At 33.7% G+C, this 72,089-nt stretch overlaps 1 protein-coding gene and 2 pseudogenes across 1 annotated transcript; 2 read left to right on the top strand and 1 right to left on the bottom strand.

Moving 5' to 3' along the window:
• The first annotated feature begins 7,037 nt into the window (after window positions 1-7,037).
• On the top strand, window positions 7,038-7,627 carry LOC149554357 (protein SMALL AUXIN UP-REGULATED RNA 12 pseudogene; annotated as a pseudogene).
• Window positions 7,628-33,501: 25,874 nt separating this feature from the next.
• On the bottom strand, window positions 33,502-35,936 carry LOC149554356 (hsp70-Hsp90 organizing protein 2-like; annotated as a pseudogene).
• A 14,648-nt stretch (window positions 35,937-50,584) lies between these two features.
• LOC149554355 (auxin-induced protein 15A-like) lies at window positions 50,585-51,271 on the top strand. The gene has a single exon (XM_089833469.1). The coding sequence runs from the start codon at window positions 50,719-50,721 to the stop codon at window positions 51,112-51,114; it is 396 nt and encodes a 131-aa protein (XP_089689595.1). The 5' UTR covers window positions 50,585-50,718; the 3' UTR covers window positions 51,115-51,271.
• Window positions 51,272-72,089: the final 20,818 nt, after the last annotated feature.

The raw sequence follows: 72,089 nt of genomic DNA, 5'->3' as shown, positions 1-72,089 counted from the left end.
TAGCTTGTCCTAGATTTTTTGGGTAATTTTATAATGTGTATTTTTTTTTAAATGAATTTTTTAATCAGACACATCCCAAAAATGTGAAATATCTATGTGTTTCCCCTAGAAATGATTAAAAACTAATCTAAAATCAAAACTTCTTTTTTTCAAAGTGTGTAGAATGGAGTCTAGTTTCTAAAAAACTAAGTTGTTGTAAAATTTGATGAACGAGCTAAAATCTACAGCCCAATTAGTACATGTTGGTTTTTGACAAAAAATGGACATACATTCAAAAAAAATGATAGATGAAAGGCTTGAAATAGTTCAAATAAAAAATAAAATATCTGGTTGTGTAGCTAACATAGAGACCTACAATATCATGTAACCTAATTTTATTGATGCTCAACCACGAGAAAATTGGAAGGAGAGCACAGAAGAAAAATCAATTAGTTTTTGTATGTTTACAGTAAAACACGTCTCAGACCAGTTTATAGTCTCTAAAGCTTTGGGTTGGATCCCCAAGGCAAAGTGAAACATTAGGCTTGGTAGAATGCAAGGCTTTGAATAGCACGTGTGCCCTATAGTGCATGTGCACTATAGCGCGCACACGCTATTTAAAGCCTTTTAAATTTATTTTTAAATAACACGTACGCACTTTGTAAATTTATTTTTTTTTAAAGTGTGCACGTGCTTTAATGCATACACACTATAGCATGTATGTGCTATGACTTGGCACACCCAAGCCATAGCACGTGCATGCTATAGTGTGGAGGTGTTATAGCGCATGTACACTTTTCAAAACTAGAATGAAGAAAAAAGGTGTCATCTTTTTGGCACCACAACTTGGTGTACTTACCCACAATGGAAGCTTAATCGGTTCATCTTCTGAAAATGACAAATGGCAAGATGCCATTTTTTTGTATTACAAAATTATAATAGAAAATGAAAAGAGGGCATAATATGAATCATTTAGACTCCTTCCCCTTCTCTGTTGTCACCCTATATGCCTTAGCAGCAACTATTACTAGAATTAGCCCCTCATGGTTCGGCACATGTATATTGGTGAATCTGAAGAGCCATTTTGAATGTTCCCTTGCTAGCTCCTTCATAGCATTCAACAAATTTGGCAACTCCTCCATGGCCATGTGTATACAACCATTGAGTGTCTGGAGTTCTACAATTCTATTTTGACTACTGGGAGTCACTCTGAATAGATTATCCAAAAATGTAGAAAATTTATTTTTCATTATATCTAATCCAATGAGAGCTTTTCCTTGATCATTGGTTTGTGAATCAGTGTGTAACCCTTTCATAAGTTTAAATCGTCTATCTTGAGTATTCTTTGCTTTATCCTCTATTTCTTTGAGTCCCTTCTCAGCTAACTTGATCATTTCTAGCTTGAACTGCATACTTTGGATCCATTCAAATAGAGGTTCATTCCATTTCTTCAAAATCTTTGCTTCAACTGCTTCTTTCACTTTCATCTAGATGTTCATCTTTAGAAGAGAGATGCAGTCATCACATTTGACCCTTTCTCCAGCTAGATTATTACTATTAGACATGATGTTTTCCTTTTCTACTTCCAATCTGAGGATAACATTACTAATTTGATCTATGAGAGAAACTCCTTCTGATTTGAGTCTCTTAATCCATTCTTTTCCAATCTAACTGAAGTGTCTATCCTCCTAAAGTTGAGATATGAGAGCTTTTGCTTCAGTAGCAGTAGGATTCTAGGTTACTAACACACCAGAGATAGTTGCCAGTGGGGTGGCAAGTTGCTTGATGAATTTTTTCAACTCTTCTATCTCATCTTTCATTCTGATCTTTGATAACTTAAGGCTTTCCAATTGTCCTTCTATGACTTCATTACTTGACCTCCATAGCCCAACCTTTGTGTCATGTCTGGCCTCTCCAAGATCAATTGAATGCAAAGTGAAATCATCAACCATCATGTCCTCAATTCTCCCTCCTTTATTTGGCTTGGCTATTTCCATTGTCAAATACCCTATTTCTAGATCTTGCCCAAATATTGACAAAGTCTTTTGCTTCTTAACTTTTGTCAATGCAGTCTCGAATGAACTATGAGAGATGCAGTATCTTTTGTGGAAACACTTTCATCCTTTCCAAAGTATCTTCCAATCAGGAATCTATTCCTATAACTTTGGAAGTCATTCCAAGTGATTCAATATTGAACATCTTTTTCTTAACTGGAGTTATTGCTACAGCAGTTGAAGAGAAAGGATTTTTTGAATCTTTAGAGATGAGCCTAGAAGATGTCTATCCCTTCTCGACTTGTGAAGTTTTCTTTGCTACCTCATCTAACTCAGTAGACTCGCTATTGCTACTCTTTCCATCCCCTAAGTCCACTATCTGTATAGGGGAACCAGTTGGCCTCAAAATTGAAGCACCTACTAATGGAACAGGGCTATGATGAGGAGATGGAATTGGAGTAGTATGAGGAGAAGGAACTAGGGTAGTGTGAGGAGATGGAACTAGAGTAGTATGAGGGGATGGGACCAAAGTGGAGGCACTGTCCTTTGGATCTTTCATCTTCTTCTCTTTAGTGACAGTCTGGGTTCCTATGACTCATAAGGAACCATCATGATAGGTCTTAGGTATAGGGACATTCTTGTCTAAGGGTTGATCACCTCCTCCTGAAGGTTGAGCTATCCCTTGAGTGGAAGCTATGGTCACACCTGGTGTAGCACTCTAAGATGAAGTAGGCATTACAGCTATTGGAGAAGCTTGAGTGGTTGCACCTTTACTCTGGCTCTTCCTAGTTGACCACTCAACCCATTTTCCTATTGTCTTGATGATCCTAGCCATCATGATATCAAGATTTTCTTCCACATCTACATATGGCTCAAAACTAATGGGAATCCTTCTTAATTTAGTCAAACAAGTATTTCTATACATATTTTGACTATCATCCTCCAATCCTTCAACATTGAGATCAATACCATATGTCTTTACTTGTTCCACTGTGAGCTTAGCGAAAGCACGATCTCGACTATCCAACTCATCTTTGCAATCTACCCAATAGTCTTCTATAGTGGTGACATGCTTGATCACACTCCCAATTTGTAGCACCTCTCTTGCATATCCATTTGGATCAAACATGGGTCTCACAACCTTATATTCTTAAAACTTTTACTTAGTCTTGAATGCCTTGAGCATATTTTCAGCATCAAACTAGTACTGGCAACTATAAGCTCCAAAATTCATAGGGAATTCATACCCTTTCCTTTTCAAGTTCGTGCTCAACACATTCATCTGGGTCGCTTGTCTCACAATCTCTATCAGCACAATCAGATCACTTGGGTATCTGGGTAGCTTCAAAGGAAATCCATTGAAAGCTACAATATGCAAATACAAAAAGGATGAGAACTGAATAAAGTAGTTACCAAATTGACTGATGGCCACCATTACTTCTAGGCTAAACCTCATCTTTGGGCATCCTTGGAGTTCCCTGCAAATCCTCATTGTAAACAAGTCATTAACTCTAACATATTCTGCATAGCTATTCTGTAATTGCAAACATGGATAAAATTCATAACTTTTCACATTATCAGGGAAGTTCTCTATTCTAGGAAAGCCTAGCCACAATTTTAGTGAAGCTAACATATAAATCAGGAAAGAAAACATGTAGAAAGTATTGTAAAACTTTGTGGCACTAAGGCCTCTAGATAGATGCTCACTTACCTCATATGCCCAATCAACATAATGTGTATCTAAATAGATGATTTGTTCCGAAAAGAAATACTATTCAACAAAATTGAGTGCTTCTATCTCACCTTTCAATCAATGTGAAAGAACTAGAACATCTACGATCTCGGGCTTGAGATCAATGCTGAATAGAGTCCTAGGAACCTTACTTTTAGCTCCCCATGGCTTTTGGAACTAGGACCTCACAATTTCCTTTTGCCACACCATTTTTTTTAAAGAGAACTCGAACATGGCTCCTCCTACTATCAACTTGGAAAATTCTTCTCACTTTAGAACTTGAAGGCAATTTACTACAGTTTTCCTATCAATCGAGATTAAAACTATATGTTCAAGCAACAAAATTTGTCTGGTGTTTGGGTTGTAGTGATTTATACATTTGACAATTAAATCTTAGCAGCTTGAACTACCACTGGAAATCTAGCTACTTCCACTAGCCTGCTTCCTCAGAGTTCCTCTGTTATAGGGTGAATTAGCTCTGTCCTCGACCTCCTTTGAAAATCTTGCATATTGAAGAAATGAAGCAAGGTGTCTATAACATTCTGCAATGTTGACTTAATTCCATTCAACCCATCAAAACCAACAGATCTAGTTTCCATTTTATCTGAGATAGAGATGAATTGAAACCTTAAATTTGGAAGCAACATAGAGAGTATAACTTTTCAAGATTATGAGCTTTGAAAATGCTATACAATTCAACAGCATAATAGTTCAATAAAGAAAGTGGTAATTTGAAAATCTATTATGTTTCTCTCTATATAGAAATCCTAATTCACCCGTTGATCTTCAAGATCCACACCACACAAGTGAATTAAAGGATAAACCCGTTGGATTAGTAAATGCAAGAGTTTCTAAAGGATTTTTCAATTTCTTTTCACTATTTTTGTTGGTTGAATGGTAACTTTCTTTTATTGTATACTTACTTTCCCATTTTTCACCAAATTCTGAAGAATTAAGAATGGAATACTCCATAAGGAATTATCCACTCAGCTAGATTTTGCTCAAAATACCTTCCCAAATGTGATTAACTTGTTTCCATTACCATTTGAAAGTATCTTGTGATCAATCTATGAGCCCAACATGCTTGCAGAATTGATTTTTCAATAGATGCAAAAAATTGCCTTCTAGGGTTGGAAACTTGCCGAGGAGAAAGAAACTTTTATTTTTCTTCCTTTTCCTTTATTTTCACTTTACCCTTTAATTCAAGGTGCTTCTAAGTTTCAAAAAATATCAAAAGGGTTGCAAAAGTGAAAAAGAAATCCACTTACTTGCTTTTCTATCTCACAAATGCCTTTATCAAAAAATTGACTTCATGGGTCAAAAGCTCATTGTGGAGAAGTTACTTCAGAATTTTTCGCTAGATGTGATTCTGAGCACTATAATGAATCCCGAGTGACTCCCAAGGTAGAATACTATAATGTAGGGATGATCTATCCATAAAACAACTCATTTCCTTCTTGGTTTAGCTTGTAAATCTCATTAGTTGATCTTTATAGAAAATCGCCTTCATGTGTCAAAAATCCAATGAGGAGAAGGCAATGTTGGATTCTCCACAAGCTTCATTTTCTTTATGTGCAAAATATGATAAGCCACGAACAAGTTCATCCCCGGAAATAACTTTGTGAGAATCATTATAAAACACAAGAATCTCCATTGAATTAAGTTCTAGGCTACCCACAAATTCACCACAACAAGGAAAACCCACCTGGTTATGTAATGTGGGAGAAGAGAAAAGGTGAAAAACCTAATGGAGAAACTTTTCACTTGAGGGGAAAGAACTAGACTTGGACATACCCAGACCAAACTAAGACACAAGATCATTTTCCACTTTGTAAAATGGGTACAGGATGAAAAGTGGAGCAACAAAAAACAAGATGGTGTGTATAGAGAGTCGGGCCACTCAAACCATCATTGTTGAGAAACTAGCCTCTTCTACCTCAACCATACTCTCGCCTTCCACCTACAACCTCTCAGAGACACTTGAAGAAAAAAAAAAGTATCAATAGATTAGAATCTAAATCATAATCAAATAAAATATCATCACAAATGTGTAACACTATAGCATCAAATTAATAAACAATTCTTCAATATTTCTATTGCATTATACCAATTATGTGACTTCATGATAAAAGTAAAATCATTTTATAAATTCATGATATGAAGAAATTAACATGGAAAATTTTCTCTGGAGGTTGAAAATATCTTTAAATTATTTTAGTTTAAAAGACAAAAAGTATGTCAATGTATCAACATAAGTTGAATCCAACTAAAACTAGTGAACAATTTGCAGATGTCAGTAGAAACTCCTACAAAATAAGAGTTTTAAGGGGTGAGTCCTAACATCTTCCTTTGTCATTAAATATTCTTATGAAATATCAAAATAAATCATCAAAATGGATAATGAATCACAATCAAGCGACTCTTTATAATGACCTAATTATTTGTTTTGAAGAAAATAATTAGTAGATGTTATCCCCTTCCAATATCTTTGATAGCAGTGTAGTTTTTTGTTGCATCTGATCTTCATATAGATAACGTGCAAGTACAAATATTGTGCATCCTCTTCGTAATGATATGAAAAGAAAAACAAAGTTTTAGTTCAAAATTCAAATACTTGAAAATCACATTATTCACTATACTATGCCAAAACAAAGATAATAATAATGAATTATTGAAGATCTTTTAAAGTTACGTGCGGTCATTCTTATTGACATAAGGATGGTTGGAAATTACGAATAAGACATAGATTTTGATGGATTTGATTTTGTTATCTTATCTTTCTACTGAGTTTGAATCTATTAGTATGTATATCTTTCTACCAATTTCTTTTATAAATGTTAATTTTTATTTTTTCATTTATACAATTTGAAAACAAATATTCGTATAACAGAAACAAAATTATTCAAATAGCATTTAATTTATTCTCTGAATTTACAATTTAATAAATTCAAAAGCCATATTGGAATGTACAGGATTAGCTGTTGATATATCTGCGTATGGTGGAGAATATACATGAGCAACATGTCATGTGCAATCTTTGTCAATAATTCCTGCATTAATATAGACAGGCACTCACCGAAAGAAAAATGTTTATTGGTCTGCTTGTGAACCCACACCTCGGCAAACCCACGCATGCTTTGCTTCATTGATTTGATGCCAGAACGACTAAGATCAGAAGATGCCCACCATAGAAAGCAGTTTTGTACAAAAGTGAAGGACATCCGACACTACTTTTATCGTTTCAACGACAGCCTCAAAATCTAATCATATCATGTTAACCTTGAATGGTTGGTTTGAGTTTTTCTTTGGCATATATACTGAACATGTTCTTCACTTTACTCACAAAGCATTCCCTCTTCTCCAGCATTCTCTTATTGTGCAATGGCAAGGAACAAAGGAAATCCCCAAGTCCATATTGTGAGGCACATAATCAGAGCCCTCTGTAGGGTTGCCAATTCAATGAAGGCAGATGGATTTGCTCTTTCTTCAAAGAGCAGAAGATCACATTTGAGCGCAAGAGATGAGTCGCTGAACAGATCGTGTGGTGGCCTCCCTGGCGATGTCCCAAAGGGACACTGTGCAGTGTATGTTGGCAGTGAAAGATGTAGGTATATCATCCCCACTAAGTATTTCAATCATTCTCTATTCCGGGCACTGCTGGATAAGGCAGAGGAGGAGTATGGATTTGATCACCAGATGGGACTTACAATTCCCTGTGATGAGGTCTCTTTTCAGGACGTGATGTCCGTGTTGGGGGAAGAGGTGTAGAATTAGAAGAGGTGAAGGCGGAACTCATTGTCATCCCTCCCTCAATAGAAATAGGCCATTAGAAAGACATTATTGTACACAATCAGAATTCATTAAAATGTATATTTGAAAAACAAAATCTATGAATTCGTCAACTGACTTGATGTTTTTCTTTGACCCTGCTCTTGAGTTTTAGTTTATATCTCTCTGGATGTAATGTTGCCTTAAAAAAAAAAATTTGAGAAGAAATTACAATATCTAAAAGATTCTATCACCTCAAATTTTCATGAGTATTATAACTACAAATTGTCGGACATATATATAGATCACTTGTAAAATGAACCCTTTAAGTGATTATGTTTACAAATATCACTAATTAAATTAGTCTGTCATCATCTAACTGAATTTGAAGTTTCGACTTTAAATCTTGTCAACAATAGACTTTGTGACAAACCTATGCCACAACTCATACATTCAAATTGAAAGGCAATAAGTTGCAAATGATAGGTTTATTCATAGAAATTGACCTAAATTTTGGAGTTTCATTTGCAAGCTCATCCTTAAACATAACATGGTAAGGGGAAAATTAAGCTTGGGAAAAAAAAAGTCAGTTTTGACTATTTAACACTTTTAGCTCAAGAACCAAGCTTTAGTGTGTGATGTTTAAGCCATCCACATTTGGAATGTCTCCAATTATATGTTCCTATTTTAAACTAGATATTTCATAGCTCATAGACCAAAGTTCATATGAGCTCATCAATTGATTTGAAGTTTTTCTTTGACTATGCTGTTGTGTTTTGGTTTATCTCTCTAGATGTAATGTTGCCAAAAATATAATTAAGAAGAAATTATTGTCTCCAAGATATTATATCATTTAATTTTTTATGAGTGTTATAGTGACTAATCCAACATATATATGTAAATAACGTGTGAAATGAACCCTTCAAGTCTATGTTTACAAATTCCACTAATTAAATTAGTCGATCACCATCCAACTCAATTTGAAGTTCCAACTTTAAACCTTATCAACCATAGACTTGGAGAGAACCCTATACCATAACTCATACAAACAAACTTTAAGGCAATAAGCTCCAAAAGATACACGTATTCCTAGATAGTGACCTAAATTTTGGAGGTTTATTTTCAAGGTCATCCTTAAACATAATACAAGAAGGGAAAAATTTAGGTTGAGAAAAAAAGTCAAGTTTGACTATTTAACACTTTCATATATGACTATTTAACACTTTCATATATATATAAATAGTCAAGTTTGACTATTTAACACTTTCATATATATATATATATATATATAATAGAAAAAGAAAAAAATAGAAATACACAACATAAAGATACTTTAGGAGATGAGGCCTCACACCTAGCATATCAACATACCACCAAAGTTCACATAATATTAGCTACTACAGAGTTCTCAATGCATCGCAAGAACAAAAGATACAATAAAGAACAATAGAAGAATGCAAAGAGTCAAACTTTAGTGTGTGATGCTTAAGCTATCCACATTTGGAATGTCTCCAATTGTATGTTCCTTTTTTAAACTAGACATTCCATAGTTCATAGACTAGAGATTGAGATAAATATAATTTATGCTCTATTCTTACATGAGATTTTTTATATCACCTTTTAAATTATAACTATTTATGAATCTTTCTTTTTTTATTTCATTCAATTATAATGTAATGATAAAAAATACATTTCAATCAAATATTGGTTTCATGAGAACAATAGTTTAGAAACAAATCATATCAAAAGATTAGTAAATATTGCAATGGAGATTACTTAGGGGTATATTATCTACATACAACATGTATAGTTATCACTCATGTTACACATTAACACATTATCATCTCTTGTACATATAAGTAGACCTACATTTATAGGCTAGTGCCTAGCTCAAGCATAATGGTGAGCAAGATGGAGTAAAATTGCAAGGAACATATGAGTACGATTGTGAATATGGTAATAACTAGTTATTATGTGTAAAGAAAAAGAAATACTTATGAAGTAATAAAATAAATGGGGTGTCTAAATGGATTTCATATGAATGTGTTTATGTAAAGAAATTTTCATGAGTATTATTTCTAGCAATTAGCCATGTATTTTCATTACTATTATAACTAACAATTATACATATATTTTCAATCAGCATGTAGATAAAATTGTAATATGGACATTTAGGTCAGTATGTTTATGCCCACTATTAATTAACTTAGTCAATCATCATCCAACTAATTTGAAGTACCAACTTGATACTCTGTCAACCATAGTAATTGAGACAACTCTATATCACAACACATAAATTCAAACTTGAATGCAATAAGCTCCTAATGATAGGCTTATTTTTAGAAGCTAATGTAACTTTTTAGAATCATTTTCAATGTTTCCAACTAAGTATTCCTCTTTAAATTAGATGTTTCATAGTTTATACACCAAAGGTAAAGAAAAAGTATATTTTATTCTTACATGAGATTTTAGATCTCTTATAATTACTTATGAGTCTTATGTTTATCTTCAATCCATTTATAGTGCAATGATAGAAAGTACATTTCAATCAAGTATTGGTTTTATGAAAATAAAATTTTACAAACAAACACAAAGCCATATAGGAACCATATCAATAGAGTATAAAATGTTCCAATGCTGATTACTCGAGTGTATATTATCTACATAAAACATGGATAGTTCTCAGTTATGTTACCCGTTAATAAATGATTATCTCTAAAAAACATTATTATTACACTTAAAGACTAGCTCGATATAAATGTGAGCAACAACATGAAGTGAAGTTGCATTGAGTGTACAAATATGTTGATTGTGAATATGGTAACAACTAATTCTCATGGGTATAGAAGAAGTACTTATGAAGTAACAAAATGTGTTGTTCAAATTTATTTCATACATGTATGTGCTTATCTTCACAAAGGACAACAATCTATGCTTGTGCATGAGTAAGGGTGTAGGGTCTAATTTTTAGTTACTGTATGTAGGATGGTAACTCTTGGGGCTAGTGTAACTTGACTTAGGTCAACCCAATCAAAAGGAATAACCTTGATTTATCCTACATAATTTTTTGTATGATTCACATGTGAGGTTGAAGTTGGTTAAGAAGGCATAAATCAAGATGACATCAATGCAATTAGGGGGTCAACTACCATAAATACTCTATTCTAATTTGGTTGTGTCACTATTTCATAAAGAATGGTCTTACATTGTATGGATCATTTGACTAGATGAAATCAAATACTATTTAAGGTAGTAAATACTTATATCCAACATTTAATGCAACATTTCATAAGGATAATCATATTTAAACATTTTAATTGTTAGCAATATTATCACAGTCGAGGAACTAGCTCATAACAACCTAGCTTATGGGTGTAGCCTTATTTAAGAATGACTTTATCATTTGTATATTCTTGTCTTTTGTAATTTGTTTCTATGGAAAAGGTTGTATTAATATAAACAAAAAAGATAATTAAAAGAGGGAACACTGCTACCCTTTCTTATAGTTATCAAAGCTTGTAATCAATTATCTTGATGAACTAAATTATGCCATTCAATAATATATATTTAAATATATTCTTAAAGAAAATTCAATTATATTTATAATTAAGTTGACTTGATTGACAAGAGCTCCTTGTTATGAAACATGAGGTTACAAGGTCTAATCTCTTCCTAGCCCACATGATACAATTTATCATTTTCCTAAACTCATCAAGTGACAACCTCTCTCATAGTGCAGCAGCAGTTAGTTGGAAAGGTATATTTAAATTTTGAATGCAAAATTTGTTTGTGCGATGGAAAAAATAGACAAAATTGAAAACTATTGTAGTAGGAAGCTTTAAAAAGATAGAGATTGGTGTGCAGCTCCAAAATGGTTGGAAATTTTCAAGTTTATAGCAGCAACTCTAGTTAACCATAGAAGAATTTTTTGTAATCTAACTCTGAAGTATTTTATAAATGTAATTTTATGATTAATAGAAATATGTATCTGATCTCTAGCTATCTTTTTGTGTATTTCCTGTTGTTTGAGAACAAAAAACAGCTCTGTGTAATTAATTTTTGATTAATTTACATCAACCTCTTTTCAAGGCTATGATAAACAACATTAGACATATAAAATACTTTGCTCCTTCAAAGAACATTAGCTCTAGGAACATTGCATATTCACTAAACTACATTGTGATTGGGAGGATTTTCATTTTTCATTAATGGATGTGTTCCTATGGTGGAGAATATACACAAGGAACATGTCATGTGTGGTGTCCATTTTAATCAAGTTCTTCATTAATATATGCAGGCATTGAATGGAAAGGTAATTAGAATTGGTTTGATAGTGATCCGTGCATGAAGGGAAATGAGAGCATCCCAGAAATTCATCTGAGATCAATATGCACATCCTATATACAATAATTTCTTGTACAACTTCTAATCAGCAAATACAAGTGCATACTACTATGCCATAAAAGTGGAAACAGACATAGTTGATTTCCCACAATTAAAACCTTAAAGGAAAGTAATTGCAATTTACTAATCTAAACAAAATTCAGCAGCATTACAACATACAGATTATTACTCTACAATCATAGAACTAGAAGAATAAGACAAAATAGAGAACACAGATATACGTGGGGAAAACCTTTCCAAGTAAAAAAACCCCACCCTCCAAACCATCAAGCTAATGTATTATTCAATAACAAGTTACAATACATTTTTAGCCTTCAAATGGAGATTACATCTTGCTCCATTCTAGAGAAAATCCGGCAGCATAACCCTGTGCAAATAACTTCCCATCTCTCTGCATTCTCTACAAAAATGCTTTGTACTTATAGAGTTTTCATACAAGAGGAAACAGTTTCTAAAGCATCTACATTCAATGCATCTACAAATTATTTTAGAAACTTCCTTATGCACAACCCTTGCATAAAACAAAATATAAGAGAATAAAACACCAAAAAACATAAGCTTTCTGTTTTTCTACTCCAAGTCTTTTCTTGTGGAAGAATCTAGCTTCATTTAGCAACTTTCCAAGAAAGCACAAATAAAGCAATAAAACTTGGTAAGTTTGGGTCACCTTATCCCAACAGTGCACACCTAGGCAAGCCCATGCATGCTTTGCTTCCTTGATTTGATGTCCGAACGATTGAGATGCCCACCATAGAAAAATACGGCACTACAAGGAAACTCAGTGCCACTCTTATTGTTTCAACAAAACTCCAAAGTTCTAATCATATTGTGTTCACCTTTGGCTATGGATTTTATAGCTTTCTTTTGACATCGTTTTCCAATTTTTAAGTTCATATCTCTCTGAATGTAATCCCTGTAACTAGTCTTTCGTCTTGCATATAATAAGGTTTTCAAAGCATCTCTATCATAAATATGACAAATTTTCTTGTTTGTTATCTCACTAAATCGCAAGCATCATACTAGAGGGAACTAAAACTTCTTAATTCATAATAAAGCACAATCATGTGAGTAGATTGTATGAACTAAATTGTCTCAGTTTCACTATCTGAAATGGTTGTTTTTAGAAAATGATGAGTATGAAATTATTCATTCCAACATCTTTAATGTAAGAGTAATATGCGGATTCATTTGGTCTTTATTGAGATAACAAATTTTTACCTAAAAAATGAAACTTTCATTTATGATCTAAAATAAAAATATTTTTTCAGTTATAAATTTTTTTAGATTAGTAATGGGTCAGAAGTTATATCAATATGGACCAGCTATCCTCCCTACAAACTGTATAGTTCACCAATTTTCAAAAAATCAAAAACATCATGGATTTCTCTGAAAATTTCAGCATTTGATCTTCATGATCTACATAGTTTGTAGTTGAAAACAACAACAAAAAATGGAAAAAAATTCACTGCGTTTTCATAAATCTCGAAAAAAAAAGTTTTAATGTGTCTTGTCTTTAGTACATTTTGTCTGGAGATTAGTTGTCCCTATCAATATGTGGTTCAAGTAAACCAAAACTCACAAAGGCTTACAAGTTACCACTTTTGTAGAATGTTTCCTATATTACATGAACATTTTGATTAAAAAAATTGAATCAAAATAATTTATTAATTTACACATTATACACTTTTATTTAGTAAAATATTGTAGGCATAAAAATAAATTTTTCCAATAAGTTATGTTAATGATAAGTCACTAAAAAAACTAGTTAAGTTTTTCATACATACTTTGTTAAAATAATCACATTCAATGTTTTAATAATGAAAGGAAAAAAATAGGATAATTATATTCAATGTCCTATAAGGATAATCATATTTAAATATGACCTCAATTTGAACTATTATCTCATAAGCTTAAATAGTATATCTTAATTCCCGTTACAAAATTGATTAAAGATTCTTAATTACTTTCTTAACTAGTCTTAAAACATTATCTCTATCTTTTAATATTATTATTTGATTTAGTATTTTCTCTACTCATTTTAGCAATTTCGTTAAAATTGAGAGTCATTTTTATTTTCTTCTTTAATTATAGCTTTTTCCTTATATAGGTCTCTCATTTTTAGAATCCTACGACCTAGTATCATTCTTAGATTAATTGATACTTTTTTCAATTAGTTTGGTTCCTTTTTTATAGCAAGGTATTCTTGGCAAGGTTTTCATTTTCTTTCTTGTCTATGGCTTCATTTTAAATGGGACACCTTCCGCTTTTGTTGTTGTAACCTAAGAAATTTTTTCCTCTAATTACACCAAAAATGGGAAGGCTTTCTTTGCTTAAAAATCTTATTTAGTTTCAAGGTATTGTTTTCCATTTTCATACTTTACCTTCTGGGTATGACAAGGTAAGAGCCTCATGCATTAGCATTGTTCATCCTTCTTTTTGTTTATCCTAGTGATATAGGAGATAGGAAATAGGAATCATTGTAGTTGAATTGTTGGCTTATGTCTCTTTTTTCATTTCATGTATTGTTTTGTATTTTGACTATTTAACTTTCTTCCCTTAGTATTCCCAATATTTTCTCTCTCCTATTATATGAGGTAGTATTTATATTTTTTAAATAGAGGACCTATTTTGAGTTAGGCATAATCATGGAAACTATCATAAAGTTAGGTGGTCCTATAACACAATCAACATTTGAAAGGCCAGTAATAGGGAAGCATTTTTTTAGAATTTTGGGTAAAGAATTTATCTTTAGTATTGATCGATACAGAGTTCTCTTTGATATTGCATTAATGTTTATTTCTATAGTTCATATGGTAAAAGCATAAAAATATGGTATAGAATTTTCATGTAGGAGACTGTATAAGAGTATCTATCTTGTAGGTCATGAGAATGTTTTGATTAACATCAACAAAGCTTGGTTGTTGGGCTAGAAAGATCTTTATTTTGGTTTGCAAGTTTCATAGTTTATAGTTTAGACTTATTTTAGCTTTAGGTTTGGATTTCTTAAACTATTCAAAGAAAATTGCATGTTTTGATTGATTTTTGATTTTGTAAGATTGTGGTGGGACTCTAGCCATTGGGGTTAGAGTTTTCTTTTCTGCTACTTGGTTGTTATGGCCCAGAGAAGTGATGATCTATACTTTTTTTTAAATGGGTTCAAGACCCTCTTCCTACATTTTCTAATCAAAACATTAACAAAGCTTGAATGATTCCCAAACCCTACAACTCTGACTTAAAAATGGCTGAAAGGTTTAATATTCCCTTTTTTTCCTATAGTATTTACTTCAGCCCAAAAGAGATTTAGCAATTGGAAACCTAAATGTAGAATTTCTGATGCATTTCATCCATGTGAGATACCCTCACTCTTTTGGATGGATTGACAAATTTAAGAGATGACTAGGCCAGTTTATGGGAGGATATCAAAAACATAGATCTTGAATTCATCAGTCCTAATGATCCCTACAATGAATCATTTGATTTGGATGTCACTATTTCTCCATAATGATTTCATTTTGATAATGGTTAATCTATGAACATGTATTATTACTTGGAATGAACATGTTAAGAGAGATGATATTATACATATCATAAATTTTGGTATCGGCTAATATGATTTTTTATTTGTTCACTTTGGAGTTGTGTGTTGATCATGGCATTCTTTGTAGTAAGACTAAACTTGCACTTAATTCTGAGAATTCTTTTAAATTCTTTAATTTTCTAGAAATAGAATACATTTTTCAGGTGTGAGGGCATATGTAGTAAATAATCTTTATTTTTTAAAACAATCATGATAAAAATGTCTACATTTAGCTTAAGACATCTAACCAAGATCTTAGTCAAGATTGAGAGATAGGTTTTGCAGGATAAGATTAATTAGTGAAACAAGGCTATTAACTAGGAAATACTCATGATGAATAAAATTGGTTATTTTACATATGAAGATTGTAAGTGAAATACAAAGGATACATGTCCCATCTCTTATCCTTTGTTTTCTATTGAGATGGGTTCTCTCATTTTAAATTTTAATATTAAAAAGTTTGGCCTAAAGGTCTATTAACTATGAAAAAACCATAACAACTCATAATTTGTATTTGATTAAAATAAATCTAAAACATAAATATAATTACATCTTTAAACAATATAAACATCTAGTGCATCTAATCATCCATTGATTTAACTATAATTATGTGACATATAAATTAAATACATCAAAACATATAAAGCATTAGTTTAAATGAACATCTAGAAAACAAAATCCTAAATGAACATCTAAATATCAAAAAAGGAAGGAGAGAAAAAGAGAGGAAGTGAGGAGAGAGAAAGAGAGAAGGAATAAAGGGTGGAGAGAGAAAGAGGAAAGGAGAAGAGAGAAAGAGAGGAAAGATAAAGAGGAAGGGGGTAAAGAAAGGGAGGATAGATAAAGATAATGGGGGGAGAGAAAGGGTGGATAGAAAAAGAGAAGTGAGACCATGAGAGGAGAGAGAGAGAGAGAGGGAGGGAGGTATGAGAGAGAAAGAGAGGAGCAAGAGAGAGTAAGGGAGGAGAGAGAAAAGGAGGAGAGACAAAGGTAGGAGAGAGGAGGAGAAGAGAAAGAAAGAGAGAAGAGAGAAATAGGAAGGGAGGAGAAAGAAAGGGAGTAGAGAAGAAAAAAGGAGAGAGAAAGAGGGAGGAGAGAGAAAAGGAGGATAGAGAAAGAGAGGAGAGAGGAAAGAATGACAATGAAAGAGATGAGAGAGAAAGAGGAGCACACTCTATGATCTATTATTAGAACAATAAAAGAATATTGCAATCACATGACTAAATTGCATAAACTGAAACATCTTCCATTTTCATGATGTAATATTACTTTTTGATGAAAAGATAAATAGGCACTCATTCATTTCATCTTTAGTGCACAAGTACCTTTGATGTTTATATTGGTAGCATAATTTTACAAAATTGGAACAAAGTCTAGTTTGTGACAATATAATAAAATTATTTTCTTATATTCAATCGTAGTATTATATTAAATGGAATATTTGATTAAATAAAATCAAATATTTTTAAGTTTAATGAAATATGTACTTTTATATCTTGTATGAAATTATACACATAAAAAATAAAAATTCCAATAAGTTGTTTTAATTTTAAAATTCTTTACAAAAAATTAATCATGGTTTTCATTTTTTTTAGAAAAAAAATTCTAACTAATGTTTTTTACATAAGATCAAACATTTTAAGATTTAAAATTATAAGTTAATGATGTCACATACTATGACCTATTCTCATATGTGTGATCTTGTTTGAGATAAATATGGCCTCTTCTAACACACTTGTCCCCCACTATATCTAATTATCAAGCAATGAATTGTGTAGAAAAGCTCATTAAGACATAGTAGGAAAGAGGGAATACAACTAACTTTTCAATAGTTTTTCTTTCATTAATGATAAATCGATTTTTGAGGGTGCCCAAAATCCATTATATTCTTAGGTCAAATAGGATATGCATAGTTGAATAAATAAACCAAAAGACAACAGTAGAAAAATGAAAAATAAGGAAATAAGTAGGAACTAGCCTTTGTTCTAGACACATCTTGCAAAATACCATACAAAAAAATAGAACCAACCACAACTCAAAGAAGTTTGAAGTTAAGTCTACATAAAAGGCTCAATAGAAAGATTTGACCCAAAAGGGGCATTCTAAGATTATTTTAACTAGAGCTAGAACATTTTAAACCATAATGAACCTTTAAAAAGTTTCACCAACCAAACCATTACAAATTGAAGTGAAATCATTGGCCAAGTGAATATATACAAAAGATAACCCAAGAACCTCCTAATGAGATGATATCCTTTTTTATAATAGATTGGTTGACCATGATGAAAATGATCCAACAAAGGTAGAGACACCTCACTAAGAATCAACCATAGCAACTATATGAAGAAAGTTTTCTATAGAAGATAAGAACAAAGCTCTTGTCTTTGGTTACACAAAATGAGCCTCAATTTCCAAACACATCAAATCTAGCTTATAATGTCATGTTCAAAAGAAGCTCATCCTAACTAATAATCTCACCTTTAAAATCAACTTAGTATTCAATGCTCTCAAAATCTTTGTAATAATCATCCTTGTCACCTTCCAAATTGATCTTTCTCATAGAGATTCAAAAACCTTCACTTCTTCTCACCACATTATTGAATTTATGTCTCAAACTTTTTATATATTGAGTAGTTGGCATTCTCTAGAGTCGTTGAGGTGTTACTAGTTGTATAAAACATAAAATGCAATCCACTAAAATATAATTGTTAATATAAGAGAGACACATATAACACAGATTTATACAAAAATGGTTGAGTTTTTATCTAGTAATGATCAACAATCTTTAAGATCTATAAGATATTCAATAAATTGTTATCTACAATTAAAAAAATTATTGCCCAAATCAATAAACAACTATAGTCTAAAAATTAAAATTGAAAATATATAAACAATAACATATTAGACTATCTAATAAACAAATTAGATCATGACACATAATTTAATTTACTTAAAAAGTAGATTATTCATATTTACTAAATATACTTTTAATTTTTTTTTATAAATTAAATTATTCACATATTTATATGATTTCTGAAATGATATTAAACTGAAAGGATAAATATGATAAGTAAGCTCTTTTATTTTTTAATAATAAAACCAATAAACCACGGAGAAACTAATGTAGCATTTATATGAATTTTGAAAATCTAAAAGCTCCCGGCACCCTTTAAAACTTAGTCACAAGACCTAGTTGGGAGTATTTGTTAGCGCGAAACTGCTTTAAACCATGTAATTTCTGTTGCTTTTCCAGGCTTCCCAAAGCGAAAACATGAAAACAAGGTTACAAAATTATATTGCAATTTTCACGGTTGTCAGTGGATGTCTTCGTATGGTGGAGAATATACACAATCAACATCTCATCCGCTGTCTTTTTCAATCAAGTTCTTCATTAATGTAGACAGGCATTCACTATTGAGGAAAAGTTAATTTGTCTGCAAATGAGGCTACAGTTGGGGAGTTCAATTAAGATGTGATTCCTTGATTTGAGGTGAGAACGACTGAGATGCCCACCACAGAAAGCGACTATGTAAAATGGTTATCTACAATTAAAAATTATTATTACCCAAATCAATAAACTATAGTCTAATGTATAAAATATAAAATATATACATAATACCATATTAGGCTATCTTATATACAAATTAGATCATAGGAGATAATTTAATTTACTAAAAAAATAGATAGCAAAACTTAGAATAACCACTAATATATAATATAAAACTATTTTTAAATATTAATTAAATATAATTTTCATTTGAATTTTTTATTAATTGAATTATTCATATATTTATATGATTTTTGAGATGATATTAAACTAAAAGAATAAATATGATAGACAAACGTACTCTACTAGGGTTTGTACAACTTCCATCTGAGCCATCCCTGGTTTTCCGCCTATCATACCGCATTTACTACGGGAAGAGTTTTCATTTATAATGGCCTCGGCCTTCTCCGGCTCAGTAGTTGATGCTAAAGCTGGAGTTACTATTTTTGGAGAGAATAGTGCCACCAAACAAATGACCAGGCAAATTCATCCCCAAGGTGTTTCATGAGCTAATTCCTTTCCTAATATTGTTTTGAATGTCAAGGAGTTTGATAGTGTATACACTTGGTTAGAATAGCAAACCCTCATTGGGTATTTTGTGGGTCACATTCCTTCTTAAAGCATGTTGTGAGAATGGGTTTCTAAGGTTTAGACACCTCAGGGTGTTTGCCTCGAAGGCATTCAAAGCCTTTACCAAAGGCTTTATCCTTTTTCACTTTGGCAACTTGGGCCAAGCTAAATGTGTGTTTGTTCGTGGTCCCTAGATTGTTAGGTCCTCCCTTCAATGTTGGTCATGTGATTTTGTTGTTTCTGATGATAGCAAGCTTAAGGTCCCTATTTGGGTGGACTTCCCTAGATCATCTATCCCATGCTGGTCATTTTTGTTAGCCATTGTGCAAACCATCAGTAAGGTTGTTTGCCTTGAACTAGACAAGTTTTTCAATGCTTGACCCCAGCATAGGGTTTGTGTTGAGGTCGACCTATCTAGGGACCTCAAAGACTCCATGCATATCTAGATTGGTGGTACCACCTTCACTCAAAAGGTGCTTTACCTAAACCTTCTGAATACTTGTTATCAATGCTACTCTACTAAGCACAAGATTAGGGATTATCCTTTGTTGGATCGCAACTGTCCACCTATTCAGAAGCCAAGCTAGCTATGACCACTAAGAAATATGAATGGACTATGGTGGTGAAAAAAGGAAAGGGTTTGGCTATGGATAAAGTGATCTATTTGCCTATGGATAATGGTAGACCTAGCTCAAGCCTAGTTCAACTAGAGCCTTCTGTCCCTTTGCTTCCTCTGCCTCTCGTTTCAAACCTTAGAGTGCAGGGCATAGTGGGTGTTCATACACCTAATCCTTGTCCTTTATGGACTCAAGCACTACAAGTGGCTTCGATGATTTCTCAACAAACCCTACATCACTCTCATAGCCTAGATGGTCGCAATGAGTATATTGATAATGGGGAGAAGATTTGGAGGGTCATCTCTCTTGATAACTTTTCGTTTAATGCTCCCACATTTTTGTATAATAGTTTCTCCTTTCTTGGAGTTGAGGATGACATGCAAGCTAGTTTATCATGAATTCCCTCTCATGGAATGTGCTGGGGCTAATAGACCTCGCTAGAAAATATTATGTTTGTGACACCAAGCGTCGACTTGGAAATCTTGATGTGCTTTGTTCACAAGAAGTTAAAGTTTTAGGGTTTCTCCTTACCTCATCTTGTAAGGTTATTTGGCCAAACAATATCCTATTTGCTTCTCAGCTTGAGGCTAGTTGAGGTGGAGATATTACTCTTCTTTCCCCTTGTTTACTTTCTTCTATTATTTCACATGGATCTGACCCTCTGCATAGGGTGGTTTGGATTTTATTATCTTTTCATAATCATTCTTTTGGTATTATTAACATTTATGCGCCTAGTGATGTTATTGAGAATTCACACATGTGGCATTGGTTGGTAGATCATTTTTCCACCTACAACCTAGGTATTTTGTGGGGTCTTCAATATGGTTGAGCTGGCTACTAACAAGGAAGGACTTTTTCCTTTTAGATGGAAAGCTAGTGAAAGAGAGGCTTGGTTTTACATACTGAACAAGCTAGGTCTTTTTTATCCCAATGCTAGCCACAACCACCACCACCCAGATGAGGCTTGGCATACATGGTCCAATTTTTGAGCTAGGTCCAATAGAGTCTAAAAGAGACTTGATAGGGCTATGATTTCTACATAGTTCTTTTTTTTGTTTTCTCACAAGTATGCCCTACTTATCACACCTCTATTAGATCTATCATGGTCAAATCATTCCCCCATTATCTTTTCTATCATTTGGCAAACAACTCAGCTTCTTCCTTGTAAAACCTAGTTTTACCTGAAAACTTCTTTGTTGTCCCATCCATCAACCATTGCCCATATTCTTCAAGTCTAGAATCTTGAGCCTCAACCCCACACCAAGGTTGGGTGGATTCAATATGAGAATGACAAGTAGATATCCTGTATATTGTGAGGTTTCTTCACATTTATGGTAGATAGTTGGCTAAGTACTGTAGAAGATCTTACGGAGCCACAACTAAAGATCTATGTATGGCCTACAAAGCCCTCACTATGAATTCATTTGATATAGATCTCCATGTTCGGCTTGTATTTGTTCAACACTAGAAAGAAGTTACAAACAGTTATGTTGCTCAAGGAGCTCAGATCAAGGCTTGTCTCTATTGGCAGAGGTCGGTGATTTGGCTTCTAATGAATTTTTTAATGTTGTGCAGGCTCATCATTCTGCATTTGGCATCAAACGCATCCAAGAAGACCAATAGGTTCTTACTAACCTACCAAATATTCTCCAAGAATTTTGCACCACTATGAGCAAGTTTTCATGACTCAGGGGTCATTTGATGCATGTCACCAAGATTTACAAGTTTTCCTTGCTGTCACTCCTACTAGGCTTTCTCTTAAGTAATATGATTTTTTTGAACAAAAGTTAACACTTGTGGACCTGAAGGAAGCTGAGATTTCAATGGCTAATGACAGGGCCCCTAGTTGTGATGCTTTTCCTTATGAGTTTTGCAAAATCCTATATGACGATATTGGCCCTTATTTGCTTTAGGTGCGTCACAAAGCTTACAATTCTAACTCCCTAGGTAGACTTGTAAACGAGGGTAATATTAAGTTCATACCTAAAGTTGGGGATCTCAAGGAAATATGCAATTGGAGGCCCATCACTTTTTTGAATGTCTCCTACAAGATCATTGTTGAATCCCTCTCTCTTAAAATTTGGTATTTTCTCCATTAGATTGTTCGACCTAAACAAACTGGTTTCATCAAGTCCTGATATATTTTCGATAACATCATTGCTATTTGGGAAGGTATGGAATTGGCTCGACAATCCAAGCAATAGGCTTTATTTCTCAAGATTGATTTTGCCAAAGCTAATGATCAGATTGAGTGGCCTTTCATCTTGGCCATGCTTTAAGCTCTAGGATTTGGTCCACTCTTTTAGTAGTCTATGCAGATGCTTTTTGAGGATGCCTCTACTTGCATCACCATTAATGGGAGGCAATCTGAAGCTTTTGGGCTCTTTAGATCTATTTGTCAATGTTGCCCTCTTGCAACTTCACTATATGTGTTGGCGACTAAAGGTTTTGGCTATCTTCTTACAATTTCCATTTCTTAGGGTCTAGTGCATGGCATCTCTCTTCCAAAGTCCTCCACACAACTTGTTAATGGCTATTTTGTAGATGACTCCTTCCTTACTTTGGTGAAAGATGAAGACAATATTGCCAATGCCTTGCCATGCTCGGATACACTAGTACATTTGCGCTCATTTTTTGACCATTATTGGTCAAAACTTTGACCCAGGTTGGTCAAAATTTGGACCAACCAATTGGTCAAAAAAATTCTTGTCAAAATTTTGACAAACTTATTGACTGGTCAAAATTTTGACCAATACATTGGTCAAAAACTTTCAAAATTGCTGGCACAATTTCTACCAAGCATTGGTCAAAATTTTGATTAAATGTTGGTAGAAAACTACACACCATTGGTCAAAATTTTGACCAATGACCAATGCTTGGGGGGTTTTCTATGAAGCATTGGTCAAAATTTCAACTAATTCTTCATAGAAAACCCCCCAAGCATTGGTCAAAATTTTGACCAATGCTTAGTCATTTTTTTTTAGAGAAATCAGCAGTTATGAGATGATCAATCAAGAGGAAATAGTTGAGAGCTTAGAGTGACACAATTTTTAGATGATCATATGAAATGAAATGGGCATGCGAGCAGAAATAAACTAGAAAGACATTGTGTATAGATGAAGGCATGAAATGGATGGTTTTGGAGCACTTACCACAAACACTCAACATTCAATACATATCATCATTCGAGATCAAATAGGTGTGTGGGATTATACACATAGTGAACAATAAAGGAGGGAATTGAACCCTTCCTAAGGCTCACACTTGTTGAGGTCCACTTCAGCAATTTCATAAGAAGGGCCATTGCTGAAGTGGACCTCAACAAGTGTGAGCCTCAAGAAGGGTTCAATTCCCTCCTTTATTGTTCACTATGCATATAATCCCACACACCCATTTGATCTCGAATGATGATATGTACTGAATGTTGAGTTTCTTTGCTGAGTGCTCCAAAACCATCCATTTCATGCCTTCATCTATACACAATGTCTTTCTAGTTTCTTTCTGCTCACACGCCCATTTCATTTCATATGATCATCTAAAAATTGTGTCACTCTAAGCTCTCAATTGTTTCCTCTTTATTGATCATCTCATAACTGCTGATTTCTCTAACATAATTAGTTTTTTCCTAACATGTCACCTGCTAATATAGTGATTAATAGTAAATACTATGATTTATCTTGATCCTAGTTTCAGTATTGGCTATGGTATTGTTATTATTCTAAGCCATTTTGTTAAAGACTATATATCTCAAAATAGTGGCATGTACTAGACAACCTATTTATCATGTATTTGAGAGACAATAACCTTCACATAAATATAAGTTTCTTCTTATCATCTCTAGAGAGAAATATAAGACAACTTAGGACTCAAAAAAATTGAGTGTAAGCTAGAACCATACCCAGTGTTCTTATCATGAACAAAATAGATCAAATAACCATCATCCTCCTCCAAATCTAACCCAAAATCCTTGGGTATAAATATTGCCTTAGAACCAAATCTTCTAGGTCCAAAGTCAAAAACCCCTAGCACATTGCCTCCAACTTCAATTTGAAACTTTCTCGCCTCAGGTTCTACTTGAAGATCAAACTTTACGAGTCCCTTGACCTTAGCTACTGAATCTAGTGTAGTACCATACACATAACACTATTTTCTGCATGCATTTTCAAACATGAAGTAAAATTAGATATTTCCCAATCAACCTTGAATCCAAGGCAATAAGATCGACCAGAAATGGAGACAAAATTAGAGATATATAAGACTCCTAAGAGATATCTTAGCTTGTTTTCAAAGTGATTGACCAGCCTATGTAGGATAATCATAAAACTAACAATAGTACTACGAACTTATCCATTACTAGTTGTAAAAGAGAAAAATGTAAGTTTATTAAATATAACATTAAAAAATGCAAGAAAAAATGAGTCTTGAAGGAAACCTAAGGCAAAATGGTCTATAAGTTATCAAGACAATACTAAAATATTATGCTTGTGTCTTAACATTACCATTATGAAAGATATACCAGTTTGGTAGCTCAAACCATCAAATCTAAAGATCATTTTTGGCATATCGAGGTAGTATACCAAAATGTGCTTTCACTATAGTATCGTAAGAAATAATGAATTTTCCATCCTTCACAATATCCTGAGATAGCAGCAAGTAAAATTGAGCAATTTGATTATCAACATCTATCCTATATTTTCTTTATGAAGAACAAAAAGGATCTAAAATTCTAAGGCTTTAAATACATTATTCATATAGCTGAATTATTTGAGTTCAAATAGTTTCCAATAACTTCTCCATACTCTTCAAAGAATAAGGCAATGATATAAGACTACTCTGAAATAAAAATACCTTTACGGAAAAACAGAGAGGAAGATCCATGAAAATTGCATATTTATCAGTTATTGCAAAGTCATGCATCATGATAGGCTTTGAAAGCATTATGGGAACTGGATCAAGCATTATTCCCTCCTTCATGACAACTCGATAAGTAGCATAGGGAGGAGTATGTTGGTAGCCAAATGTAAACATTTCTCCTACACATAATGGAAAAAGTGATCAGGCACATAAATATATATTTTAAAGTAGTCTATAGCTTTCTCAAACATCCTTTATGAGTAATTACATTAACTATAAAATCTGATCGTGTTCTGCTATTGTGATTTTTATGCATTGTTATATGGTAGTAAGACATAGCAGTAGGTATTAAAATTTTATTCAATCACTTCTATTATATTCAGAGGATCACTAGATCGAATAGGTTCTATTCCCTGGCTTAACCAATCAGAAATATAGTAATGGTAGAGGGAAGAAAGAGAAAGTATTACAAGACAGTAAGTCGAGCATGTTTTCTTGCTGGCATGAACACTAGAGCTAGTTTGCCTCCTTTTGCATGCTGAATTATTGATGTGTAAGTTGGCTTGGTCGTTGCTTGCATTTGAGCTTCAAAGTTGGCTATATCAACACCCTGGATATGAATCTCTAATGGTATAGGACAGACATCGGGGGGGAAATTAAAAATGCCATGTGCAGTAGCTCTAATCTACTCACCAAGATCTTTAGCATTTGCAAGTGAAGTGGAAAGAGCAACAATGCGAATACAATTTTCAATTTGACTTGAAATATACCTCATTCTAGAAATAATTACTTCCAATATGGAACCACCTTCTCCACCAATTAAATGAAGTTCATCAAGAATAAATAAATTGACTTTCCACACTTGCTTATGTTGTTTCAATCTATGAGACAGAGATTAGACTTTAGACCCTTCCAAATAAAAGTGGTAGAAAAGATGACTTATTGAGATGATAAGATGAGAGGTAGATGGATTTGGGTTTTGAAATTCCTTGGTATGTTAGTTTGAGCTTCACTTGGTTTCAAGAATACTATAATATTCTCTACTTAACAAGGCCAACCACGTAAAAGTGGAAACTCATCTGGCCTCAACCCCTTCCCCCTAACATCAATCTAAATTCCCCATTAACATCTAATTACATACTTCACTCATCCATTTATGAACTATAACATTCAATCAATACAATCGCATAACATTCATTAATATGATATAAAATTCATTAATACATAATAGTAATCAAGACTTTATATTATATTATCAAAATATTTTACAAAAGTTTTTCCCTATTCAACTATAGGCACCGAGGGAAAAAGAATAGGGCAAAGAAAACCCTCGATATAGCCTGAGACTAGAGTCTTCTATACATTACAAATGCCCTTTATAAGGGTCTTTAAGAAGGCATACCTCCTTTTATACAAGGGGAGGATTTCTAATAGGAGAACCTCCAAAAGCAAATACAAGGTTGGATCAAAATCCATCTCAGCTAGATTCCCTTCCCAACATATTGGGGATTAAAAATAATAGCAGTTGCGATCCTTGAATAACTTGAAATAAATAAATAAATATTCCATGGCAATGAAAAGAAGGGGGATAAGGGGTTAATAGGTCTTACCCCCCTAAAAAAAATATCTAGCGGCTCTCAAAATAGGAATCCATAAAACTATTTAGCACATTACACTTCTAGCTTTGGTCACAAATAGAAATATACATATACAGAGGAGAGTGTATGAATGATTCAAATCTACATATGTATACATATATAGGTATATATTCTTATGGGAGATAGTTTCTATGTATATCTATGTGTGTGTGTATACATATACATATACATATACATATACATACATACATACATACATACATGCATGCATAGATATATATATATATATATATATATATATATATATTATTCTAGAGGAAAAAAAAAAATTTATGCTAAGGAGAATAATAAATTGCTGTTTGTCTCTTTAATATATAAATTTAATCTAGTGCCCATAGAAGAGGACAAATAAATTGGCTTCAAGCAAGGCTATAAATTAGTAGTTTCCTACCACGACATAGATTCTAGTGGCCAAAGAAATGTAGAATATTTTGGTGCATTGGTTCACACAAAGGTAAATGGGCCTAATCAATAATAACTAAAATTGAGAACTTCATGAGAAATAATCTATTTGATGTTAATTTAGAACAACAATAACAATGTCCATGACATTTCACTGCATCCTTCTACTCCCAGCACAGATCGTACTCATGATTATGAAGGCTAATAGGTACATCATGACTATCTTTGGCATAAAGGCTAATAGGCACATCGTGACTATCTTTGGCATTCTCCTATGGCTTTTGTGATTCTAATCTTATAACATGAGGCTTCCTCCTTTTTTCTTTAGTATAAGGCTGATGTGCCCCTGTAATAAGAAATAAATGGGTTTAATTCTAAACATTTTTTTTTAATGTTATCAATAGTTCATTAATCTAAAGAACATAATAGGGATTTTTCTTTACTTGATACTGCCACATCATCTACCACATTTTGTTCAACCCCAACCTCAACATGCTCAACATTGACATCATGCTCAACTCCATTACCATGACTTTCTCCATACTCAAAAATTATCACATAAAGGTTACACCAATTGCAATTTAAGATGCCAAATTTTATTAATAATTACATAAGTAATTTTCAATCAAAATTGAATATGTACCTCTATCACTATGACACACATCAGGCCTTTGTCATGTGTAGGATATGTGCCTTCATAATCATGAGTAGGATCTATGTGGGAATTTTCATATCGGGCATGCCTAGAACAAGATATTGAAACATTTTATCAATAGATATATGTTGCTTGAAGGGTATAAGGTGCACTATGTGCCTAGTAGAGTTTGTCATGGGCTGCCCATTGAGCTCAAAGTTCTACAGTCCATAGACCAAGAGGAAAGAAAGAGCTCACACCATTGAAACTAAGAAAGAAAGCTACTCAATTTGCCAAGAAAACTATGTGTTTATATATGTTTAAACACATATATAACATGTGTGTTTATATCCAAGAAAATGCAATTGTTAGATGTTGTAGTCACAATTTCCATGGTAGACATGTTTGAAAAATGGAAGCATAGAAAAGGCATGTGAATTTTTTGACATAATTCACAAACAAAGTGTGGTCATGGTATAACATTGCTAGTTTTTTATGTGTTGTTAAACTCCTTTACTCAACTCTTGGTTTGTTTTTGGTTGCTTAAAATGGATAGTACAGATATAAGAATAGAAGAGATTAAGCCCTAGAAGACATGAAACATATTAGGTGAGCCGAGGATGGTGCCTTGGAGGACACACAATAAAATAGTTTAATTGCCTAATGTTATCAACTTGTTATCAAATTTGATCAATATTAAAAAAGTCTATCGAGACTCAATAAACTTTATCTTAATTAGTTGATGTCAATGATTTAGAATTTCAAATCACTCATAAATGAAACAAAATTGTTTCTCTGATGTTCAGATCATAATCCAAAAATCAAGTTGATGTTTTTCAAGTAAACATTTAACATCAACCATCTATGACCTTCTCACTTCTATCAATCATTGGTATTGATTTTTTTCTAATGTCACATTCTAGAACACTTATGAAATTCAGATCTGAAGCTAATTATAGGCTATCATAACTTTGAAATACAAAGAATTTTTTGTTTCGCATAGAAGCATATTGGGACATTCACAACATGATAATTTAACACCACAAATTAAATCCAATATGATTATAGGTATCAATAGAAGAAATAAAAATTTGAACTTACTCCTTAATCCTATGTATCCTCAAAAATCCATAGACAATAAGACTAATGTAAGAGAGATACAAAGATATCATTCCTACCCTACATGGTTCAGTGATCTGATAGACAACCCTTTAAATTCCCACTAATCAGTGGTTCCCAGACCCACATCATGTTGCTTATGAAAATCAAATGTTCCACATCTACTTATAGTCTCTCTAAATATGCATCTTCCTAGGTGGAGAATAGGCCACCAAAGATGCTTAAACTTGAGTCTCAAGTTTTTGTTCCAATTTTTTTGGCTTTGAACTACTGCCAATTTTGAGTGCTATAAAGCACACCCTATTGGAAATCTGATTGAAAAGCTCATTGTTGAAGATCAAAGAGGGAGATTGTTGCAAAGGAGGAAGTTTGTTGTTTTCAATCATTGTTTTGTCATTGATGTCAAACTTGTTATTTGTAGGGATGATATTTGCTTATAAGATCCAAGTGCTATCACTTAGATGATTGATGAAGAGGATTTGATCAACAAGATGTAACAAGAGAATCTAAGAGAAAGGTTGAGTTATTATGTTATAATGAAGTGCAAGGATCAATTAAGACAATGTTTAAATGATGTATTGATGACATACTCAAGGATACATATGTTGGTCACACTTAGAAACATTGGAGGAAGAAATTGTAACAAGGTAGAATGCAAAGCTTAAACTAAGATCATTAGTGGGTGTTAAGCAAGTTAGTTGAAGTTGAGAAAATTCTTAGTAGAAGCTGAGTAATAGAAAATTCTAGGGTGTGCCGAGTGGTCTTCATGTTTTGAGTGAAGATCAGGTACTGAGCATCATAAAAAATTTAGTTGGTGTCGAGCATCTGGAAAAACATAGTTAATGCCAAGTAACACAGTATGTGTTGAGCACTAGTATTTCAATTGTGCAAGCTATTAGAATTGTAGAGATTGATGGGTCGGCAAGGGTATGAGCTGAGAAGTGATCTGAGATCTGCAAGATAAGTTGTATATTGTAGTCAAGTCAGGATTTTCTAATACTCTCTAGCAATTGTATTAGATCTGAAAATCCTATGGACTTAGGTTGGCCTAACAGCCATTTGTAAATCCTTTAACAGGGTGACATTCCAAGTGAAAGTTCTAAAGTCCTCTAACTAAGCCCACTTCTAACAAGGTGGTTAAATCCTCTAACAAAGTCACATTTGACAGTGTGTTATAAAACTTTAATAGGGTAGGCCTTTCATAGGGCATCACTTTAGAAGAGTGAGAATTGAGTAGCATGTTACTGGTAGTTTTTCCCAAATTGGGTTTCCATGTAAATCACTGTGTCATGTGTTGATTTCTTATGTGTTATGCTTGTATGTTGATTTATAGTAACTTACTGATTAGAAAAGTTAAAGCTTGGATGAATGAATGATTGAATGGGCTCACTACACTTAGTGAAAAGTTTAAATAGGACATCTAGACTTTGAATAATTGATTCAGACCCCCCCCCCCCCCCCCCAACCTCTCAATTATTCTAAAAAAATTCTAACACATCGCATGTCAAATCTATTTCCAATGCTAAAATACTAGTCAACTAGTTCTCATCCAGATCACCCCACATAAAATCAAGGGAAGCACGCCAAGTATGGACTTAAAGATATTGAGGCTCACTATTCACAACCTCCTCACATCTAGATTCTACATGACCAAACAACATTGGATTGGCTTCATATGTAAAGACACTTCTAGAATTATAGACGCAAAAAATTGGAATTCTTACCAAAATTCAATTGAGAAATTAAACCCAATCCATATAATAGGAGTAATTCGAAACAACCAAGGACTTTAGGATGAAAAGAGAAAAACATATTTTAAAAAACTGAAAAATCTCAATTGATCCTCACTTTCAAATAACTTTCTATAGAATAAAACCCAAGGATTCCAAAATAACGTTCAAAGATTATACTCTTTGCAAGATTCAAACTCTGAACATCCCAAAAACTATGAAACTATCTTGGAAACATATGAATCTTCCCAAATGGAAATTTTTTTTGTGGGGTGGCACATTCCAGTTCAACACTCTACCTATACATAGATGAAAATTGGCCAATTATAATTATATGTAACCAAAACTAAATATGTTACTCAAAGTTCTCTCCAATTGATGGCAATCAATGTATATCTTTTGTAGATTTTGGGTAAGTGTAACATACACACCTTTTTTTTAATAAATGCTAGCTTCAATTGTAAATGAGATATGTAACATTTCCCTTTTCACTATCTAATCACATTATTAACCAGATCTTGGAGAAGGCAAGGTGAGAGCATATGGTGTTCAGGAAATAGGATCATGATCAACTAGAACAAACTATTTAAAGGAAAGAATCAAGTGGCAAGCTCTCCATGACCACCTATTCAATGGGATGTGTTGTAATACTAAAAGAAAGTAATCTTCTACTTGTACAATGGGAATCACAATGACACTTCCACTTACTGTGATATGAATATCAGGATTTAACTGTGTGATTTTAACTATGATGAGCTTAAGGGGCTTTCTAATGAATGGTTCATAAGGCACAACACTTGGTGAAGGTTTTGCAAATGGGGTTGCAAGCTTTGGGTTTAACTATGGAGGAAACTCTGTAGTTAAGCGCGCTTAGGCTGGAGTAGTACTGGGATGGGTGACCTCCCGGGAAGTCCCGGTGCTTCACCCCTGTGAGCATCACCTAGATCCAATGAGTGCTAAGTGTTCCATTTATTCTCATGAGAGATGGATTCATGTTGAATCACTACTCATGAAACATAGGTCATCGAGTTTGACTCAAAAATCACACAGTTAAATCCTGATATTCATATCACAATTTGACTAGCTGTAGAAATTATCTCCTACTTATCAATTGATGAGCTTAAGGGGCTTTCTAATGAATGGTTCATAAGGCACAACACTTGGTGAAGGTTTTGCAAATGGGGTTGCAAGCTTTGGGTTTAACTATGGAGGAAACTCTGTAGTTAAGCGCGCTCAGGCTGGAGTAGTACTGGGATGGGTGACCTCCCGGGAAGTCCCGGTGCTTCACCCCTGTGAGCATCACCTAGATCCAATGAGTGCTAAGTGTTCCATTTATTCTCATGAGAGATGGATTCATGTTGAATCACTACTCATGAAACATAGGTCATCGAGTTTGACTCAAAAATCACACAGTTAAATCCTGATATTCATATCACAATTTGACTAGCTGTGGAAATTATCTCCTACTTATCAATTGATGAGCTTAAGGGGCTTTCTAATGAATGGTTCATAAGGCACAACACTTGGTGAAGGTTTTGCAAATGGGGTTGCAAGCTTTGGGTTTAACTATGGAGGAAACTCTGTAGTTAAGCGCGCTCAGGCTGGAGTAGTACTGGGATGGGTGACCTCCCGGGAAGTCCCGGTGCTTCACCCCTGTGAGCATCACCTAGATCCAATGAGTGCTAAGTGTTCCATTTATTCTCATGAGAGATGGATTCATGTTGAATCACTACTCATGAAACATAGGTCATCGAGTTTGACTCAAAAATCACACAGTTAAATCCTGATATTCATATCACAATTTGACTAGCTGTGGAAATTATCTCCTACTTATCAACTTCCACTTACACTGGGAAAGTTTAGAGGCACATTTGGTTGTTTAGTGGGAAAGCCTATACAAGTCTTAAAGTAAATGATGAGTTTGTGGACATGTCTGCTTGTAGTGGGAAATTTTCAAAATATAGTGGCATAGTCACTTTTCAATGGGAAAGCTTATTCATTGCTCAGAATAAAGAAAACTCCTTCCACTTATCCAGTGGTGGGTGAATCTAATGAATCATTTACCAAGGGAGTAATAGAAACCAATCAACTCAATGACATTATTAACATCCAATGTCAAAATTTGAATATCTTAGAAAAATATATCTTTGATGGTATAGCATTCAAAAGGGTAATAAGTTTACTCTGCATTCATTATAATCCCCAAATAATTGTTGTAATGAAGTACTGATACAAAAAAAATACTAAACACCTCTCCAAAAGGACCCAAAATAATGAAACCAATTCACCCATTTGGAAACTAAAAGTGTACCTTATTTGGCTGACTAGGAATCCATCATAGGTCTACAAAGGGACTGGCAACATGTTGTAACAACTTGGACAATGATATATCAACCTAGATAGTTCACCAACACAAATTCAACATATTCCTTTATACGCTCCCAAACTTAATTGAATATCATTGGAAATAAGTAATATTACTTTGATAATTATGATCAAAACAATATAGAAACATCAATATCAATTTACTCTATGCTAAATTGCATGGAAACATGTTACCACACCTAGGTGACTCCATACATCAAGAAAATGGTTTTAAGCTTGGGCACTTTGCCTGAGCGAGCCCATACCTTTCCTCAACCATGGGACAACCAACAAAGTAAAATGGTGTGACCTAGCTTAAATGTGCTTCCACACCCTTCAATGATGTACAACATGCAAAAACCTAATAAATGATGTTCAAATAGTAGATAAATAAAGCACTTAAATTTAGAGTTAAACCCACAAATAGAAAACTCGCAAATAATCTGTGACATAAATATTCACAAATAATAGATTAGTTACGGGGGTTTTGTCCTTGAAACTAGAAACCTTGAGAGGAATTTCATCCTCAAAAGATTGTGGAAGAACCCAAGCTCATTCTTGCAATGTAACAATTGTTGGTCCATAGTCTTTACAATATTTAGCCATCTTCACATAGGTAGTTCCTTTCCTAGTCAATGCCCGTACAACCATTTTATAATCAAATCGAAGTTCTCTACCTCATTCCATAGCCTTGTCATAGTCTTTGATACATTTCTCATACTACAAAATTAGTAGACAAATTATCAAGGACATTCCATTCAGCATGAAATGAAAAATGTAGCCAATAATTGCCAGAGTTCCCAAAAAATAACATTACATTAAAAATGATTAATTCCTCTAATCTAATCCTCTGACATCTCTGCTTACCCACTCTTGAGAAGCATGTCATGACCTACTTCCAAATTTTACTCATTTCAAGTTTATAGACTAGACATAAATTGATCAACTTCTCAACTACAATTAACAACCATAACATTTTTCAGCAATCAGATATTGTGTTTGATTTGCCAACAGAGTTGTTCCCCTCTAATTAAAAAAACCTTTCACGTCTACTCATCAACCATGTACCAAGACCCAACTAGAATCATCCCCATCACATCACAATTACAATGACTCACCCAATATTTTTTGATTAATTTGATCATACTTGATTCACAAATGGAGTTGATTCTCTCTAATTAGAAAACCTTTCAAGCCTACTTATCAGCTATTTACCAAGAAAGTTTAGGGACAAACATTCTTTACCCCAAATCATTATAGATCAGACTAACAAAATAGTTGCACCACAATATAATTATCAAGTACAAATTAAACTTATTCCCAAAAAAATATTTTTAGATAATAGCTTGAATACAATTCACACTTCTGTATTCAAGGGTTGAAGGTGAAAAACAAAAGATAAAAGTCCCAAACAAAATTTAGTGCAAATAAAATACGAGTGAAAAGGGCCCCATAATCCCACAAGTTGTTATAGAAGGAGAGTTAACTACTCTGGAACTTACACATATTTATCTTTACTTATATATTTTTATTTCCATAATCTAGTGAAAAAACTTAGGTAAGCATGAAGATGGGATTACATCACAAGTATTATCACACAAACAAATATGAAACATTGATAGAAGTTATAGTACATACAAAAAGAAGCTTGACAAAAAAAATTCAAACGGAGCAACCACTTGGCATGGCAAACATTAAGGAAATTAATAATAGAGGGGCCTAACATTATGGATCCCTAGTATAACATCACATTCAAATCTATTGATCCCTAAGTACAAGTATGCATAGAATATGTCCTAAGCATTTTAAAAGCTCAGTAGAAAAGTCTTTGGCTTCTACATTCTCTTTTTGCATTAAACTATTTTTTTCTAGTCACTACAAAAATAGTGACTTCCTCTAGTATGAACCTAGTAAATGCTTTCCACACATAAAGGATAGATAGCTTTAAAAGTTGAAACTACTTTAGATTACAAATCAATACACTCAATCAAAATCAACATATCTAAAAAATGAATTCACATCACCAAACCTACTATTCCATTTCTAATTTCTAAGCCTATCCCAAAAAACTTTAAAATAGTTTAGTACAAAACTCTACATGTATCTTCTACATCTCTAAGTAAACAACTGCTTTGTTAGTGAGAAAGGAAATATCCTCATCATCAAGTTCCACTACTTTTGTATAATGATGAATGGTGGTTTCAAAATATTTTTTGTTGTATGTCGCATTTCTTGCTTCTTTTTCCTTCTAAGAATTTTCCTTCTATAGTTTTTTCTCTTTCTCTTCATTAGGAATATCCATTGGTTCTGGCTCTGGCTCTGGCTTTGGTTCTAATTGGCACTTAGGTCCTTGCTTGGCTTGTGGTTTCAATGTGGTTTTGTCAAAATCCATACCACTTAGATTAGGGAAATCTTCATCAAATGGTGCAGTATGCAAGTTTACATTCAATAGCACACCCAATGCCTACATCATTTGTTGGTATCATATTATTTGGATTCTTTTGAAGATCTTGCATCATCCTAACAAAATTTGGTTGTTGCAAAAATAATCTTGTTTTTGGATCTCCTATTAACTTTTCCCATAACTCTGGGCCTTGAAATATGTTTCCAAATGGTGAAGCTGATGGAAGACTTTGACTCGATGCCTGTGCATCTACAAGGCCTAATTTCAATCCTTCATTGGTAGGATCAAGCTCCAATCCTTTTTTGTATGCAGAAATAGCATCATCATATTTTCCAAGACCAACATATGCTGCACCTAATCTGTTGTAACCCTTGGACCAATCAGCCTTAATTTCAATAGTTATTTTTGCATCTTGAAGAGCCTCATCATACTTATGTAGTGAAGCATATACCACAGATCGGTTGGAATACAAAACATGGTTACTAGGAGCCAAATCTATGGCTTCAGAAAAATATTTAATAGCTTCCTCATAATTTCCAAAAGAAAATGCAGCATTCCCTTTTGCTTTTGCATCATTAGCCATTTTCCTCAAGGGAGTCAGTTTTCTGCACTAAGCACATAAATCAAAATGTAAGTAAGGGAATGCAATAAGATTAAACCTAAATATAAATGTTGAGTTTATACACCAACTATAGATAAGGTAAGCCCGAAAAACTAATGGAAAGTTGGAATTTCATAACAGATAAACATTGGAATAGAATTATAAAAATGAAATGCAACTCCAAGATCAATAATTTTCCAAATGATTAAAAGTTGTTAGTAGCACCCTTATTAGAAGACTAAAAGTGTGCATAGTTCTAATGCTTGCTATAATTTGTGGCCCTCAAAATAACAATTACGTGGATACACATCAGAATAAAACAACACCAGCTAAAGAGTAAAATGCCATCCAAGATTTCATATTTAGTCCACCCAATCACAAAAGAAAAGACTACAATCCTTTGTTTCCCCACTAAAGAGATTAATGCTCATGTTAATATAACTGTATACTCATAATTTTTCCTGGTACTTGAATCTTTAAATAGAATTTCTAGATTTCTCCAGTATATGGGTACAAAGAAACAAACAAATAGATTTATAAATGTAATTACCAGAAAAAAGATTTACAAAGTTGCCATTTATAATTTATACAAAGCCCCGCCATTGTATTACATTTTTTTTTAATCAAAAATAGAAAATCCTAGCAATTTCATTTCTACCTTCAGTGTCTTGAATGAAAACTAACTCTAGAAATAAATAAAGACTCTAGAATTAGACTTAATAGAATCCTCTTCTACAACATCCAATGTCTATGATCCAAGCATGCCAAACAAATTCTGAATAAACTATGGCACTATTTCTGCAGTTGGTGTTTAGGCTTCAGCATTACTAATATAATAGAAAAAGGCAACTAACACTAGTTCAATCACACATACTGAATGGGAAAATGTACAATAGCAATCAGAAGCTAAAGCATGTTCCCAAGCAAGTTATTATCTCATGGGAACTTAATAGGTGCAATGTCAACACAAAAATGTTGGAATTCCAAGAATCTTCAGTAAACCCACTCTACTTACTTTCTCAATCATTTGATTGAGAACCTAGAAGCATTGCACTAGGGATCGGTATAGCCTCAATAAGCCATAAACTACAATCAATAAACTATAGCACTGAATATTTTGTAGACTGACTCTCTCTCTCTCTCTTTACACACACAATGATGAAAATCTCTTCTCTACTATCTACTAGTTGAACCCTGTGGTTTATTGGCTCTTAATATATCTATGATGTGGAAATGCCCCTTAGTTTCAAAAAAAGTAATCTGTTTATTGTTTTTCTTCAAGTTTTCACGTATTTTTGTAAATCCCATTTTTTCTAAATGCCTACTCCTCTAGTTTACCAATTTTTTCCCAAAATGATGTATGCTTTTATGATTTCAAACCCTTATATTATTGTTAAAATAGACTTAATTCAGGGGTTCCTAATATATCAATCCAAACAAAAACAAAATAACTATATGAGTCCCAGCATCAGACCCAAACAAAAATAGAATGACCATAGGAGCTCTTACATCATGGAAGCTCTTACCCTACACTATGAGTGACCTCTATAATCAAAAATCTATTTTAGGAAATGCTTAAATCTATGTTGGTATGTTAAATTACCCCTTATGTAATGAGAATGCTTTGTTATGATTATGCTTCATTGCTTCATTATAACAAATTAGATATTCATGGGGTGTTAGAATTATTGGAAAACGTAATTAGTAATTAGCGATAGTTCAATAAAATGGTCAATTGTAAATTTGATTTTGAGTTCAAGATTGGGTTGTTAGTTATTATTAGTTATATAAAAACCCTACCAAAATCTTCTTGTTTTATATATAGCTAGTTGGAATACAATGGTCAATCTTTGTGAATTTTCTTTTGATTTAACATTTTTTTTTTAAATAAATCATTTAAAAAGAGGAATATAGAAGCTTCGATGTGCAACATGGGTTTATCTACCACTAAGCCATTATGCACTTAAATTAATGGTGAAGGATCTTGTTTTGATGGAAAAAATACAAATAGTAGCTAATAGGAGAATAAATTCATAGTATTTGAAGAGAGAAGAAACTATAGAGCAACTAATATTTCAAGACTGCTCAATGGAATTCTAAGATTATGCAAGCTTACATAATGGGAAGTGGTTTTATAGAATTATAAAGGGACTTGATTACTCCAACAATTCCTACTCTAAGTTGCCAAGAAATTATTTACATATTAAAATCAACCCCACGCCAAAGAACAAAGGATGGAAAATTAAGAGAAATGAAAAGAACTTGGCACCTGTAAATTAACATGACCAACTACAATAACATAGATTCCCTGATGAGAGATGTGTTTTGATGCCCAATTATTTATCACCACCATTCCAACAAGGATTTCATGAATGTGTTGCCATGTTTAGATTGCTTCAGACAAATGAAGTAAATAGAGAAAAATTTGCATTACCTATGGATGGTAGATTCAACTACCTCTACTGAGCATCAACTTGACCTTCACTCCCCTCTCCTTTTCCATGTTGACTACTCTATTCAATGTTTAGCCCTTGACTCATAATTAAATGTGAATGTGTACATAAAATTATGGTTATAAAAGCAGCTACACTCCGATGGTTACAAAAATGTGTAGTTTTGATGATGTAATCTATATGTTAACCACCAAAGTGCTTGTGTAATCTCCAGGTGGGAAGCAAAGGATTTATCATTTACCTTGAGACATTCTCTAGCCATGTCTGAAGAACATACAACTAAAATAGGGTGGCTACCAAATTTGAGATGCATAATAGGGCCATAGATTGATGAAAGTGAGTGTAGAATTGTGCTCTTGCAGCTCTCGTGCTCCAAATGGAATGCCTGTGTAGCTCCCACACACGCTCTGTGAAATTGCATAACAATAAACCCTAACTTGCCCCTTTTTTATTTTAATGTGTTAAGCTCATGTTGATTGAAATTTTGACCAACATGGGCATGGATGAAAAAAAGAAGATGTTTTTCCTTGCATATTCTGACCAATTTGACCCCATTTTAATAGATAGTGAAAAAATTTGGTCTAAAAATGGGGTCAAATGTACTAGTGATACTTTTTGTCTTGCCTATGGGTCTTCTATTCAATGGCATAAAACCCTGTTAACCTCATAATGGTTTTTGACACTTGAGTACCAACACACTTAAACATATTCCACATTGGATGTTGAGTACATCCTGCATGCTGAGTGATCTTCATGTGCCAAGTAGTTATCAGATACCGAGTAAAGATCAGACACCGAGTGAAGATCAGATACCGAGTAGTTATCAGATACCGAGTGAAGATCAGATATCGAGTGAAGATCAGATACTGAGTGAAGATCAGATACCGAGTGTTAACAAGTGCCGAGTGTTAACAAGTGCCGAGCAATACAAGGTGCCGAATGTTAATAGGTGCCGAGTAATACAATTTTGTTAAGGTGCCAAGCTATCCAGGAAATAGCATGTGCCGAGTATTAGCAATACTTCAAGAGCCGAGTAACTCAGTAGATCAGCATAAGAGTTTGTAATTGCACAAACTATGATGCAAACAATTTTTACAGCTGACATAAGGTAAATCTCGAAGGATTTAATGATGAGATCAAATCTTTTATTTTTCCTATGAAATTTGCATGCAGCCAATAAGAAAAATGCTAAAGGCATGCAACCAATCAGCAAAAGATAAGTATTGAGTGAAAAATGAAGATTGAATATGGATTGTAGATCCATACCTAACCCTAAAGTTTCAAATGTCTTTATAAGGAAGATAAAATTTCATTGTAGAGGAGATGAGAGGTATGAGAAGACATACAAGGGTTTGCAAGGAATTTTATTTTCAAAAGCAAGGATAATCAGATAAAAAAAAAAAGGGATCAAGATAAGAGAAAGCAGAACAGGTGCCTACAATTAGCAATCAAGGATTGTAATCAGTCAGGTTCATGATACCTAATACTCTCTAGCAATTGTATTAGAATGAAAATCCTATGGTGATAGGTTAGCTTAACAACTATTTCATAAATCCTTTAACTAGGTGATTAAATCTTTTAACAGGGTAACACTTCATGTTAAGTGTTTGAAATCCTCTAACCAGGTCACTATTAACACAGTGTAAAGCCTTTAACAGGGAAAACCATCAGAAGTGGTTGAACAATATTGTTGCAGTAATTTTTGTGGGTATCATCCCCACCCCAGTTTTACCTTCTTATTCCTGGAGGGTTTCTGGGTTACCAAATTCCAGTGTTATAAGTTATTGATGCATGTGTTTAGTTATATGCTTATTTGATGCATTTACATGCATGCAATTTACTTTTAGTTAAAAGTTTTATTGGCTAAAGTATGATACTTATGATTCACCCCAACCCCCCCCTCTCATAAGTACTCTTTCCATATTTGAATATTCCAACAATTGGTATCAGAGCTAATCCAAGTTCTCACAAAGAAAAGCCTAACAGCTTGGAGGAAAAGATCTAAAGATGGAAGCTTTCAAACTTGGAAAGATTATTGAAAATCAGGTGATAGATGTGCAACTTGCTTTGTATAGCTTGGAAGAATTCAGAAACAAGTTGAGAAACTCATTAAAAAAGAGGAAGGATCTAGCCATAGCTGAAAATGATATACACTACAAGGAGATTGATACCACCAACATATTTTCCAGTGGACACACTAACGAGTTTGATGCAGCAATAGCATAACTGATGGGGAAAAATAAAATTCAAGTAGATGAGATAAGATCTCTCAAGATGGAACATGAATCACAGGCCATAATGATATGTGAAATTACTGAACACAAGAAAAGAGCAGTTGAAGACAAAGTGATGTTGGAAAATGATAAAAGAAATCTTGCAAACAGACTTGAAGAAAAATGTACTGAACTAACAAGGATCTCAAACATGCAGATGGATACACTTGCCCAAATGATGAACCTTCATCATGAACTCAATGTAAAATATATTGAGATCTCCACCTTGAAGATGCAGAATGAACAAATACAAAATTAATTGAACAGAGAAAAAGAGGTAGCAAAGAATCTCAATAAATCAAGTGAAGCCATCAAGTATTTTGAACAATTGCTGAAATCACCAAAATCTGCCCATGATACATCAGGACTAGGATACAATAGCACTGAAGTTGGAGAATCATCAAAAAGTGCTGAAAAAAGAAGTGACAAAGGTAAGAATTCAAAACCCACTTGTCATTATTGTAATAAGAAGGGACATATATCTAATGTGTGCAAGAGTAGAAGATTCAATCAATCAAACATACCCAAAAGTTTTTGTCACAAGTGCAACATGCAAGGACATATGACACAAAATTGTAGATCCAATGTCACAAGGACTCAGAGATTTGATGGACATTGTTATAATTGCAAAAAGTATGGACATAGGACATTTGAATGCAGATCAAAACCTATGTGGACATCAAATCATCCAAAAAAAATAGAAGGGAATAAAAGTCATTATCATTGGGATTACAACACTAGGTACAGTTGTCACTATTGCCAAGAATATGGACATATACCAAAAAACTGCATAAGAACACATTTCAGAGAAAACTACAAAAGATGGTTGAATCAAACTACATGCTTAAGTTGTTTGAAAACTGGTCTTATTAGCAGAAACTGCCCTACAAGATCAAAGGCACCCAAGACTGAAGATAACAAAGGAAAACAAAAGATTGATATTAAAAAGATAAGAGGGCAAATGAATAAGACTTGGAAAAACAAGGAAGAGTGCAACACATCAAGTGGAGGGATCACTTCACCCAATGGGTCAAGTGATCACACTTCATCAAACTAAGCATGAGAAGTACACAGGACTGATATACAAATCTATATCACACATCAGTCCCAAGACAAAGAAGCTAAGCAAGGTATAAATCTACATGAAACAAGATGTCAAAACAAAAACTAAATGTTGTTGTCGAGCTATCTTTGGATGCCGAGTTAAAATAGATGCTGAGCTCCCAATAGCGACCGAGCTGATAACTAATGCCGAGTTGAAAACTCCAAAGGAAGCCGAGAAAAGTGGAAGTATAGTGGAAGCTGAGTTAGGTCAAAATTTATTCAGAAGCCGAGTTGGCAGTTGAGCATTCAATGCGATGAAATTAGGGTATATTATCGCGATTTCAATCAGTTTTTCGCATCGCGATCAAGAAGCAAAGGAGAAGAAAGAGAGCTGAGTGACTTCATAGCAAGAATCTAGTGTTTCAAGCAAATTGCAACCACATTCAACACATTTTTCATCGATCTAAAGGTATTTTCATTTGTGCCGAGCTACGTAGTTTCATACCCATTTGTTGTATAAACCCTAGTTTACAAAAATGGCGTCAAGTTCAAAGAAAGTCGAGGAAAAAGAGTCATTTGAAGTCCAATTACTTTCAAATGAGGTGAAGCAACCTGATTTCTACCCTATTCCCGAAGTGGCCTACAAAAATGACCCAGCCAGAGCTCTCTCCCACATTCCCCCAAAAGTTGTAATGGTTCAAGATGTGAGGAAATGTTACAATTGCAAGATAGGAGCCCTAGGAGTTACGAAAATTAGACAAGCATATGATAAATTGTGTGTAGATGGAGTACTGAAAGAAGAATTCAAAATCGTAGAAAGAAAGGGTTTGACCCGAGTTTTAAGTTTTCCCACCGTATTCAAAACTGAATGGGTTAGACTTGTATTGAGCAGAATCCATGGTGGAAACTTGTGGTTAGAAGATATGCCCATCAAACTGACAAAGGAAATTATACATAAAGTAACAGGGTACCCAACCCTAGATCGGTACAAAACCCTAAGAAGTGAATCAAAGGATGTCATTGAAAGGAATACCGGTGCACAATGGAAAAAAAGAGGAATGACAATTCATACCATATAGGATCCTCTAGTTGAGTTTGTTGTTAGAGTCATTGCCCATAAATTCTATCAATCCAGTAGACTCAACAGTGTACCATGCAATGCAGTAGATGTGGGCTACAAATTGGTGAAAAAGGATCATACTTATGATCTTGCAGAACTACAATTGCAATAGATCAATGAAAACCTAGCTGCCATAAGAAGAACAAAGGACACACAATGCAAATTTGGAGCAATCCTAGTTTGCATATTATTTTATGTACAGAATGAATTTCATTCTTTTGGTAAAGTAGCATGGAGGAATGATAGAACCATCATTGCACAAATTAATGAATATATAGAGTAAATGGGAGAAAATTTTGATACTTTGATGACAAGCTATTTTGAGGATTTCAAGAAATCCATGAAGCAAAGGTCAAGGATACTAGCTTCATTAGTGGAAAAGCATACTAATGATATATGTTTCTTAGTTGACATTGATTTTACCTACATTCAAGCAGTAATACCAAGAGTAAGATGACTAAGTAAGATGGCTATGGCCATTTGGATACGAAATTAATATTGATGAGGCATCAGCAGCAATAATTGCATTATTGGCAGAAGAAGCAGATAAAAGTGCACCACATTTTGGCACTTATGATGTGGTAAGATCTAAGATAAATATGGAATTAAAAACTACTTCTACATTGAAGAAGAAAGATAAATTAATCAAGAAGATTAAGAAGAAGTTTGGCAAGGAAATTGAGGCTGAGGCAGAAGAAGAAGATGATGACAATGTTGATGAAGACGAACAGGAACAAGGGCCAATGGAACTAACTCAAGGTCTTGGAGAAGACAAGGAGGAAGGTGTAGAGGAAGAAGAAGCCAAGGAAGCACCAACTGAAGTCGAGCTAAAGAAGAGAAAGGCAACAGAACAGTCTTCAGATAAGCCTAGAACAAAGAAAGCTGCCACTCGATCACCTCAAAAGCCAACAACACGAGCATCAACAAGAGTCTCTACTCAAAAGGCTAAAGAGGAAGTTACCAAGAAGAAACAAGTCATGGAATCACAGGAAGAGTCGAGGAAAAGAAGAAGGTATGTGGCTCAACCTGACACTGATGAAGAAGAGCAAACTGAAAAGGTAAGCAATTCATCAATCGATATCTTATGTAAAAAGATTGCAAGTGGTGACTTGAATAATTTAAATAAAGTTGATTTTATTAAATTTAATAAAGAAGAACAAAATAAGATAGAAGAAATAGTGTATGGAATGATGGCACAATTCAAGTACACTCCACTTGAAATAGATGGTCAATTGCCAAAAGAACTGTCAAAAATTGTAGAAGACAGATGGCATTTTTGTTTGAAAATGGAGAAGGAGATGAGGGAATCAACCCTAGCCAGTGTATTGCTAGATTTAACTAGAGAACAAGTTAGCAAAGCAGTCAAAAGGCACAATAACAAGTTCACACCTAAATACAGGGCATTCTTCATACTCCAAAATAGAATGGAAGAGATTGTTCAAAGAACAATGAAATCATGGAAGAATTTGTACAAAAGGATTGAATATTTTCTTGAGGAAGAATACAAGGAAGAAGCTATTGTACCAATAGAGGAGAGGAGAAAAAGGAAAGAAGAAGAAGAAAAGAGAAGAAAAGAAGAGAGGAAAGAAGAAGAGGAAAAGAAAAGAGAAGAAGAAAAGAAAGATGGAGAGGAGGAAGAGACACAAAAACAGGACAAAATGGCAACAGCTGACCAAGAGCAACAACCAGAACAGAGTGTGCAAGACACACAATTGCCACCTCCTAGCCCTCCACAAGCATCCATCTCACCTGCAAAAACTGTGATGATTACTGATGTTCCTAATACTTCTGGTCAGAATATCAATCCATTAACTGCAGAAGATCTTAAAAGAATTCTTGACCAATCAACACAACAAGCAATATTGTGTACAGATCCAGTATTGGTCAGTATAGATGAGTTACAGAAACTAGTAGAAAATATAGTTAAAGATAAGGTGAATACACAAGAACCACCTTCTATCACAACTACCAGTAGTCAATTCGAAATACCAACAAGCATAATTGATGTCGCAAGACAAAAGCAAAGTCCAGATGTAGAAAAAGGTACAGAACAAATAGGACAGACTATTACATCTGATCCTATAGCACAAACACAAGGTGCACTTCCACAAATTACAATAATTGATCATGATAGACAGAAGGAGGAGGAAACAATGAAAACCCCTAAAGAACAGGAGGGAATTTAAACATTAATAAATTTGCCTACCTCAGGAACTCCTTCACACCAACCATTGCAAATTTTTGTACCATCATCTAGTACTACCAGAGTTGCAAGGGTACTTCACTATGGAGACCTTGAATTAGATGAGGAGATAGTCATACCGAGCTATGACTCAAAATCAATAACCATTGATCAAATCAATGAGGTACAGGATGCACTGAATAGAAGAAAAAGACAGGAAATACTCAGGAAGGAGTATAAACATAAGCAAACACTTTATGAGATAAAGGACATCTTTATGGATGCCTTCAGTTTTTAATCACCGGATGAGTCAAAGCATATCACAGAGAAATTAACAGATATTGTTGACCAGGTGACAAATGAAGACCTAGAAACCAATACAAAACTTATGGAATGGTCAGAAAGAAAATTTCAAGGGAAAGTGAATGAGAAAATATCAAGACAAATTACACTTTCACAAGTTGAATTGGCAAAGCTTATTGATAAAGTGAAGAAGGTACTTGAGAATATATTCTCACTGTACAAAAAGTTGTGTGATTTTTCATACTTCACACAAGAAACAAGCCAAAAGATACTGAGCTTGGAAAGAAATTTAAACATTTCAAGCATTCAACTACCAAGCGATCCAGCTCAAAGTGAGAAGCATTTTGCTCAATCGCTTCACACTCACAAAGAAATAGCTGTCTTAATCGTAGATGAGGCTAATATCAAGGCAAAATTAATACAGCTCCAGTCCTCCATTACCCCACATTTAGAGATACTCCATAAAGAGCAAGTATATGCTGAAAATGTTCTCAAGAAAGACTCAAATCTTTCTACATTAGATGGACTTATTCATCTTGTTGCCGAGACTGCTATCTGTTGGGCCCATTTACCGTTGCACCAAAAGCCATGACTGTTAGTGAACATGGAACACCACATAATTAACCACCTGTGGGCAGGGGAGCGCATTGCATCACCCAACAATCTCCCCCTCGACGCGCATACCAGGTGCTTATGTAGGTCAGGAAGGCACCAGGGAGATTTGAACCCATGACCAGGCCAAAACCAAGCTCTGATACCAATTGTTGGGCCCATTTACCGTTGCACCAAAAGCCATGACTGTTAGTGAACATGGAACACCACATAATTAACTACTTGTGGGCAAGGGAGCGATCCGCATCACCCAACACTATCCAGCATAAGTCACTAGAAATCGCCTTGAACAATTGGGATGCAGCTCTCAGAATGATTATGGAGGTAAATAGCACATTTTTGGCTAAATATGGTCTTAACCCTTAAACATTCTTTGACATAAGTATCAAAAAGGGGGAGATATAGAGGGGGTGATACAGATTAATGGGGGAGAACAGATACAAAGGAGGAGCTTGTTATACAGAAAAGGCACAATCAACTCAATCAACTCAAGGGGAGTTTCAAAATTTTTGAGGTATATATTGTAAGATTTTAAGTCACAAATTTTGATCAAGTTTTCTTTAAAAACTCTATATATATCAATCAGATTAGTAAATGTACTTATAAGGTCAGTTAAGTGTTTTTGTCACTCATGTCAAAGGGGGAGATTGTTAACCTCATAATGGTTTTTGACACTTGAGTACCAACACACTTAAACATATTCCACATTGGATGTCGAGTACATCATGCATGCCGAGTGATCTTCATGTGCCGAGTAGTTATCAGATATCGAGTAAAGATTAGACACCGAGTGAAGATCAAATACCGAGTAGTTATTAGATACCGAGTGAAGATCAGATCCCAATTGAAGATCAAATATCGAGTGTTAACAAGTGCCAAGTGTTAACAAGTTTCGAGCAATACAAGGTGCCGAGTGTTAACAGGTGCCGAGTATTAGCAATACTTCAGGAGCCGAGTAACTCAATAGATCAGCATAAGAGTTTGTAATTGCACAAACTATGATGCAAATAGTTTTTACAGCCGACATAAGGTAAATCTCAAAGGATTTAATGATGACATCGAATCTTTTATTTTTCCTATGAAATTTGCATGCAGCCAATAACAAAAATGCTAAAGGCATGCAACCAATCAGCAAAAGATAAGTATTGAGCAAAAAATGAAGATTGAATATGGATCGTAGATCCATACCTAACCCTAAAGTTTCAAATGTCTTTATAAGGAAGACAAAATTTCATTGTAGAGGAGATGAGAGGTATGAGAAGACATACAAGGGTTTGAAAGGAATTTTATTTTCAGAAGCAAGGATAATCAAATTTTAAAAAAAAGGGATCAAGATAAGAGAAAGCAAAACAGGTGCCTGCAATCAGTAATCAAGGATTGTAATCAGTCAGGTTCATGATACCTAATACTCTCTAGCAATTGTATTAGAATGAAAATCCTATGGTGATAGGTTAGCTTAACAGCTATTTTGATAAATCCTTTAACTAGGTGATTAAATCCTTTAACAGGGTAACACCTCATGTTAAGTGTTTGAAATCTTCTAACCAGGTCACTATTAACACAGTATAAAGCCTTTAACAGGGCAAACTATCAGAAGTGGTTGAACAATATTGCTACAGTAATTTTTGTGGGTATCATCCCCACCCCAGTTTTACCTTCTTATTCCTGGAGTGTTTCTGGGTTACCAAATTTCAGTGTTATAAGTTATTGATGCATGTGTTTAGTTATATGCTTATTTGATGTATTTACATGCATGCAATTTACTTTCAGTTAAAAGTTTTATTGGCTAAAGTATGATACTTATGATTCACCTCCCCCCCCCCTCTAATATGTACTCTTTCCATATTTGAATATTCCAACAAATCCTTTGTTACAAGCAATCTTTCTTGTCAGGCCCTCTGTGGTTGCACTAGTATGGGTCAAAATGGGCACAACATGGAGAAGTTTTTAAGTTCTTAGGCATTCCCTTTTCTTTTCAAGCCTCCTTGGTGGAGTTGTGGAATGATGTTCTAACGTAGATTGAGAAGAAGATGGAATATTGGATCACTATGCCACTCTCCCTTGCGGGAAAGTTTCAAATTTGTTCTAAAGTGCTATGCATGTCTACTACTCTTCCTATTGGGCCCCTTCCAAAGCTTCATACCTCAAGCTCAAGCATCTCCTCTGGGATTTTCTCTAGGCCTCTGATGTTGTGCATCATGACTTTCATAGAGCGGCCTAGGATTATTGTTATTTGCCCAAAGATTCTAGTGGGCTTGGGCTACTTTCTACTTGCAAGTAGGGGATTGCCCTTTGTGCAAAGTGAGTCATCTGGGCCCTCACTGGAGATGAGGCCTAGAAAATTCTGTTACGGCACTACATTTCTTCAAGCTTTTTGGTTAACCAACCTAACTAGAAGGGGATTCACTTTTAGACCCTTCTTTTGACTCCTAAACCTATTCAAATTTAGGGTACTTTTGTTGTTAAGAGCATTTGGAATGCCTGGGAAGCCCTTAAACCTTGGCTTCACTAGGAAGGTAAAGGGTTTAGAGATGGCTTCTCAATGAACCAACAAAACCTTTGGCGGTCTCCCTTGTTTGTTGCTCAAGCTATTCCTTTAGCTAAGATACAAGGAGCTAGTTCTCTACTCTTGTTTCGAAGGGGTATCAAAACTCCCAAGGATTTATTTTCCCAGGTTACTTTGAGCCTTCACTCATGGGAGGACCTACAAGTGCAATTTATGCCTATCCATGTAGATCAATAGATAGTTGATCTTCTAGTTTTTACTGTGCCTCCCAATTTGTTACACAAGTGTGGTATTTACTCATCTTGCCCATGGTGGAAAGATTGGAAGTGGTATCCTACCACTCCTATGACTAGTTGCAAGCTCAAGCTAGGGTATCGGTGGCTAGTGCCCCATCTTCCGATGGTTGATACTCTTAATCAATGCTAGCATTTGCATTCTTCCTATAAGACTTGGAGTAATAGATTTACAACTATCTAGCATTCCATTATAGAGCTAAAGATTGCTCACTTTGCCTAGTGCCTCCTCTTTTAGGGCTTGCCTTTAGGCCCTCGTCTCTGGCATCTAGGAGTCCTGGATCCTAGATGCCCTTTTTGTGGCCAGCCCAAGAGCTTCCTACACATTTTTTGGTTCTACAGAAGAGCCTAGAAATATTGGCTCTAGGTCTGTGACTTTTTCAAGACTTTTCATCCAGAGGATTTCACTTGGCATATGGTTGTGTTGGGAGATCTACCTACGCTTCCTTTTAGATATGTCCAAATTTGGCATTCTTTTTAAATGGACATTTTGTTTCCTATTTGGAAGGACCATAATATTGTTTTATTCTCTCACAGCTTTCTTGATATTCATGTTTCTATGTACTCTAAAGCATGCATATATGTAATAATGTCATGATACAGATTACACTAGAGGTGGCTCACCTGCAGGAGTTATTAGCTCATTGGAGAAATGCGCCATATACGGTTGCCCATATGCCTTCAAATGCTTTATTCGATGACTACACTCCTTGTAGTCATCAGTGAGGCTGTAGCAAATCTACACACCGCTCGTATACTCCCCAATCTCAGCCTCATCATCGCTCTCCCAATGGTTTTGGTGGTCGTCACTGCTCGGCCTTGCCTCCACAGAGGTTGGGCTCGAGCTGGTCCCTGGTGCCTCCTCATGTTGCCCCTGATGTGGGTTGGTCATCTACACAACGTGACCCCAAATGGGTTTTCCCTTGATTGGACTTAGTTATTTCTCCACCTAAATAGGAGGGAGATAAAGATGTTGATGATGGTTGGGCTCCCCCTAAGCCAACCACCAACCCTAAAGACTTTTGGGGTTTTGATGATAAATACCCACCCTCGACTGACACTACTCTTGCAGCCTAAGGGCTTTCTGTTTTTTACTTATATTTTTTTTTTATGAATAATTGTTAATCTGGTCTTGTACTATTTGAACTCGCAGGGTGATCTTATATCCCTCAAACCTTTTTTTTGTGAATGTGTATCTTTAAATTATAATTAATAGAAAAAGTTTATTCATCACAAAAAAAACAAAGAAAAGAAAAGAAAAAATAAAAAATAAGAAAAGAGTAAGCTCTTTTATTTTTTAATAATAAAACTAATAGACTACGGAGAAACTACTATAGCATTTATATGAATTTTGAAAATCTAAAAGCTTTCGGCACCCTTTAAAACTTAGTCACAAGGCCTAGTTGGGAGTATTTGTTAGCGCGAAACTGCTTTAAACGATGTAATTTCTGTTGCTTTTCCAGGCTTCCCAAAGCGAAAATATGAAAATAAGTTTACAAAACTATATTGCAATTTTGACGGTTGTCAGTGGATGTCTTCGTATGGGGGAGAATATACACAATTAACATCTCATCCGCTGTCTTTTTCAATCAAGTTCTTTATTAATGTAAAGAGACGGAAAAACTAATTTGTCTGCAAGTGAGGCTACACTTTGGCTATTCAATTAAGATTTGAATCCTTGATTTGAGGTCAGAACGACTGAGATGCCCACCATAGAAAGCGACTGTGTGCAGAATCTACACGGCCAATCGGTACTGCTTTAATTGTCTCAACGATAGCCCCAAACTTCTTATCATATTGTGTTCATCTTTAATTAGAGCCGGTGGCAATTGGACGAATGGTTTGTCTCAATTTTCAACACCATATATACTCGACATGTTCTTCCCTTTACTCACAAAGCATTCTCTCTTCTTCTGCTTTCTCTTATCTCGGCTGTACTTGTGAAAAAATTCCATTTGCCTTGATTAACAGGTCTGCAATGGCAAGGAGCAAGGGAAACCCCCAAGTCCTCATTGTGAAGCGAATAATAAGAGCTCTGAGTGGGTATTCCAATTCCATGAAGGTGAAGGAGGATGGATCTGTTGTTTCTTCAAAGAGGACAAGGCAGACGAGTTCGAGTTCAAGAGATGAGTTCTTGAGCAGGTTGTGCGGTGCCTTCGCTGCTGACGTCCCAAAGGGACATTGTGCAGTGTATGTTGGTAACGAACAATGTAGGTACATTATCCCCACTAAGTATTTAAACCATCCTCTTTTCAGGGAGCTACTAGATAAAGCTGAGGAAGAGTATGGGTTTGGTCACCAGATGGGACTTATGATTCCCTGTGATGAGGTCGCTTTTCAGGACGTGATGTCCATGTTGGGGAAACGGGTGTAGAATTACAAGAGGTGAAAGTGGATGAGCTCATTTTCATTCCTCCCTCAACAGAAACATGCCACCGGAAAGGCATTTTGTGACATAATAAGAATTAATTGTAATATATATAGAATTTTTATAGAAGATCAAAAATCTACAAACTCTTCAATCGACTGCATATTCTTCTTCGACTCTCTCCTCTTAACTTTTTGTTAATATCTCTTTAGATGTAATGTCCTAAACTATTCTGCAGTGTGGCATATAAGAAGGTTTTCTAATCCTTTCTGTTATAGATATATCAGAGTTTCTTGCTGTTTAAAAATGACTTAAATATGTTTGACTTAAAAAGTGTTAAACAGTTGAAATTATATAATTTTCTGAATCTAATTTATTTCTTATAGATGTAACATTTTAAAATAACTGTTTGTTGAAGTGTCAGTAGAAAAATGTAGGTGTTCATAAAAAGGATACATAGACATTAAGGAATAGTGAGAAAAAGTTTAAAAGAAGTTATGGAATTAGATTAAGAAAAGGTGAAAGGGGAAAATGAAGGGAATAGATTAAGAGTAGGGTAGGAAATATTGCAGATGAGATGTTGTGTAAAGGAGGCATGGAGGTGACGATTGTGTGATAAACTAACTAGGTGATGTGACAAATCACAAGTGAAGAACTCGCATGAGATTAATAGAAGCGAGTGATCATGTGTGAGAAACAAGCGAAAGCTAGAAGTGAGCAACATGGTTGTGAATAATACGAGAGACAAGATATTTAGACAAAAGTGCACAATCAAGGTGTTGAGAGAATAAATTGGTTGTTCTAAGTTCAATTACATTCATTCAATAAGACTTTCAAAAGGTCATGCATATTAGTATTTTGATTGGTGGAGGCTTGTTGAAGAATGATTTTATCACTAGTACCATACTTACTTTTTATTTATTTCATTGCTAAATAAGATTTACTAAGAAGAGGAAAGAGGTGTAATTTTATTTTTAGCCATGGATGTTCTTAATAGTTATAAAGAAAAAGAAAGAGAAAATATTTATATTATTGATATAAATATATGAAATTGCTAATATATAATTGTGACATGATAGTTTTAGAAATTTTTTGTGCTAAGAACTAATAATATTGATGAGTTGAAAGATTTCATTCAATCTATATTCAAAGATCCACTAAAGTTAAATCAAAGAAAATAATATCACTCACACACATATACATATACATATATACACATATAGACATACATCCATACACACACACACACACAAATAGACACATACATATATACACACATATAAGTAATAATTAAGAATTGGTATTATCCATATTATTTGTGTAAAAAAAATTATTAACTCATATATGTTGAGTTGACAGAGTACTCTGTACGGTGCCTCCCATACAGTGAACTCTCTTGTATGGTGAGCTCTCCCATACCATATGCAGTGGATTATGGTGCAGTACGATACAAGTGTAGTATGGTGATGTTGCATATAGGGTAGACTAGAGGTAAGTGGACTGATGTCATGCGGCTGGAGTGGATGCCAAGCACGAGAGCATGAGAGAATAGTGTCGAGTATGACCATGGTATCGTAGGGTTCTGAGTATGAGCATAGATCTATACAACAAGCACAAGTATGATGGGCATGGGTACATGGATGTTTCCAGTATAGTGATAGTTGTGGTGTGAAGCAGAGTTGGTTAGCTGGTTATGTTATGTGACAGTTGACATATCAAATTCCATAATGAATTGTATAGTGTATAAATCTATGCGAGATTCATTGATAAAGAGTGCTAAGTCTACAGTTGACAGCAATGATTGTATTGTTGTAGGGGTTGTGAAGACTGAGGCTGTGAGCCTAAAGAATAGTATCATAGTGGTAGAAATGGGATTGATTGTAAAGGCAATCTAAGCCTAAGTCTATTATTTGTATGTAATGTATTGGTAACTATAATACACAGGGTGACACTCTAGTTCTTGGCTAGTGGGTTTTTCTCAAAAGGTTTTCCCACATAAATCTTGGTCTGATGTGTTTTATATTGTGTGTTCCTTTATTTTTGTTCTTATTTTTCCTATGCATCTTAGTAGATTTGATCTTTATATAATTTCCCCTGTAAATCAACATTTGGAAGGCATTTTCGCTAGTATCTTTCCTAACAATATAAATTATTGAATTGAGAAGTAACACAACTTGTAGTGCCTGCCCCTAGTTCGCATTTTTGTTATCATGGAAGAACTCTGTTAGACTAGTTTTGTGATGACTATTAGTAACATTTTTTTGAGATTATCAGATATCGTTTCAGATTCAGTTTATTATATGATGTGATCATTTGGTATTCTATATCTCATGTATGCATGATGATTATTACAGTGTTTACAGTTATTAATGATTATTAGTTAGATGATTTATTGTCATATGTGTTTTCTTATGGATACTTACCCCATACTTGCATGTGTACGGTGTGTGTGTTTGTTTCTTATGTATGGTGTTTCTGATGTGGTTAAGGAAGGGAGTCGTAGTCACCTGCTAGTCAGGATCTACATGATGCACCACTTCCTGCCATTGTTTGTTTAGCTTAGTATATATTGTGTATGTACATGCATGGATTTTATGTAGGTTGCAAGTACCAGGTATCGACTTTCCTGAATTGCCAAGATGAGCGTACCCAATCGCACTATCTCAATGGTAAGAGAGGGGAGATAAATTCTCAGGTCCAAATTCCAACCCTTTAAGCCATTTGTCCTAATTGGAAATTGGGACAAGTATCTAAGTTGAGTACCTTCTGAATACATCGGATGATGTAATTCATGATATTAACCCTTTTGGTTTGATTTTGTATGTGTTTTGCTATAATGGGTTTTTCGTATTTTACTTTATGAGTCTTTGGTGTATTTTCTATTAATTAAGCCTAATTAAAAGATTTAATTAATGGTTTAATTTAATGGAAAATTAATATGATATTTTAATATTTATTTTATTTAATTAATTGGAAAATTAATTAAATAAAATAATTGAATTTGAAGATAAAATTTATAATTTTAAAGTTGAAATGTGATAATATTTATTTAAGTTAATAAATATTTTATCAATTAAGTTTCGAAAATGAATTTAAAAGTGGAAAAGATATTAAAATTATTAAGAGATTCTAGATTGCATGATGTCTGCATGTGATTAAAAGATAAATATATTAAGATAAAAGAAGTGGAGTTATTAAAGTGAGTGCATAAAAATTAATAAATTAAATTGGAAAGAGTAAAGCAAATATTAAATAAATTAATGTGCATTATTTTAATATTTATTCACATAGGAGTATGCGAGCTCTGGGGAGTTGTCATGTTGACAACATGAGAGTTTGCACTCTGAATATGCACATGTTGTCAACAACTCAGGAGTTAGCGCACAAATTAAGCACATGGTGCCTACAACCTTATGACTCATCTAGAAGGTTGGAAAAGACTTGTGCTTAGTTGTCAACACCTTCTGGTTGTTTCTAGAGACATTCTAGGTGCTTCCTGAGAGTTCTTTATATTCATGCACTCCTAGAAGCTTAGGGAGGGCATTCGGAGAGCGCATTTGGAGGACCCGAGAATGTGGGAGAAGGAAGGAGCTTGCTCTGTGGATTCTGATGAGAAGTGATTTAGCATTAGTGTCCAGGTAGACACTTGTGATTTTCGCATATGATATTTCGTTTCTTGCACATCCTGTCTTCTTCTTGTCTTCTTAATGCTTTATGAGGATTTTCATATCTTGGTTGTATGCATTTGTTATGGGTAGTTAAATTCTATATAAGAAATTTTCATATGTGTAGATCTGAGGAAACTATGAGGCTAGGGTTTTCAGATGTGTATGGACAAACCTATTTTAAAAAAATTAATGGGTGAATTTAGAGGACAATTATTTTGAGATATAAAAATCTGCATACATATACATACATACATGTATGTATGTATGTATGTATGTATGTATGTGTATATATATATATATATATATATATGTATGTATGTATGTATGTATGTATGTATGTATGTATGTATGTATGTATGTATGTATATATATACGTATATATACATATATATGTATATATGTATATATATATATGTATATATACATATATATGTATATATGTATATATACATATATATGTATATATACATATATATATATATGTATATATATACATACATACATATATATACATACACATATATATACATAAATACATATATACATATATAGTTAAACGATGTGCATTAAAATCACAATAGAAGAAATTTTATAAAAATTTGAATTGCTTTGTTTGGAAACAAAAAATGTTTTTAAAAAAAAATGATTAAAAAAAAATTATATATATATGGGAGGGGCAGGATGTACCCCCCCCCCGGTACCCCATGGTCACATTTTGCAGGTTGTGGTACTATAATTACAGTTGTAGGTACTACGACAGCCGTCACAGGCCCTGCGACGGCAGGCGCTGGCCATAGGTGGCGGGGTTCTTTTTAAAGCAAACGTCGACATCATCATTCAATTTTTTTTTTAATATAATTTTTTATGTTATGTTATATAAGATATGAAATTGACTTTTGTTTGATTCGATTTTCATAATTAACTTTATTAAATATTATTAAATATTAAATATTAAATATTATAAATTTTATTAAATTTATTAAAAAGTTTTAATAACATTATTAAGATTGATAATATTATTGTTTAGGTTGTGTAATGTGACATTATTATTTAAATTTTTATTATTATTATTATTATAGTTACTATTCAATGAAAATATACTGTTCAATATACTAAGGTTAATGCATTATAAAAGTCGCTGTTATATTATAACATTGCTATGATCTGAATTATTATCTTATTATTAATACGTTATGTATTATTAAATAAATTATTGATATACCTTAATGGTGTTAAGAGTTAGTTAAATATTAACTAATGAAGTTTATGGAAGATTTCTCTAGATCGATTAATAATAATTTTGATGAGTTTATTATTTATTAATGCTTGTTGGGTCTAACAAATTATTAATAAATAATAGTATAAATGATTTAAATAGTTATCAATTAACTGATTAAACTTAATTTAGTGGAGATTAATTAATGATTGAAGTTTTGTAAAAGATATTAATCAATTTGAATTGGTTAATAACTGGAGGGGAATAATTAATTAATTTATCAATCAACGTACATAGGAGGAATTTATTTGAGATATTAATATTTGGTATGGGGGATTTATTATAACTTCTTATTATTAAAGTATTAATTTGAACATTGATGGAATGAAACATAGTTGACTCTCAATGTATGAAATTATCATCAGTTGATAATCATGTAGTTATTGACATAGCTAATAGTTAATTTAATTCTCTAGAATTAATTAAATTTAATTGATAATGGAGTTTTAATTGTTTAATCGATAACAACGAATTCAAGAAATTTGTGGGTCACTTAATTGAAAGGTGATAAGTCTTAATCTTAAAATTTATATATTGGGAGATGCTTTTGGGGAAATTGATTGATGACATTGATTTTGAGGAAGAATGCAAATGTTATAGACAAGTAATTATCTTCTGATTATTTTAGAAAATTGTTATAAAATAATAGAGGAATAATTCTATGTGTAATTCAAAGGGGATAGATGGGTTGACTTGTACTTAAACGAAGAACCTTATACACTTGATGTATACTTTGAAACAGAAATTGAAACCTCCACACTTAATTCAACTATGTGATTTTAGCAAATCAAAACATGTGCTTGCATTGTGTTTTCTCTATGCTTCTTGTTTTGGGTTTTCGGGTTGACTAGTGTTGACCAGCTATAGGACATCTACCAGAGGCTCAGGTGTTATGATTGTGATGTCATGATGATCTCTTTTGATCTCGATTCTTTATAAACCCAACCATGGTAATGTGATGGTATGCTCTATGAGATGTTTGTATTTACTGATTGTTATTGCTTTTCAGTCTTCTTGAGTGAAGCTGAGGTGTATGTATCTGAGACACTTGACTTAACCATTTTTGAGTCATCTATTTGTTATCCTTGGATTACTTTTCAATCACCATGATGGGACTGAAGTGTGATTTATTTCTTGATAATGTCATGTTGTGACATATTTTGACTCAACCATTTTGGAGTCTTTGATTAGTATTATTTTGAAATACTTTTTGGTTGCTTGTTGAGAACCAATGAATATTGTGATTATCAGTGATACCTTCAGTTGCCAATAGAGAACTATTGTGGTCATGATTATTAATGGATGCTTTTAAGTTGCTCATGGAGATTTGATGCTTTTATTGTGGATTATCTTTTGGTATTTTTACAGTCGCTTGTATAGGACTGTGGTGATTTGAGATTTATGATTCCATGAGCTTAGGGTAGGTTATCTACTTGTAGTGCCAAGAAGTGGCTTGCAATGGGGGTTGGGGCCCTAAGTGGCTGCCAAGGTAACTCATTGTAATTTGTTTTAACAAGTGAAAACATTTACACTAAATGGGGATTAAATGAACCTAAAAAAATAATTGCTTTGTTCTTGCCCATGCCTCGAGTGCTTGTACAAACTAGGATGGGAGTAGAGAGAATGCTTGGTTACAACCTTGCATTTCGTAGTATGCCTCGTCTGTATGAGAGGATACTAGTGGCTTCATAGGGATCACTAGGGGGCTGAGGTCTATTGAGAGATTACTAGGGTAACTCTAGCGCGATTTGTACGATGACACTTTCTCGCTTGCATAGTAGGTTTCCTACATTTCTTTGTTGTGCCTCTGGGATTAGATGTCGGTTTATGATTGGAACTTTTGAGTTAGTATACTTTTAGGATTCCTTGACTTAGAAAGTGTTTTTGCTATGTGATTTGATAACCAGCTTGGGACTTGAGATTATCTCCTCAGCACGGTGGGAGTGGACCATTTAGGTTCCACACGGTTAGGTGGTAGTTCTTTTTCCACTCTTATCATATGAGATCCATCTAAGACACCATGGCTGATGCATTCTCTTGTTGGCATCTATCTTCATTTTGTTCTTGGATCTTATGATGGATTTTATTTACTGGTATGTTTCTTGTATATGTTAGATGATGTTATCTTATGCCTTACTTGCATGTTAGATTTCCTTTTGCATATGATATAGGATGTTTTAAGAGTGACATTCTTACTATGATAATACTGATGATCTCTTTGGTGACTTGGGATGTTACGCACGGAGGGATGGCTAGGGCCCACGATGGTCTAATGATGCTATTTACAGTTGGGAGGAACCGTGCACTTAATTAAGTATGTTTGATATATGGTTATCTTTTATGATGGATGTTTATATCTTCTATGATGATGTTCATGTATGGTATATGGTTTCATTTACCTTATAGCATTTGTATCATGGATGAGAATAAGGATGATGACATATTTTATTTATACATATGTATATTCTTTTAAGCTTTTCATACCCTATGGCATGTACAACGGATGATTGAGCAGTCGGAGATGTAATTTAAGAACGTTGGACTTTTCATTATTATTTTATGTGGGTGTAATATTAGATGGAAATTAATATTAGTTAATTTAGATGTGATTCAATGTTAAGGGATCCTTAAGAATGTAACCTGTTATGAATGCATGTTTATGTTTACTTTCAGTTGGATATTGCTTTTGCTTTCGCTACTATGTTATGAATGGTGTTACTTTCATGTTTAAAAAAAAAAATGTTACCAAACTTAGTGAAACTTTAGGTTGATTCTTTGGATCCCTTGGCGGGGCGTTACACAACTAATGAGGAATAATTGATCTATGAGTAAACAAACTAATAATTAATATGTATTTTATCTATTTCTTGGGTGATAATAGATTTTATTAATCAAATTTTTGAGTACAAAATCATTGGCATCTAGTGAGATAAAACTATAACCCCTTACATTTCTTGCAAGCCAAAAACTATCTCAAGCCACCTATTCTAGAAACCAAATTATGGCATGACCAAGTTCAATGAACAACTAGCCCTATTAAAAAAAAGGCACACATTTTTGAAAGCAATACAAAGCTAGACTCAAGACACCTTCCATTGTTGCATGATTTCCTCCCTTGTTTCATTCAGCTTGACTCTACCCATAGTCTACACTTCTCCTTTCTTCATGCCCAACACTAGGTCCTTTTGCACCAAAAAAATCCCTCCTTTAGCCACCACCACTATCTTAACCAATAACTACTTCATATCCCTCTATCTTTCTTTAACCATTACCCTTTTGTTCACTTCCCACTACTCAACAAAATACAAGATTTAGATAGATTCACCCCATGCTTCCTCCAGTCATTGAATCACTAGTAGAGAACACCTAAATACTATGAATGGTTGGAGAGCATGCCTAGCACCTTTAATCTTGTAGAAGCTATAGACATTAACACACCATAAAGAGAGCTCTGATATAATTTTTTGAAATCTAAAATAGAGGAAAGAGAATGTACACAATAATACTAAAAAATTTTGACACAAGAAAAATAAAAGTTTTATAGAGATCAAGCTCTGCTATAGTAGAGATAATTTTGTTCATTCATTGTTCTATACAAAATAATTACATTTCTCTAATTTATAAAATTTAATTTTAAATCTACTCCTTAATTCTGCAAATCCTCTAATGGAGAATGTGAAGTTTAACTATTATTGAACCTCTCTATGATGTTTAAAGGCTAACTCAAGTGCTTGTAAAAATAGTTTGGAATATAGAAACTACTTCTTTTTTACATGCAAACAAAGATATCCTACAAGAAATAGAAATGAATGGTTTTTTAAAGTAAACTATGTAAAAAATTTGATAATCATGCATTCGATGAATTATGTATGATCTCTTTCATTTTGAACATGTGTGAATTTCCTAATAACCAATGAATTGAGAGTTTGTGATTCATGCAAACCCTAGCATGGATGATGTCAATATCTTCATATCCCCCCTTGATGCTAAGACTTGTAGTTCAATCTTTGGACACCCAAACTTGACTCATGCAAATTCTCATCACTAAAGTCTTCTAGACCCTCATGATACTTCTAATAGAGTCAACTAATATCTTCATTAATTTCTCTCTTTCATGAGAGATCACAAGGTTTAGTCTTTCCCTCCTTTTTCTAAAATAGAGAAGATTCATGACACATCCATGTGCCAATCAGAACAAGTAGTCAGTGACTACTTCACTCACATATCTAAACCCTAATCCACCACTATTACTTCTGACATGTAGAATTTGAGGTTTGTACAACCTTCTCAACATCCTTATCACTTCCTTCTAGTAGGATCCATTGATCCATCCATAATCAATCTATATACAACCTTTCAAAGATTGTCCACTGCAATCTCTATTCCAACATGACTCTTCACTGCAACTCTTCAACCCACAAATGCTACAAGGATGAAAATCCCAACACTTATCCTTTGTATGTCCATCTCTGCTACAATTGGAACATGAAACACATTCCTTACTCAAATGTGATTTGTTCGAACCTGCAGAACTACCAACATCTAATCTATCACAAGCAACATCTCTTTCTTTTACCAAATACAAGGCCTTCAAATGTTTACCTCCAAATGGGTTTGATGGGACCCTTCATTCCTTTCCCATTCTTTCCTAATCCACTTCCTTGAAAATCCATTTTCTACATAATCTTTAAGCCAATATTATTCTTAAAACAATATTTTTCATTATTTGGACAAATTCCATCCATACCTATAGATGGCTACTTACCTTCATCTTCAACTGACAAAACATGAGAAAAAACCAAATCTTCTATGCTACAAGCAACATCACAAATTGATGACTTTGATTTCAACATTTTTTTTCTTCTTCCAAAACTTTTATTTTCTTACCCAAATCAGCATTATCCTTCTTGATTTCATCAAATAACATTAAATTTTTTTGTTCAATTGAACATTTTCCATATTAATACTTTCTAATTCTTTTTCTAGATTCTCAATTCGACATAAGTATTCATATCTCCCCTTTGCAAACTTTTTAAAAATCTCTAATAAATATGAATTACACTTTTCTAGCAGTCTTTGTTCATCATTCAAAACATCTTTTTTGCAAATCAAACTTTCATTCTCTTTTTTAAACATCTTTGCAACCTTATCAATTAGAACAAATAAATTTTGTACACAAATATGTTATGGGCATTGTTCTTGGACTTCACAAAATATATCTTCTTTAGTATCTATAAACCTTCAATCTTCCTTTGTAAGCTTCTTAGCAGAACCTACACTTTAGCTTCAATCAGATCTACAAAGCATCAATTCAATTCTCTTATTTCTTTGTCTCGATCTTTTGCAAACATCATTGCCCAAATTACATATGCTCAAATATTTTTCAAAATATTGCAGCCCATATAATCTCACAAACACTCTTCATAGCCTGAGGTCTTTATCTACTTTAATACAATGACAAAAAAGTCTTCGCACAATCTTATAGCTATGCCCTCCCTTAATCTTCTTGCACACATTCTAAGTCATACATGCTCAAACATTTTCACTATCATGCCCATGATCTTTCCTTATAGCTCTAATACTAAATGAAGAAACTATAAACTCTAGTACACCATAAAGAGAGCTCTAATACATTTCTTTTAAATCTAAAATAGAGGAAAGATGTCATACACAACAATACTAAAAATATTTGACATAAGAAAATAAAAGTTTTATAGAGATCAAGATCTACTATAGGAAAGAGAATTTTGTTCATTCATTGTTCTTTATAAAATAAATTACATTGCTCTAATTTATAAAATCTTATTTCAAATCTACTCCTTAGTTATGCAGATCCCATGATGGAGAATGTGAAGATTAACTATTAATGAACTGCTCTATGATATTTAAAGCCTAACTCAAGTGCTTGTAATAGAAGTCTGGAATATACAAACTACTTATTTACTCTATTACATGCAAACAAAGATATCCTATGATGGAATAGATATGAATGGTTGTTTTAAACTTAAACTATGTAAAACTTTTGATAATCATGCATTGGATGAATTATGCATGATCTCTTTCATCTTGAATTGTTGTGAATTGCCTAATAAGCATAGAGTGAGAGTTTGTGATTCATGCAAACTCCTGCATGGAAAACATCAATATCTTCAAATCTGTCTCCACACTCCACCATTAGTTTGAAACCCAACTCCAATATCTATTGTTTCTAACCAGTGCTCCATCCCAATCTACCAATACAATTCCACATGTATATAAATTATCCTTCTTTCTTCTCCCTTACTCACCATGAGAAGGAAAGCTCATCCATAGAATAACAAAGAGATGTCCACATTCATCTTTGAATAAAAGTTCTTAGTAATGTATTTGACACCAAATAACTTGCACATAAGATGAATAAATCCATATTTATAATCAGTGAAAACTCCCACAATTGTCTTAGAGATATTTCACCTTGAAACCCTGATGTTTTCCTTCTCTTAGGTGTCTAAAGATAAAAATTTGCCTCTATGGATTAGAATTAACACTATTCTCAAAACCTCTATTACCAACAAAAGACATGGCATAGTGCATTTAAAATAACATATCAAATCTAGAAGGTTCCACCTGAATTCTTGCATCACATGCCATGATGTCACACAATCCTTAGTAGATTCACCCCTTACTATCAATAGCCACATGCATGCCAACTATCTATTTCTGATCTCTCACCTTTTGGGAGACCATACCAATTCATATTTACACTTGAATCTCTACCCAAAATCAGTCACATCAAATAACATGTGGTCTTGATAATTTAATTTAAATTAAACCACATATAATCCTCTATCATCTCTCCTCCATCATTAAGCTTAATCCATGTGTGCCAACTATCCTACTCGACCCCTTCCAAGTTACATAGGGTATTAGTGGCTTTCAGTTTATAGAGAGGAGGTCCACACTTGTGTAGTGTGCAAGGTTCTAGTGGGGTTGCTTGTTTGATTACAGATTATTTGTTCAGTACTACCACATTTGTTCTTTGTCACATTCATGCCAAATTTATGTGGATCTGGGTTGGAGGCAACAATTGTTGTTAGAGATATATCTTCATTGTCCTATGATACTTTTCACCAACTTCCTCACTTTATGCCATTCATAGTGTTGAGGATGGGAACCCTTTTACAGACCTATTTGAGAGCATCTCCAAGTTTGGGGCTATGGATGACATCATCATCTTAGGAGATTTTAATGCATGGACTAAAGATCTCCAGACCCCCCAATATGACTATAGGTCTGACTTGATTTGTACTATTAAGAGGGATCCTACTAGTATGGGGCTTCACCATTTTTTTGAGGATCATAGTAGACCTCTAACTTACTATGGTGGCCACCTTCTCTAGCTCTATGAATCCTTTGACTAGGTGATTCTAAATGGCCTCTCCAGCTTTCTGGGTTCTGAGTTTATTGCGTGTTGGTCTCATAGTGGGGGTGCAAGCATGGTTGATTATATCTTCATTGTTGCTTCTTTCCTCCCCACCATCCAAAACTTTACTTACTCTCATCTTCCCTTGGCTAATCATGCCCTCCCCCTCCTTAGCCTTTCAGTTCATGTTTCTTCCCACCCTCTACCACCCACCTCTAGTCATCCTACCCAAATACACACCCATACCCTTTTGTTTTTTTGAGGATAGTGATCAAGACCTCTTTATTTTTTATTTGAGAAGATTCCTTTGCCCCACTAGCTTCACGAATCATAGTTAGGTGTCCATCATGTTTCACTCACTAGCTACGTGATTTGGGAGTCAGCTCTCCTCTCTATCTCCCACTGCTCCATTCCCAACACTTCCAAATCTATTCGATGGAATACTTGTTGCACGAATAAGTGATTTGATGATGCCTGTAAAAATTTCCATCGCTCCTTGTGCTTGGCTTTTTTTATGCATTCCCTTGCTTTTACCAATTTATGACTCTCTTACAAACTCTTTCTTCGCCATAGGAAATGATTATTTATTACTTCATAGGGAAATCCCTCTATGACATGCTTATTAAGTATCCCAAGTTTTTTTGGCACATAAAGTTCCCCTAGCATAGCCAATCCTAGTCCACTCCTAACCTTCACCTCCTTGCCTCCCATATCTCTACATTGTATGACATCCTGGGTCAGCTCGCTCCCCTTCCCATCCCACTCCTCCATTGTCACTTATTATCCACCTCCAACATTTATGAGGCCATCAAACTTATGATATATAGCAGGGTTACTGATGAGGAGGGTTTTCAAGCTAAGCTCTTCAAGCTCGGTACCATGATCCTTGGCCCTTATCTCTCTGCACTATTTAATAGAGTGGTTTGTTTTGGTTTTTCAGACTCATTATCAAGACACATTATTCACCTAATCCATAAGTTTGGGTTGGCCTCTGATAAAGGACCATCATGATTTGGCATACATTTGCCAAAATTTATGCTACAACATTGAATACTATCTTATCTAGTGAGCTTGACAAGAGGAATTGTAGGGCTAAGGGTCAAGCAAGATTCAGGGTAGACTAAAATAGACCATGGATCATATCTTTACACTATGGGCTATTATCAAGGAGGCTTAGCACCACTCAAAGAAATTCTACTACTTTTTTGTGGATTTTCATAAGGCTTTTGATTCCATCCCTAAAGTTGCACTTTTTTAGAGACTGAGAGATATTGGTATTTTTGAGATCTTACTGGCAGCTATCATGAGGTTATCTGAGATAGTGATTGGTAGACTCAAGACCACAAAGGGCCTCTCTAACCTTATCTAGAGCACCATTGGGATGAAGCAAGGTTGCCCCCTCTCACCCTTCTTCTAGTCTGTGCTCAAGTATTCTTTCATTATAGCCTTAAGTAGATAAACAATACACTATATCATCAATTTCTTGCTTGGTCTTAGTGCTCCTTTTATAGACCATATAACTAAATATTCCTCTAGGTTCTCTTATTATCCTTTCTTTTCAAATCTTCTTCACCAATTAGTCAAATGATAGCATTCAGACCAAGATAATAAATTGTCTCACCAAAAAGTAGCAAGTTTTACATCAGTGACAAAATAATGATTGTTCCATCATAGGTTTCATCAATCTTCTTCATTTCAATAATCTCCCTCTATGGCATTGATGACAAACCAATACCAACAACAATACCAAAGAAAAATTAATACCTTTTATTGAAATATATCCCTCTATCAAGTTGTGTGCCTTCCTTTGTATACTTTGATCTCTTCCCTAGATTTCTCCCTCATCTAGTCTTGTCCCTATTTGAAAATCTTTCTCCTTTCTTCTTTAATCTAATCTCTCTGATATCTCCCTAATTTCTCCGATATCTCCTTGATTCTATGATATCTCTCTGATTCTGATATCTCCTTCTTTGAAAAAAATGCCAAAAACTTTTCATCTATACATGTAGATATAATCAATTCAGGCTCTTCCTTTGTCACCTTGCATGTGACTATAAATCTTTTGTTTTAGCTCCTTTCTTACTCTAGGAAAGTCCTAAAGTAAGATTCGCTACATCAAATTGTAAAGTATGTCATTCAACTTAGTTGATACAGGGCACTACTCTTGCATCTTAAGTAGCTTATAGGGATATCACCCCTAGTTTACCTTTAAGATATTCATATACATCCTTAGGTAAAGCCTTTATGAATATATCAACTATCTATTCTTTTATATTCACATATTCCATTCTCACTTCTTTTTCTTGAACCAATTCTCTCAAGTAATAATATTTGATTGTAATGTGCTTTGTCTTTGTGTGCATCAAAGGATTCTTATATATGTTTATAGGACTTGTATTGTCATAGTAGATTACCATAGGTTCAATTATTTATTCCTTCATTCCTATGAGTAACTATTTAATCCATACCACATTTGTGCAATTTACAACAACAACCACATATTTTTCTTCAATAGTAAATTGTGATATACAATTTTTGTTTCTTGCTAGTCAAAGTAACCAATCTTTTTCCTAAGAAAAATGCTCAACCACTTGTACTTTTTCTATCATCAATGTTTCTAGCCCAATCAGCATCTATATAGGCTCTCAATTAAAACTTGTCATTTTTCTTGTAGTATAGACCATAGTCTTTGTTCCTTTCAAGTAGCTCATAATCCTTTTAGTAGCCATTATATGATTCTCCTTAGGATTTGGAGAAAATATTTCAACAAACTCAGCAACTAGTGCAATGTCAGATCTACTATGAACTACATATTGCAATTTTCCAATCATAGACCTATACAATATTTGATTTTCTTTAGTAGAATCATTAGTTTTGAATAGTTTATGTCCTATCACCATAGGAGTACTAATTGGTCTTGAATCTTTCATACCAAAAATTTTCAGGATTTCCTTCACATGCTTGGACTAAGTGATGTAAATACCATATATTTCATCTGATATACTTGCAATTCAAAAAAGAACTTTATTTCTCTAAACATAGACATCAAAACTTGTTGCATCCTTTCATTTTCAAATGTCTTACACATTGCATTTTTTCCTCTGAATATGATATCATCAACAAATATTTCAACTAGTAAGATTCATTTACCTCCTTCTATCTTGAAGTACAGATTGTTTTTTTCATCAATCTTCTCAAAACCATTCTTCACAAGATAGTTATGTAATCTTTCATATCATGCTCTGGGATCTTGCTTCAAACCATATAAATCTTTGTGAAATATAAACACCATGTTCTTATTGTTTGGATCAACAAATCCTTCATTATATTCTATAGAAACCTCCTCTTCTAGTATACCATTCAAAAATGTTAGAATTTAAATTCTTTGTAAGAAGAGTAAGAAAGAAAAGTTCACAATCCTTCGAATATTGCAGCTGGGGCAAATTTTTCTCCATATTCAACTCCCTCTTCTTGTGCATATCCTTTGCAAACTAATCTTTACTTATTCATTGTAACTTCACCATTCTAATCCAACTTGTTTCTACATACCCACTTAGTTCCAATAACACTTTTTTTCTCTAGTCTAGGTACTAGTGTCCATGTTGTGCTCTTCATAATCTGATCAATTTCATCTTTCATGGCTTTATTGTAGTCTTCAGTTTCTAATGAATGCTTCACTGACTTAGGCTCATGTATGCTTAACAAACATATGCCATTTCTCAACCTATTCCTTGTCATTGGTTTATCTTCTTCATCTCCAATGATTTGTTTAGCAAAGTGATATCTTCTAATAGACTTTGACAACCTTGGCTCAACTCTCCTTTCTATAATGGATATTTCATGAAGTTCAATTTTAGATTCATTGTGTACTTCTCTATTAGGTAACTCAACATTCCTTTCATGTAAATTGATCTTAGCATCAAAATGTACCTCAACTTCTAATTCCAACTTAGCTCCTAAATGCAACTCAACTTTTGAATGTAACTTGGCATCCATTATGTATGATTTGATAGTCACTGATTCTTATTTATTAGAAACTTGTTTGCAAAATTACCAGCATTATCAGACATGTCTTCATAGTAATACATAAAGGTTCTATAATTTTTAGGTTCCTCTTTTGGTTCATCTTCATGTACTTTTGTATATTCATCAAAATTTACATTTCCACTTTTCACAACTTTGTTAGTGTTAGTATTTAAACACTTATAAGCTTTACTTCTTGTGGAATAACCTAGGAATATACCTTCTTCACTTTTTACATCAAGTTTACAATTTTTTTTGTTGTTAAGAATGTAAAACATGTTTCCAAATGACTTAAAACATTGATATTGGGTAAGTATCCATACCATAATTCAAAAGATGTTGAATTTTTACCTTTCTTTATGTGTACTTAGTTCAAGGTATAGACAGACATACTGACAACTTCTCTCCAGTATTTCAAAGAAACATTCTTTTCCATCATCAATATTCTAGCACAATCCATTATAGATATGTTCGTCCTTTCAACAATCACATTTTGTGGAGGGATCCTAGGTTTAGAATTTTGTCTCTTGATTTCTTTATCATTGTAGAAATTTTTTAACTCATTTGATGTAAACTCTCCACCTCTCTCAAATCTTAGACATTTCAAGCTTTTACCAATTTCCTTTTCAACTCTTTCCAAATATCATTTCAACATTTGAAAAGAATCATATTTCTCTCTTAAAAATATTATTGTCATCATTCTTGAATAATCATCAACAAATAGGATAATTTACTTCTCACCTTTGTAGCTTTGCACATCAATTGGTCCACATAAGTCAATATGAACTAATTCCAAAATTTATTTTGAATTATGTGCCTTGCTTTTAAAACTAGATTTTATCATCTTTCTTAGCTAACATTGTTTGCAAATCACATTATCAAGTTTCTTAAGTTTTGGCAAATCTCTGAATCTTTTCATCTTATTGATACTGACCAAATTGTAAAAAATTACATGACATAACCTTTTGTGCCATAGCCACACATCATCAAATTGTACAAGACAAGTAGCATCATTCATGTCAAGATAAAATAGATTACCTCTAGTCGTATCTCCACTTCCAATTTTTTTTCCATTAATGTCATAGATCTTACCCTTTCTATTATAATATTCAACTTTACATCTTAAACTATTCAGTTGTGATACACTCAACATATTATAGTTAAGTCCTTCCACATAGTAAGTAGTGTAAGACATGATCTTGTTTGTCAATCTTATTGATCATTTTCCTTTTATCAGACAGGGTGTATCATTATAAAATATAACACTATTTTCATTGTAATACTCAAGGGTGATGAACTTACTTTTGTCTATAGTCATGTGATGTGAACATCCACTGTCAATGATCCATCTATCACTTTTGTTCACATAAGATATAAATGGAAGTACATCATCTTCATCATAATCATATTTCATAGCAACATAGACAACTTCATCATCATGGTTATTAGATTCATCAAATTCATCATTGGATGAATCTTCTTCAGTAATGTAACAAGCCTTCTTTCCCTTATCCTTATAGCCTTTGTTACCGTCAACTTTTCTACCTCTATATTTGTCTTCATTCTTTCTATTTGACTTCTTAGGACATCTTGATGCAATATGACCAACCTCATTACAATTAAAACATATGATGGGTAAGTTACCTTTGTATTTATGTTTTCCTCTATGAAATTTCCTAGCCAGCAGTGCTTCCATTTCTTCAAGCTCTTCATCATCTATATCACTATCACTAAAATCTTGTTTGCCCTTTTTATTTTTCTTATCTTTTGATTCTTTTAGTGTCAACGTAGCTTTGAAAGAAGATTCAACATTCTTAGATTTCAAATTTCAAAAGCTGTGAGTCAACCAATTAATCCTTCAAGGGTTAGATTACTACCAAGAGTACACCTCGGTTCTTGTATAGCAGAGACTCTAATAGCATAGATAGGCAATATGGTTCTCAATATGTTTTTTATCACAATCTCATCTTCAATCTATCCATTAGATCCTTGAATTGTATTAACAACATCTTTGATCCTTACATAATACTAGATATAGTCTCACCTTCTTGCATTCTCATTAAATCAAATTTTCCTCTAAGACTTTCAGCTTTGGCTCTCAACACATTATTGCATCCTCCATAGATCTTCTATATGGAATCCCACATAATCTTAGTATAATTACATAATATTATGGTGTTGAACTCTAAATAGCTTAGGGTAGATGCAATCTCCAACATTGCTTGATTGTATTCCTTTTCTTGTGTCAATTTTTCAGTAGTTGGGGCTCCAACTAGATCAACATGTTCAGTGGTGATAGTTGACTATATATAATCTCCAAGTCCTCCTAGATGTATCTTAATCAAACTTTTCCATGTAGGAATGTTTTCCTTGTTTAACTTGGGCACCTCCTTTCTATACATCTTGATCTTTAGCATTAACTACCTTCAAACTTTTTCACAAGCACATAATGCTATGATACAAATTCTTGGAATTTTTAAAATAACTAAGAGTGTAGGTGAATCAATTATCCAAGGTCTAAATGTACAAATAAAACTTTTGAACACTTCAACTTATACTTATGCATGCATTGATCAATCAATATCTTAAACTTTTGCATATTGTTGTCCTAGGTAAAAATAACTTTGCAAAAATGTAAACATGAAATACCAAAAAATCAATCACATATTTTGACACAAGGATTTTACATGGAAACCCAATTTAGGAAAAACCACTAGTAACATGCTACCAATTTTCACTCTTCTAAAGTGAGCCCTGTGAGGAGCCAACCCTTTTAAAAGTTACAATGCACATTGTTAAATGTGACCTTGATTAAAGGATTTCAATAACCTTGTTAGCAGTGAGCCTTGTTCAAGGACTTTAGAATATTCCATTAGAATGTCACCCTATTAAAGGATTTACTCATTAATTTTAGGTCAACCTTAGTCAAAAGAATTTATCTTGACTAGTACGATTGTTAAAAAGTAATAGAAGGTATTGATATCATAATAAAATAACTCAATTATAGATTATAGATGTCACATTCAATCCTTCATTCTTCTTGGCATTCATCCTCTTTTTCTTTATTAGCTTGTTTACCCTTCAAGCCTCCATCTCCTTAAGCATTCTTGCTTAGTATGCCAAGTGCAGACTCTTTCATTCAGCCACCATATGAAGCAACATCCTAGACTTCTTGTCTTTCTCAAATTCACACTCTTGACTTATTGCTTCTAGCCTGTTATCTCCTTATATAGAAAATTTACATCTTTTTCCACTTAACCATAATCGTCCATTTTAGGGTTAGGTCAAATTCATTGAATATTCCCATCGTTCCATTTTATTCCTCCTTCAAACTTCCTTTACAATCCTCTTTGAATTTATCTCAAAATATTTTATCTTGAATTTTGTGCCACCAACTCATCATAGTAATCTTTCACATGCTTCACATAATTATAGAAATCAACTTTGTCAAATTATATTGATTTAATCTTTGATCAAATTGATTTTACTATCACTCGGCAATAACATGCTATTTGCTTGGAAAACACTATCTTTTGATGCTTGTTTAACACTGGGTTGCTTGGCATATATTAAGTTTTTCTTGGTCACTACTACCATATTTTGACACTCGACATATACTAAGATTTCTACACTTGGCACCTACAATATTTTTCTTTTCTTGGCACATATTAAACTTGTTGCTTGGCTTCAACTATCTTTCTACTTGGCCTACACTAACTTTCTTGGCTTCTATTATTTGCTCGATCAAGCTTGACAGACACATTTATTTACTTAGCCTTCTTCTAGTGTTTTTTCAAGTATCCTTTCATTATATCCTTAAGTAGATAAAGAATACACTATATCATCAATGTCTTTCTTGGTCTTAGTGCTCCTTTTATACATGATATATCTCAACATTTCTCTAGGTTCTCTTGTTACCCTTTCTTTTCAAATCCTCTTCATCAATCAATCAAATGATAATATTCAAACCAAAGTAAGAAATTGTCTCACCAACAAGTAGCAGGTTTGACATTAGTGACAAAATAATGATTTTTCCATGATAGGTTTCATCAATCTTCTTCATTCCAACAATCTCCTTTCAACAGCTTCTATGGTTATGATTCCTTTAATATGTAATATCTAGGTTTGCAGGTAGATGTGCATTCCAAATATACCTATGAGGATATTAATATACCTCTTGAAGATTTAAAATATTTGACCCAAGACATCGAATACAACTTGAGCAAGTAAAGGGAACAAAAACAAGGAAAAGGATAAAGATGCACAATGTTTTTGCAATAATCAAACATCAAATACCAAAGAATTGGAAGACACAAAAGAGGAAGGACAATCCAAGGAACTTGGATTCTTTTTTCCCAAGGAGTATCATGTAGGAGAACCTATGGGGAAAAGGTTATAAGGAGTATTTTTCCTTTAGTTTTTATTCAATAAGGTTTATTAGATCATTAATGTGTCAAATCTAATCAAATTAAGTGATAGTGTAAGTCTAATTAGTTAACTTTACATTGTAAAGTCAATTGGGTCCTGTTGTAAACAACAATGATTAAAGTAGTTTTACTGATGTAAAATAATTAAATTAATAATAGTTGATATGTATAAGGGTCATTTATTT

Source organism: Cupressus sempervirens, chromosome 5 (genome assembly GCF_028749045.1).
Source record: "Cupressus sempervirens isolate cs-2001-9-10 chromosome 5, ASM2874904v1, whole genome shotgun sequence".
In the NCBI taxonomy this organism is placed as follows: Eukaryota; Viridiplantae; Streptophyta; class Pinopsida; order Cupressales; family Cupressaceae; genus Cupressus; species Cupressus sempervirens.
Note: the sequence above shows the minus strand (reverse complement) of the source record. Positions and strands in the feature narration are given on the sequence as shown.

Coding starts and splice junctions, on each gene's coding strand:
- LOC149554355 (XM_089833469.1), top strand. CDS start 50,719: ATGGCAAGGAGCAAGGGAAACCCCCAAGTCCTCATTGTGAAGCGAATA.